Raw genomic sequence first — 71,009 nt, forward strand, 5'->3', positions numbered from 1 at the left:
AGGCAGCTTCCTCAGTGTATGGGCCTACCCCTTTAAGCGAGTGATGGACAGTTATTTCGGCCTATCAATTTCCTCGTCAACATCCAATCAGATTTAAACTTCTTTCAGCCGCCGGAGGAGTTGGAAGAAGGGGGTAGAAGGAGGGAGCCCTCTCCCTCTCTTTTTCTCTCTCTCTCTCTGTCTCTCTGTCTCTCTCGCGAGATCGCTGTGACCCGGCCTCTCAGAAAAAAAATGCTAGAACATATGGCCCGACTTCCCAAATAGTAGGCTAAAGGACGGGGTCACAAACCAATGAAAGGGATGAGGAGGTGGGATCACCGCTTTCACCGCGCAAGAAGTACCGTTACAGGGCAGACTTTTTGTCCAATCAACGCCTCCAGACTTAGGGTCAGGTGACCATAGAGTGCGGGGGGCGGAGCTACGGTCTGGCGCGAGGAACCGTTAAGATGGACAACGAATATAACCAATGAGGTACTCTGACTAGGGCGTTGGGAACCCAATAACAGTGGTCGGGCGGGCGCCTTCCCGGAGCGCGGGGAGATGTAAAGACAGACAAATAGTTTTCCCAATGAGACTGTAGAAGAGAGGAGCTAATTGACCAATGAAGACTGCGGGGCGGGACCCTCTGCCGCGGCGGAGTCCAAGATGGCGGCGTGCGGTTCCGCTGTGTGAAACGAGCGCGGGGCGGCGGGTTAATCAGTTCCGCGGAGAAGACCTCCGACGACCCGCTACAATGAAGGGAAAAGAGCGCTCCCCAGTCAAGCCGAAACGCTCCCGTGGTGGTGAGGACTCGACTTCCCGCGGGGAGCGGAGCAAGAAGTTAGGGGGCTCTGGTGGCAGCAATGGGAGCAGCAGCGGAAAGACCGACGGCGGCGGCGGGTCGCGGCGCAGCCTTCATCTGGACAAGTCTAGCAGCCGAGGTGGTAGCCGAGAGTACGACACCGGTGGGGGCAGCTCCAGTAGCCGCTTGCATAGTTACAGCTCCCCAAGCACCAAAAATTCCTCGGGCGGGGGCGAGTCGCGCAGCAGCTCCCGGGGTGGAGGCGGGGAGTCACGTTCCTCTGGGGCCGCCTCTTCAGCTCCTGGCGGCGGGGACGGCGGGGAATACAAGACATTGAAGATAAGCGAGTTGGGGTCTCAGCTGAGTGACGAAGCGGTGGAGGACGGACTGTTTCACGAGTTCAAACGCTTCGGTGATGTAAGTGTCAAAATCAGTCATCTCTCGGGTTCTGGCAGCGGGGATGAGCGAGTAGCCTTTGTGAACTTCCGGCGGCCAGAGGACGCGCGGGCGGCCAAGCATGCCAGAGGGCGTCTAGTGCTCTATGACCGGCCCCTGAAGATAGAAGCTGTGTATGTGAGCCGGCGCCGCAGCCGCTCCCCTTTAGACAAAGATTCTTATCCTCCATCAGCCAGTGTTGTCGGGTCCTCTGTAGGTGGTCACCGGCACCCCCCTGGGGGAGGTGGTGGAGGCCAGAGATCACTTTCCCCTGGTGGCGCAGCCTTGGGATACAGAGACTACCGGTTGCAGCAGTTGGCTCTTGGCCGCCTGCCCCCTCCACCTCCGCCACCATTGCCCCGAGACCTGGAGAGAGAGCGAGACTACTCGTTCTATGAGAGAGTACGCCCAGCCTACAGTCTTGAGCCAAGGGTGGGAGCTGGAGCAGGTGCTGCTCCTTTCAGAGAAGTGGATGAGATCTCACCCGAGGATGATCAGCGCGCTAACCGGACGCTTTTCTTGGGCAACCTAGACATCACTGTGACAGAGAGTGATCTAAGAAGGGCTTTTGACCGTTTCGGAGTCATCACAGAAGTAGATATCAAGAGGCCTTCTCGGGGCCAGACCAGTACCTATGGCTTTCTCAAATTTGAGAACCTAGACATGTCTCACCGGGCCAAACTAGCAATGTCTGGCAAAATTATAATTCGGAATCCTATCAAAATTGGTTATGGCAAAGCTACACCCACCACCCGCCTCTGGGTAGGTGGCCTGGGTCCTTGGGTGCCTCTTGCTGCCCTGGCACGGGAGTTTGACCGATTTGGCACCATACGCACCATTGACTACCGCAAAGGGGATAGTTGGGCGTATATCCAGTACGAAAGCCTGGATGCGGCTCATGCTGCCTGGACCCATATGCGGGGCTTCCCCCTTGGTGGCCCAGATCGTCGCCTTAGAGTAGACTTTGCAGACACAGAACATCGTTACCAGCAGCAATATCTGCAGCCTCTGCCCTTAACTCATTATGAACTGGTGACAGATGCTTTTGGACACCGGGCACCTGACCCTTTGAGGGGTGCTCGGGACAGGACACCACCGTTACTATACAGAGATCGTGATAGGGACCTTTATCCTGACTCCGATTGGGTGCCACCCCCGCCCCCAGTTCGTGAACGCAGCACTCGGACTGCAGCTACTGCTGTGCCTGCTTATGAGCCACTGGATAGCCTGGATCGCAGGCGGGATGGCTGGTCCTTGGACCGGGACAGAGGTGATCGAGATCTGCCCAGCAGCAGAGACCAACCTAGGAAGCGAAGGCTGCCTGAGGAGAGCGGGGGACGGCATCTGGATAGGTCCCCGGAGAGTGACCGACCACGAAAACGTCATTGCGCACCTTCTCCTGACCGCAGTCCAGAATTGAGCAGTAGCCGGGATCGCTACAACAGTGACAATGATCGATCTTCCCGTCTTCTCTTGGAAAGGCCGTCTCCAATCAGAGACCGACGAGGTAGTTTGGAGAAGAGCCAGGGTGACAAGCGAGACCGTAAAAACTCTGCATCAGCTGAACGGGATAGGAAGCACCGGACAGCTGCTTCCACTGAGGGAAAAAGCCCTCTGAAAAAAGAAGACCGGTCTGATGGGAGTGCACCCAGCACCAGCACTGCTTCATCGAAGCTGAAGTCCCCTTCCCAGAAACAGGATGGTGGGACAGCCCCTGCAGCAGCAGCCTCTCCCAAACTCTGTTTGGCCTGGCAGGGCATGCTTCTGTTGAAGAACAGCAACTTTCCTTCCAACATGCATCTGTTGCAGGGCGACCTCCAGGTGGCTAGTAGTCTTCTTGTGGAGGGCTCAACTGGAGGCAAAGTGGCCCAGCTCAAGATCACTCAGCGTCTTCGTTTGGACCAGCCCAAGTTGGATGAAGTAACTCGACGCATCAAAGTGGCAGGGCCCAATGGTTATGCTATTCTTCTGGCTGTGCCTGGAAGTTCTGATAGCAGGTCCTCCTCTTCCTCGGCCACCTCAGACACTGCCACCTCTACTCAGAGGCCACTTAGGAACCTCGTGTCCTATTTAAAGCAAAAGCAGGCCGCTGGGGTGATCAGCCTCCCTGTGGGGGGCAACAAAGACAAGGAAAACACCGGAGTCCTTCATGCCTTCCCACCCTGTGAGTTCTCCCAGCAGTTCCTGGATTCCCCTGCCAAGGCACTGGCCAAATCTGAAGAAGATTACCTGGTCATGATCATTGTCCGTGGTGCGTCTTAAAGTCCATATGTAACTTGTATTTAGTACTTTGACATGGTTCCTGTTTTGTGATGTGTGATGGGATACAGCATCGGATGCAATTTTCTTTTTAATTAGTTGTTTAGTTGTAGCTTTTTTCTTTTTTATATTTTTATAAACCTCTTTAAAATAGAAGTCAGGAGAGTTTAGCTATTACTTTAAGTGAAAGGGATGCCCTAAAGGTAGCAGGCAAATGAATTTACTTTAATTAGGAGTTCCCACTCTTATGAGTAACTTTTTTCCTCTTTTTCTGCAGTTTTTTTCTTTTTTAACCTTAAGCTTAAAAAAATCCTCCAAGTTACAAAACCAGAAATTTGAAAAGTCAGAATTTGGAAAACAAAGAGCCCACTGACTATATAAAGATGATAATATACACCTAAAAATGGCTTGATTGGTATGTAGGTAAATAATTCCTGTACCAGAAATGTTGTTTTTGTGGCTGAAATTTGATCAGGGATCTCATTAGTATAAGCTGGTAAATCATATAACATTGTGATTATTTTATTCAGGTATTTGAGTATTTCTCTTAAAATACATGGTTTATTCCCAGAGAGTTTGCTTTAACATACACATTTTCATCATTAGCTCTTGAGTTCTGTATCCTGTATATGCACTTTTGGTTTGTAGCAGTGACTGTTCAGTAAACATTGAGGAATATGTTACAGACCACATATGTCTTACGCTTACACTAGTATGCAGGAAGTGAGTAGGTGCTTTTAAAATCAGAATTCTTTGGTCAGTTGTTGGTGTGTGGTGGTGTTTTCACTGACTTTTTCAGAGAGATGTAGCAGGTACAGTTCTAATTTAATTGTGCATATTTCAAAACTTGTGTTTTTCATCAGAGATGAGTTTTTATTTTTGTATCCATTCAAATTTCTGATTTCAGTAATAGAAAGAAGAGTTGTCTGCAGGCTCATAAGTCATCTTTTGTTTCAGTGGGCATTAATCAGCCATAGCTGGATTGCAGATTTTTTTATGTCATCATGAAATGCCTTTGACATACTCTCCAAATTTTGCTTGTATTTTTATTTTCATATTTAAACAGTAGCGATGACATTACATTATTGAAAATATTTTGAATATCTTTGAAATTTTGTGTTTATATTTTCACTGGTGTCCAACCACAGAGAATTGAAATGTCAGTTTAGGAAAACCCTTTTTTAGTGGTTTATTTTCTCAGACAGCTGGAATTAATACAAAATAATTTAGTCCATCCTGACAGTTTTTTTCCAAAACTGAAGATTATATCAACTTCTGGTTTTTAACAAGGGTTTTTGCTGCTTAACAGTAATGGGTGTTTTCCTTGTTTGTCTTTTTTTTTTCATCTACCCCCACCACCTCCACCCCTAGTTTCTCAGGTCATTTGTAGGTATATTTCCCCCGTGATTTAAATGTTGAGGACTTTAGCTAAGGCCTTTTATGTTTAATTATGATTAGAAACTTGAGGACCTTTGGATCATGGTCATGTTTCTAGTCTGTGTGAGTGACTTCTTGAAAGCCTGGCAGAACCCAACTGTTTTCTTTCTGTTATCAAAGCTGATAGTTTTGAAATAGCACCAATAATAACCCAGGGAAATGTCATGTAATTTTTAATTGTCCGTTATGACAGGTGTCTAATGCATGTCAGCATGAAAGCCTCATCACTCTGTGTCATCCTTTTTGGTTTTCACTATGCATTTGTAAATTTTCTTTTTAAGTTTGGAAGTTTTTGTATTTTTTGTTTTTAAACTGGAAAAACTAGCCATTTTGAGAGAAGGAAGATACTAGGCCATGAGCACAAAGGTCCTTGGTGTGCCTGTAGGGAAAATACCTGAAATCCTACAATTAAGACTTTTGGTCCTTTTTGCTTTTAAAAAGCTTTGCTTGACATGCTAATGTGGAGTAGACACCTGTTCAGAAATTTATGCAAGTGTGCAGTCTGTGCATAAGTGGGGTCAAAGTACAATTTGTGGCTAGATACATTTTTTCCAGTTTAAATAATCTCACTAACCATTAACTTTTGAATATCTTTTGATAAGATGGCTGGACAAATGATTTTACTCTTTTAGGGGGTGACGTCCATGACATCTAATTTTACTCTAATCCAAAGTGTGTGTGGTTTTCTTTTTTTTTTTTTTTTAAGTTGATGTGACAGCTTACCGAAGAGCAGAGTACTGTGGGTTTTGCTCCATGTTTGTTTGAATCTTTATCTGACATTGTGGCTTTTGTTAGATCTGGGCAGTTTGTGCTTCAATGTTTTTGAAACAATGGCTTGATACCATTTCTAAATGTATGTATTATAACTAATTATGTTTAGTTTGGTGTGTACCTGCAGAGTGCCATCATTCAGATGAATCTCTTAATTTGTGTTGCTCGTTCTGTTGTGCAGGTTCATAATATTGGTAAACTACTTAAAACTTCAGAGTGTAATGAAAACAAATGTCTAAAACTATCTGGTTCTAATTCTCATTAGCCAGAATTTCATAATCTCAACATTGGATGTTCTTTGTAACAACCAATTGTTTCTTTTACTTTAAAAAAATGTATTTGTTTAATTGATTTTTTTGGAACTCAGTTCAAATGGATGGAAAGAATTTCTTCAGTATATCATTAAACAACTTATTAAGTATTACTGGTAAAAAAAAAAAAGCCAAGCTAATTTAGATTTTTAATCACAACTTCAAAGTTTATGAAAAATTAATCATTCAGCTCCTAGCCAATTTTTTAATATTATTTTGTTGGTTATAACTGGGATTCCTATAAAGAGTTTTCCATGCAAAAAATTTAAATTCCTGGTTTAAGATGTATATTTTGACTCTCACCTGAGAGTAGATAGTTTTCCCTTTAAGGATTATATCTTAAAATGTCCATCCTCTGGCTGGTATAAGCTCTTGTCACATTTTGAAGGTAATATATATACTCTGGACCTTCTTAACTCAGATCATTTGAGATACAATAGTAAAAGTAAGGTGTGTGTTGCTTTCTGAGTCAAACACTTGTTTAGGTTTATTTAAAAACTATTTTATGAGCAGGTTTTCACTGACAATTTTTTTGTTGTTTTTCGTCTTTTTGATTTTAAATCCACTTTCTTCAGACAGTGAAATTGCTCATTTGCAGGTACAGCTTGAACTGCAGTTTGGCTCCCTATAGGAACCACTCACCAAAAACTGTGGTAACAGAACTAGGAAATCCTGTTGAGAAGAGGGCCTTAATGACCTTTTTTGTGAAAAAATTTTTGGAGAGAATTTCTGGACATTTTTTTTTCTGTCTGCCACAGTGTTTGGTTTGGAGATAGGAGTTAGGTATGAGAACAAGAAGAGAAATGGAGCTGACCCTGTTAACATTCTGGTTATAGTGATGTGCCTAAAGGGAGAAAACGATTTCAGGTAACTACGGTGAACTGTCTAGCTTAATGAAGACTTTTATATGTATGATGTAAACAGAGTTGGAAAGTAAAAGTCCTACAGTGTTCTTTGGCTGTTTAGCGATTGTTTGTATGAGGGTTTTCTTAAAAGAAAATAACAGCTGCTGTCTTTGGTAACACAGATGAAGGTGGATTTTTAAAAGGCTTTGTATCTTGACCCCTTTCTACAGTAATGGAGTAGGTCTGTATTGCTCCATATAAATTACAGAATGAAAATAGAGGGGGTAAAATTTTGACTAAACTCCTTTTTATAGTTTCATTTTTTAAGTTATATTTAGAATATGTTGATTATAAATTGATTGTAAACTTACTTTTTTCTGAGTTTTTTTGATATGTTTTACTCAGTTACATGAGTACCAAGGATATTTTCAGTCCTATAATCCTCACTTAATTGCAGTCTTTAAAAAAAAATCCACCCTTATTGTTCTACTTGTTGTCTATTCATACAGTAAATTCATTTCAAGGTTTGTGCCAGTGGGTATTATTGGTGCTTTTTGAAGTCAAGGTGGACTATCCAGGAAGGTCTTGTTAATGTTATGTTCAGCTATAATGGCATAGGGGAAATATATATATTTTTAATATTGTAAACATTTGTATTGAATAACCTTTTTCCCCTCCCCCCCCCCCGCAAGCAAAACTGGTGAACAACGGATGAAGATACAGAATTCAGAGCTCTCATGGACCTTTTTGAAGAGAAGTTGTGGCTTATGTGGAGTTTACATGGGCCTCTTGATGGAAGAAAGCTAATCTGTTTAGTATTTGTGCATTTTACTAAAATGGCAGCTTAAAGTTGTGTATCTGCTATTGTGATGCCAATGCCGGTGTTTTAAGTGGAAAAAAAATGACCTTGCTTTGTGCTGTGTACACAAGATTTCTGGAAAAGAAAAACCCTTTTTATGGCTCACACAGCTTAAAAGTAGCTGTCACTCAAACGTGCGCTCACAGTTGAGCTGCTTTTGTTTTATTCTAAATAAATTGTTTCTTTTGAGGAAAATGTTTTTCTGCCTGGAAGTGAATTGACGGCAAACCTTTGACCCCTTTGTTTGCAGCTGAGGGGGTACTTGCTGCTGCTCAGATCTTGTATGTCTTGAGCAAGAAGCAGGGAGACCATCATTTTGACTATCACAGTGTGTCAATTCTGAAGGATCACTAGTGTTACTGTGACCCCCTTTGTTTGCAGTGAAGGGGATCATTTGCTTCTCAGTCCTCAACTTGATGAGGAAATGGTGCTGTTTGCTGGCACGCAAGAAGCCGGGGCAAGCACCGTAAGCCTCACCACAGTGCACGAGTCGGGGGCTTTGCTGGTTTGAAGAGCCGGAGTTGCTGAAATTTAAGTTTTGATTTATTTTGTTCACCCATCACGTTTGGCCTTAGTTTCATTTTTAATTTGAAGAAAAGTTTGAAATTGCTTTATCTTGCTCTTAACATTTGCACCAAATTGCCAAAAGAAGGAGAAATGCTCCGCTTGCTTTTTAAATGTTAATGATGATGTTAATAAAGCCTTTCCTGACACATTTGAGGAGCTCCTCCATCTTCAGGGGCTTCTTGCCAGAGTTATGCAGTGATGGGTTTAGTTCTGAATGGATGAAGAGTTCCTGAGAGCTAGCGTTTGTAATTAGAACCGTTACTTGGTATCTGTGCCTTATTTGACCTGTGGTTCCACATGCCTTGGATGTGCATGCACCGTGACGGTTTCATAGGTACGAACGCACACTCAGGCCCAGTCACTTCGGTTGGTAGTACAGATTGTGAGGAAAAAATGGAGGCATCCTTAAGGAGGAAAAAGTGTTTGCCTTTAGTTCCTGCATTATCCTGTACAGGGGCTCCTGAGCTTTGGAAGCTGTTTCCAGTACAGGAGAACAACTCCCCTGTTTGCAGCAGGAGACTTCGGTGCACAGTGACAACGCTGGAGTTCAAGAGGAAGCCAGCAGTGCTGCACCATTGGCTTCAGACACCATTGTTGTTTGCCAGTTTTAAACTTAACTAGTTGCAGACGAAGACCACCTTGAAATGCAGGCTTGTTGGGCTTGTTTTGAATTTTAACCTCGGATGGAAGAGCCCTAGTGCTGTCTGTCTCCATGCGGGATGATGATTACTTAGGCAACAGGTGATTATCAACAAAGGATGCCACGCTTATACTCTGCAAGGTGGTGTTCCAGTGGCAAACAGCTGTATAAACTCTTGTAAACAGGTAAGAGGGTTTTTAGAGGTCAAAATGCATTATAATTAATAGGGTGAGGGCTTTTAATGTTTTGGGGTATGTTTTCTCTGACTGGAAGTCTTTAGGCACTCTGCTGCTGTTACTAGCTTCCTTCCCTCACCAAAGTGTTGTATTAACAAAGTTGCAGGCCAGAACTTTTGTCCTACTTGGTATTTTGATTTTTCTAAGTTTCAAAATTTGTTTTAACGTTTGAAAAAATTATTTTAATGTGAGAGCCAACGTATTAAAATCCTGGTTATGGATTTGGACCTACAAAAATTTGACGTTTTCTCTTAGCCATAGCCTTCACCCTTAGTGGTGATTTAATGGTGCTGGAAGAACTCAACTGGTATAAAAATGTTGCTTATTACAAACACTGGTTTCTAAACCTCCAAGTTAAGAATATTTTAGTATGTATAGCAAAAAAGTGTATTATCAGACTGGGAATGACAGATAATATAGCCAAAAGAGTTAATTTTTTTCTTTTTCCACAGGGAGATTTATTTAATTATAAAATTAGGTAGCTACAATGAACTTTAGGAGGTGAATGGGCAGTGTTGAGGAAGATCTAGCTCTTAACCATTTTCATTGTCCATTTAGCCCTGCCAGCCTTCTGAGCCCTTCCAGCCCCTCCCTCCAACATTAATCAGGTGTGAGGCTTTGGCCGCTTAATACACGCACAACTTCTTAAATGTATAATACAACTTAGGTTTCCTTGCTTTATTTTAAATGGGATCAAATATTTTGAAGAGAATTTTTCTTTTTCATGAGATTTTTGTTTTTCATCTCTTTCCAAAGGGGAAAAATGAAGTACGATGGTTTTTAGGTTCTCAGTATGTAATTTTCAACAGTTTTTAAAACATGTGCTTATGAGTTGGCTGCCATTTAAAGCTTTGCTAAATGATCTCTCATGTACATTTCTTTAAACAGTTTATTTCTGTTGGAAATGTTAATTTCCAGTGTGTTTTCTTTCTCTGACTACTGAAAGCCCATTAAGTAGTTTTTACAGTTAGTAAAAAAATATTTAAAATCACTGTGGCAATTTGAGGAAGATTTTGTTACGCTCTACATATTTCTCCATGTTTGGTATCTTTCTTCATCTCTCAAGAAGAAGAAATAATGTTGCAGACAGGGCATTTGTTTATTTGTGTATGGAACCATGTCATGCAAAATGGAAAGATACACAGTTTTTTGAAACTACTCATGAAATCATTTTATTTCCAGCTACACCATGAAGAAAAAATATTAATTGGGTTGAGTATTAGATCTAGAGTTCTGGTTTTATAAATTGGAAACTGCCCTTTGGAATTATATGTGTGGTTTTCCAGTGTCTTTTGTATGATCTAAATTTAGGGTTCTACTATAAAGGAAATAGTTCCAAGAACACCCCTGAGTTGACTTGTGCTCATTTTGAAAAGTCTGGTTGTATTAAAATTGAAAATGGGGATTACCCTGACTTTAGTAAAACAACCTAGATTTTATAAATTGCCACTTTGGTAGCTTAAGGCACATTATTATTTACAAGCTGTTTATCTGAGGCAATAAATTTAGTGCTTATGGCTTGTACAGCATCTATTTTTCTTCTTTGCAATAAGATATATGGTTATGGCTTATCTGACCATCACCACCATTTCCCATTCCAGTTTGCTCTTTTTAAGCTTTCCTGGTTAAAATAGGCTTTTTACTTAAAAACTTGAATTATAACCTAGTTATAAGTTCTAAGCAGAGGAGTTTATTGAGTAACAAAATTCCTTTAAACCTCAGACAAGATTGCTGCTAAGAAGCAACCAAAAAGAGATTTTGATTTTGAGGTAAAATTACTTAACATGCTTCTGTACCCAAATGCTGTGATATTAAGCATTCAGGTAGAGTTCCTGTATAAATTAAATGCTGGCTGTATGTTAAGAACTAAGATGCTGAGTATATAGGACAAAGTATCAAATAGTCTCTACCCCTGTCAGCAACTTGTACTCTAATTGGAGACACTAGATATAAACAGGTAAATAGTTAAATATCAGGGGAAAAAGTTCATAGTTTAAGACAACTATGGGAGAGATGTCACAGGTCAAATTTGATTAATTGAATTTTTACTGGCCATATGGGTATATGATTGAGCATATGAACTTTAAGCTGGGGTGGTCAGGAAAGGCTTTACAAAATAGTTTGTTAGTTAGAGAAGGATATAGAATGGTGGCGGGAGGTTGGGATTGAGATGTCAGGCCAAGAAGCATGAATAATAATAGAAGTTGATACATGGAAAAGATGCAGGCTGAGTCTAGAAAACTAGTAATGTAGTTGGGTCAACAAAATAGGGGGTCCGGAAAGGCAAGCCAGTTTTAGGCAGGTGGGGACTGAGGATGGATAATCAGTTGAGGGATGCTGATGTAAAGCAACAATACTGATAGCAGTCATTTATTCAATAGCATTCTGCCAAGTCCTCAGCAAACATTCTCTCATCCACTTTTCACCACAGACCATAATCTGACAGCTAGTAAGTGATAGAGCCAGGGTTCTAACCAGGCTTTTGTTCTAGCTAGGGCTCTTGGTCACTGTACTGTCATACCTCACTTTTTTCCAGAGGCTGGGATGGGATTAAAGCTGCAAACTTGAGAAAATGTCTGGATAGTGTATTTCAAACTATAGTGTATCGGCATTTGAGGTTCTTGGGAAACATACAGGCCCTTGGCTCCAACCCCAGAAATTCTGGGCTTTGTTAGGGCCAACATGGCCCAGGAGTCTTTGTTCTTTTACAAGCCCTCCGGGTAATTCTGATGTAGTCTGTGGTCAGTGGCCATGGGTTGAGCAGCACTAAGCCACAGAGAGTAGAGTGTTGAAGTATAAACTTGGGGTAATGTCATATTTAAGGCATGGGAAGGGAAGATGGTGCTAGAAAAGAGGCTCAGGTAGGAGAGCCAGAATAGTGTTCAGATTCTGAAGCTGAGAGGAGCTTCCAGAAGATAAATTCAGAGCTATTGAAGAGACAAGCAGAATGAAACTGCAAATGCCGTGGAATTTATTACTTAAAATTGTCACTTAAGTAATAGTTTTATAGTCATGTAATTATATCTCCCAGGAATTCAATCTAGCTTAGTATTTAATTTTACCATATAACTGTCTGTGAAGAAGCGTTGCTGTTTAGTTTATGAAATGCTAAAGGGGTACCAGAAAAGTTTTATGACTTGGCTAAGGGGTACATAGCCAGAAACTGATGATTGAGGTATCCTTGAGTTTTCAGTTAATCTAAAAAATAATGTGATTGTAGTCTATTTTGAAATTGAAAGCGATTGTAGGATTGAGTGAGTATATGTGTATGTACACAACGTAAGTTGTTTTCCATGAATGAACCATCACTTTTCTCTCATACCTCCTAACTAGGTTACTAATAGGATTGAGATACAATGGAATTATAGGTAAAGTTGAGTGTATCTTTGACTTGTAAATGGTTGAAAGATTTCCCATTTTGAATTATCAATACTTGGTTTGTCTTTGATTGGTATAGCTAATTATTTAATTCTTCAAATATTTAGGTACCTGTTATGTATCAAGTAGTATTCTAGGTCTTGGGAGTATATTGGTGAGGAAAACAGCTCCTTATGTCTCATGGAGCTCATAATCTGATGAAAGAAGGGAGGTAGTAAACTAAGTTAGGGCCTTGTTGCCAAGGACTAAGGGTTTAGATTGTATTCTAAAGCTGAATGCAGTGGAAAGCCATTGGAGGTTTTAAGCAGGGGGATGAAGTGATTTGATCAAGATTTGACTATGTGTCTCAGGAAAGTAACAAATAAATGTCTTTCAGATTTCTTTCAATTATTCCCAAGATCTAGAATAGTGCCTCGTATATAATAGGTACCCAAATATTTGAAGAATTAATTAATTAGCTACAGAAATTGAAGACACAGTATGAGTAATTCAAAACAGGAAATCTTTCAGCCATTTACACATCAAAGATAAAATTTCCTTCAAAGATAAATGAACATTTCAAATTCTCTGCAAAACTGTGAATATGTTCTTGCTCAGAGATAAGCAGTGTTCTTTTATTTAAATACTGTAATAGAGATTTTATTTCTTCTTCAGGCTCATAATTGTTGACTACCCTGAGGTCTTCCTCCTTGTACATCTTCATTTTCTCAACATGTCATTTTTTATTCTTTCTGCTTTCAGCAAACTGTCATGACAGTTTACACTATAGTCACATATAGTTTCTGCTATAACACACTGACCGTGTTTTCTCTATTTCATAACTTGTAATTTTTCTAGTGGTATCAAACCAAACTTCCATACTAAAGATCAATTTAGAGGGTTTTTGTGGAATGGCTGTCATCCTATGCAAGCCAGCTACATGTGTGTATACAGTTTTAAAGTACTGAATTAGTATCTGACCTTTCTCATGTAACCAGCAGATTTTCCTTTTACCCAAGAAAGGGGCTTAATGAAAAGCTGTCATGCATAAGCTTGTTACTGCATCTGTGTTCAGGGTAGAAATATTATTACAGGTAAAATTAACACTTTGAGGTACCATATACCTATATATTTTTATTACATATTTTTAAGACATATCGAGAAAAGTATTGTTTGATAAAATTGTATTTTAGCATATAGAAATTGACTGTCAGTAGTTTTACCTTGCTCCCAAGATAAGCATATCATTTGTGTATATTCTTTTATAGAGAAACACTTCAATAAATACACTCTTTAGAATTTTCCTGCATTTTGTAGCAGAGGTCTCAAACCTGGCTGTGCATTAAAATCACCCGAGGAACTTTTCAATACCAATAGCTGGGAGTCTCTTGTAGATGATTTAAATTGATCTAGGTACAGTGGGGCTCTGCCAAGGCCCCACTGTTGTTTTAAGTGCCCACGTGATTCTAGTATGTAGCCAGGGTTGAGAACCACTGCCCTAGAGACAAATCTTAAACATACGGACCAACACACGCACAGTCAGCCTCTTAAAAACTGTTTGAACATCAAAGCCAAAAACTTTCAGAGTATAATTTGGGTTCAGTAGAGTATGTATATTGTTTAGTCTTCTAGAATTTCTGCTGTTGAAAGTGTGGCCCTCAGACCAGCAGTAATAGCATCACCTAGAAGCTTGTTAAGAAATGAAGAATTGCAAGGCCTCACACAGACCCACTGAATGGACTCAGATCCCTAGGTGATTCCTCTGTACTGGAAGGTTTGAGAAGTACTTATTAAGATGCAGATACATAAATGTCCTTTGTAGTAAAAATGGGTGATTAGAATCTTATCCCTCATGCATAAGATTCTCAGATTTGTGCATTAGTCAATGACATTTACTTTAAAGATTTAAAAAAAATATTTCAATAAGAAAAGTAAGAACAAGAGTTCATAGGTAGTGAGCTTCTGGTGACCAGAGAATTACCAGAGGGTCTCTACCACCAAGATAGGGGAGGGGTTATTGTTGTCTATCCTAGTTGGTTGGTTCTTGCTTATTTTGTTATACTTACATTTTTTTCTCTCCCTCCTATTCTGTTATAGCCCACTCTTTTCATTGTGAGAAAGAACATGTTATTTTTTTATAGATACAGGTGAGGATATTTGAGACACTGTACTGATAGGTACCCCATAATTTAGAAAATTTGGTAGAGGTAGGTTCAGAGCTTTCTATGGAGGGGACGGATATGGACGGGATTGAGGAGTGGTTCCTAATTGCTTTTGTTTTTAAATTATTGTATGATAATAACTTCATTAATAAACTGCTTTTCCTCACATAGCAACAAGATTTGTATATATTGAAGGGAATGGACCAATGTGAATGTTCAGAAAATACTGTAAATTACATGATATCAATTTAGATACAGAAATGCTATTTTTAATGTATAAGTTTTTATGATAAAAGATTCTAAAGTACATTAACCAAGCAACCATGTTGATATCAAATGAAAAATTGCAGCCAGATTATTCTCATCCCACAATTTTTTAACTTTTAAATTGGCATATGTGTTTTAGAGGGATTTTTCATTAAGCACAGCAATGTCAGCGTCTCTAGAAAACTTTTCTAGGGTTCATTTATGATTTATAGATTTCTCCTGAGACATGAGAGGTGTTTTTTTATTTTTTAGTGGAGACTTACCTGTATCATTTATTTCTCCTGACAAATTTCATTTATGAAGTTTACCCTCTGCAGTGTTATTAATCTTACTGGCAATTCATTCCACGAAAAGGATGAATTCATCCGAACTTTAAGGTTTGGTGGTTGAAAATACTTTATTTCTGTGATGCATGAGTGTTTTTTTCTTTAATATTACTGGTTTAAAGGTATTTTGAACCTTCAGAGACGCCTTTTCTTCTATTTGCTGCTCCTTAAGTTTAGAGATGTCTGAAGCCCTAATTTAAAAAAAAAAATTTTAACACATCGTATTGGATCTACCTCCTCTATTTTTTTTTAATAGCCAAGTTTAAAGGAGGGAACATTTCTAAGTAGAGTAATTGGTTAAATGTCTTTTTTTCCTCCTGGGTTTCTTTTTAGGAACTACTGACAATCAAAAACCTATAGCCGACTTTGGGATATGGCTTTATTATTCAGCAACTAAAAGATGAGTTCTAATTGGCAGACTTCTGGCATTGGCACTTGTCCTTCTGTTTCTGTAGAAACTGGGTTGGAAGTCAGAGCTGCACAAAGGGAAAGGGTAAGTTTCTTTTAAACTCCATATTTATAAACCCGTATTAACTGTGGCATGGTATCAGTTTTCACATAAGGATATATATACATCAGTGTACTAGAAGGCAAATATGAACTACTGATTTTTACTTGAGTGGAAACTGACATCAAGTCATTAAATGTAATAGGAGGGTTTGAATATGGATTTATTTTTCTCGTGACTCTGACTTCACATTTCTTGAAGCAGTGAACTCAGTATGATGATTCTCACTTTCACTTATATCTCATTTCGGGGTGATAAAATTGGTTTTTATCCTCTTAGATCTTTATTGTCATTTTCTGGTAAGTGAAAATTGGGGTATAAAATATGTACAGAGGACATTTAAAAAGTCTGCATGAATTGTAAGTCTCTTCTCTGGGGCAAAGTCTGATTCTTTCCATTATAAAACAAGTACTGTACAACTGACTAGTTTTTTAGCTTCTCTCCTCTCTTAACCAAGCAGGACGAGGTCGTCTGTTGGGCACATACATGTGTTCTCATCCAGGCAGACACCCATTAATCGTAGAACCTAAGACACCTGCCAGTTGGTGAGTTATCTTATTACTATGGCTTCAGAGGACTATGCTGCACAGCTGGGGCATTTAGGCTTGAAATGGTTTAATCAAGTGTGATAAACTCCTCTGATCTACAGGTGGGTGTTTGTAAATAATTTATACTCAACTTTGACTAGTTGGGATATTGAAGGAAGGTAATATTAGCTCTTGTTCTTTAAAACTTATCTATCATTTCCTTGGTCCTGAAATACTGCTCTTAAGGGATAGATTTCTCTTTTCCTTGCTAAAAGAATGCTGATGTTGGTTGACACCAACCAAAGAGTGGGACATCTTGGCTTTATTTTGGCACAAATTGTTAGTTTTGTAAAAATAGTGTAAAAGTGAAAGTTGGAAATTTTTCAATAGGGAAAGTTAATTCAGTTTTGAAAATTTCACTTCACAAGTCCTCGGTCAGTTAATGCCTGAAAGTGGATTTTCATTAAAACTGTAATGCCTCCCTTCTTAAGTACTACTGTGTATCCTATTTGTTTCTATTTGCTCACTGGAGCTTGAATGATGTAAAAATAAATTGAATTTGTGACTGTTGGTAAACGTGGATAGAAAAAACTTTAGTCTCTAGCTGCCTGCTGTCAAGTATCCAGACATGCAGATGTGTCTTTACTCCTTAGTAAGGGTGGCCAGCTTGTCCTGGTTTTAAAACGGAGAGTCATAGATCCCAGGAACTCACTGATTTCCAGGCAAGCCAGACAGTTGGTCACCCTGTCTTATTCTCTGCATGCCTGAAACAATGTCACTGGGTTGTTATTGATCATCGTTTTGGATAGAAGTAGATTTTTACGATATGTTAGCTTCTGTTGGAATGTACCAGAGAGTAAGTTCTTCTTTTTAAAGAAATGATAGTCTTATTTGTCTCAGTGATCCTAGGTAATGCCAGCTTCCCTCTCATAGAAATAAAACATGAATTTTAAACTGATTGATTTAAAAGGTGATTACAAGGACTGTTGTTGTTTTTCATTTGTGTCCCCATGTTAAGACCATGGGTGATAAATGTGAGACATTTAGGTAGATATTTGTGGTGAATGAGTAGCCAAATGAGGCAAATATATATGTATATATGTCTTAAAGCCTTATACAAGTAGATTCTGTTTTAAGAGAAACACTCAAGGCTTTTAAGAAGTATTGGGCTTTGGTTTTATAATGAGGTCCTCAGAGAAACTAGGTTTGGATTTTTAAAAATTACATCTAAAATCAAATATTAATACACGGTGTGCTTTTTTTTTCTCATGGAAAAAGCCAGTTTTACAATTAGGCAAGTTTATGTGCTAAGGAGCTAATTTTTTGCAAACAAACATAGCATCACATATGTTAATATGTCTAGATTATTTGAAAAATATCACAAATTATTTCAGTCCATTTAAGTATAATTGTTGCTTCTTTAAATTTTAAACTTTTAGAAAATCATTAAAGAAGAAAAGCCAGGGGCTGTGATCTAATCAGCGTTGTTAATTAGTTTTCAGAATTGGCTCCATTAGGACTAGCTTTGTAACTTTAGGCAAATAACTTGGTCTTAATTTGCTTTTGTCCGTAGGTGTAAGACAGGAATATTAATACCAATCCATCTTCCTCACAGGATTGACATGATGCTGATGAGGTAATAGGTGGGAAAGAACTTTAAAAACGTAAAAGTATTATAAGGTGGAGTTTTATTTATTTATTTATTTATTTATAAATTTATTTATTTTTGGCTGCATTGGGTCTTCATTGCTGCACGCAGGCTTTCTCTAGTTGCCGCGAGCCGGGGCTACTCTTCATTGTGCGTGGGCTTCTCATTGCGGTGGCTTCTATTGTTGCGGAGCACTGGCTCTAGGCGTGCAGGCTTCAGTAATTGTGGTGCGCGGGCTCAGTAGTTGTGGCACACGGGCTTAGTTGCTCCGTGTGGGTAGAGTTTTAGTATCAGAAATAGTATTTCATGAACAACGTATATAGAAAATTCCTTTTCCAGTGGTGGTATGACATTTTCTTAGAGTTAGAGCAGCAAGAAATGGTCTCTTAATAGTTTTAAATATCTCAGCGAGTAACTGTGAAGAAAGTATTACTGAACTTTTATGTTCAAATTATCATGGCTCTACTAAATATGTGTATTTATAGATAATACTTTATAAACATTTCAGCTAATATTTTAGTATTGAGGAATTATAAGTGGCACATACTTAGGCATTACCTTCTTTGGTCAGGGTTGGTGAATATTGGAAGACCTAAAAAAGTTCATTATCTTTAACAACTACATTCTTATTGCATTGTAGCAGATGTGTTTTGTGGCTTTAATTTGTTTGTTTGTTTTGGTTCTTAGGTATTTTGCATCCTCTTTTTCATTTCAATCTAGATATTAAAAGTTTTTGCCAATTTGAGTTAGAACGAATTTATTATAAGATAACTGCTTACAATTAAATTAGCTTCGTAATCTTGTGACACTGCCAAGAAGCCAGGGTTGTCTGAAGGGGAAAGTGTAGGGTTTTCTGTCAGTTTGTGTTTGAGTTATGACTCCTCTACTTACTGGGTGTTTAATTACTTTGACCTTAAGTTTATTCATGTGTAAAATAGTCATCATAGTATTTTCTTCTAAAGTTTGTGAATATTAAATTAAGATTAAATATAAAATGTGTCTGCCTCAGTGACTAGTATGTATTAGATGTTGAAATAAAGTTCTTCACCAGCCTACTTCTCCAAACACATGCTAAGCCTGTTTGTTTCCTCTTTGTCCCATGGGATATCTTGAGGGGGAAGGAGATAGAAAATCAGTGTACTCTTGCTTTTCTTGAAACCCTGTATCTGTCCGAGATAGTATTTCTAGATTATGGTTACTTAGAAATGTGTTAACATCTTATACTATTGTTCAAGGGCAGGAGTAAATGAATAGGAACATTTAAAGTTAATTGTTAATATAGTGAATACATTAGTTATGAAGTCTTTAGCTTCCTGTAGTCTAGGGAGTCAGTCTTTCTTGATTCACACCGCCCAAGTTTAGAGGGGCTATTAGCATGGAGTAGGATGAAGAACTGCTCTGTTGTGTAAGAGTCATAATGCCTATGTAAATCAGAATTCAACTTGGAGTTCTTTAGTTGGTTCTACTTTTACTGTTTTGTGGGTTATTTTTTTTTTTTTTTTTTTGGCCGCGCAGCTTGCGGGATCTCAGTTCCCCAACCAAGGATTGAACCCAGGCCATGGCAGTGAAAGCCCTCAATGCTAAGCACTAGGCCACCAGGGAACTCCCTGTAGTTGGTTCTGCTTAAAATGTATAGTTTGCTTTCATAGGAGGAAAGAATCTAGTTGCCCTAGGTAGTTAAAGTCTTTTGAGAACAGTTATTGCTCAAGAGGGAAGGGGGGACGGATGAGAGTGGTTCCTAGTAAATCATTGATTTTCTTAATCTTGTGCTTTGATGTAGAAAGAAGAAGAAAGGAAATTATCAGCTACTGTGTATGAAGGGTATTTTGCTTGGTACAAGTATGTTTTCATTTAATACTCATAGTACAGCTGTGAGGTAGCTTGGTGGTATCCTCATTTTACAGAGGAGGAAATTGGGACTCAGAGAGGCTAACTTTCACGAGGTTACATAGTAACAAGTAGCAGAGCTTGAATTTATTATTATTTTTGCTGTTTGTGTGAGGGGGTACTGTTTCTCCTCTATTCATATTGTCTTACATCTGAAATGTAAAAAGAATGTTAGACATTTACATTTAAGTGTAAAACCTATACATTTTAAATGGGACCAACTACAGTTTTTAAGATAACCCAGATTTGAACCCAGATTAATTTGGTTCCAGAATTGGTGCTGGCCCTTGGGAAATACATCCATCTTGTTGATCTTGCAGACTGATGGAAAAGATTGACATGTCAGCTCATATAGTGCTCTGTTAAAAGTTAGATGAGATTACAGAGGAGAGAATGAAAACGCTGGGGGAGGTTTTCCAGAGGCTTTTGGTGCGTCAGATTGTGAAGGATAAGTGAGACCGTGCCTGGTGGAGAATGGCAAGCCATTGGGATTGTAACTGGTGGCACAGCTTGTACAAAGGCACACGTAGAGAGTGAGAGGGTGTGGCATTTTGGAGCTAAAACCAGGCTTTCAGTTAAGGATTTTTCTCTATAGGGAATTAATAGATATTTCAAAGCAGAGAGGAATGGAAAGATGGAATAATAATAGTAATAATAGTCTTGAGGACCATTCTGAAGGAGATTCTAGAGGAGGTTGGTATTGCAGAGAACTCTAGGGTGGTCTTTTTTTCCTTTTAAAATCACCCAGATAATGAAGAGCTCTCTATCCCCATGTAGTTGCTTAGTCTAAGTGACATTAATTAGTTAACATAATTATTCCATATTTAAGAAACATCTTTTGGTTTATCTCCTGTTAAGAGCCACCTATTCAACTTTCATATAAAACTTGTTCTAAAGATATGTCTAGATATTTAGCTTGAACCTTTCAGATAATTAGATATAGTGAAAAAGTAACATTGTTTGGATGAGCTTTGTGCTTTGATGTAGCACGTTGTTTGGATGATCATACTATTCAAATGATCTTGCAATAAAGGTTTGTTGTTTGTGGGGTTTTTTCTTTTTTTAGCAGTTCTTATTTATTTTTTATTACATAGCAATACATGTTTATTATAGAAAATTTAAGAAACAAAATAATGAAAAGAAAACAAAGATTATCTCTAGTTAAGAAGCAAAGATAAACTATTTGGGGGTTGTATACTCTTCCAGTCACTAAACAATGTTTCAATGTTCATTCAGATTTCAGAGTTCAATGGCTCTGTTTAATACTGCTTTATATGAAGGAAAATGGTTTTCTGTCTTTACATATTTTTGCAACTGAATTACCATGGCACAACTGAGAGTTTGGTTAATTTATTATTACAGTACATTCTGATTTTCATTTAATATCTAAAGTAACTGCTTCAACTGATTAAAATTTTAGCCTATTTGATTAAATACTAACAAAGAGTTTAATTTAAGTTGCTATTACTCTTTTCTTCCCACCAGTTAGACATTCTTCAGAGTGCTAAAGCAAAAAGGAACCTTAAAAAATTATGTGGTTCACCTTCTTAGTTTACAAATGCGGGTACTTTTCTTCCATGCTTTTGTTTCCAGTGACTTTTAGTTTAGACTTTGTTTTGTTAAGCTCTCACTTGATTGCAGTCCTCTCTCTTTCTGGTCAGACTGTTTTTCCATCTCTCAGCCAATGGTACAAAGAAAAGGGAAACTGAAGAGAGGAGATAGCATATGCCGGAGAAGTAGAAGGAGCCGGTGTATGTCTGGGTATAATCATATAACCAGCCTATAAGGAAGGAAGGATTTCTGTTAGTGATGCAAACCTTTCCATTAGTAGTTCTCAGCCATGAACCGTTCCTTGAAGGAAGGAGCCTCCTGTACTTACTAGTTTGTATTGTGACCCATTAGAAAGTTAGTTAAGCTGCTTACCTGTCTTATTTTCTATTGATGAAGTTAAATCAATTCCATCTGAGTTAGGGGTTTAAACCTTGGGTTAAAAGTAATTGTGAACCCAGAGCCCATCTCCAGTCTTGTAATGGAAGTTGGAGAAAATTAGGAACACGTACCATTTCATTTTAACAATGAATTTTATTAGAAGACCACTATTCTTACGAAGAAAAATATTGTGAATTACTATTTTCCAAAGAAAAAAGTGAGAACTGATTATTATCTTTTTTCCTTCACTGAACAGACATTTGAATTCTTACTATGTTCCCAGCAATGTGCTAGGTGTTGAGGATATGATAATGAGCCAAAACAGACATGGTCCCTGCCCTCATAGACCATATAGTTTACTGGGGATTTGGTATTAACCACATAAATTACAGCTGCGATAAAGGCTGTGAGGGGATGGATGGTTCAGGAGGTTATGAGAACAAATGAAAAGGAACTGACTTACTTGGCCAAGTGGGTTAAACAATGACGATAATTCCCCCTGAAATCAAAGTGCTCTTTTAAAGCAAGAATTGTGAGGGTCCTCAAATCATTGGGCTAATGGCACATACTAGAACTTCTTAAGTGAAACGCTTTTTAAAAAAAAAAATGTGAGTTTGTGGTGGCAAAGAATATTTGTGCAAGGCACCAACGTTTATACATTATTGCAAAAGTCAACCCTGTGGAAAAGGCAAATAATGTCTCAATATTATTATGAAAATAGTTTTGACCTCAGGCTCCCTAAAAAGGGCTCAGGACCTCTGGGGGGGGTCACAGTCTTTTCTAGATTATTGTATGCATATTGTGTTTGTAGATGCAAACTTACAATATGCCTTTTATAAGTTTTTATATTTAAAATCTTGAAAAACCTTAAGTCAAGGATGTTATTCTGATCATTTATTCAAAAAATTTTGGTACTCTATGCCAGCACAGTTCTGGTTACTAGGGATAAACCCATGGACAAAAATGGATGAAAATATCTGTCTCCATGGAGCTTACATTGTATCTTTTGATTTTCACTTATATCTTGGAACATGATTTCTCACTGGATGTGTAGAGTATACCCTTTTTTTTTGTCTGATTGTGTATGTCTTTATCTCCTCTCCTTTTTATTCTCTTACTTGGCTCTGATAGAGACTTTCAGTTTTTGTTTGTTTGCTTCATTAGCTTTTTGTTTCCTTTTCTTAATGTAATGGATGAATGGAATGTTTTATTTAAATTCAGCTAACTTTAAGTTGCTTTTACTTGTTTTATCAGTGAACTCAATTAAATGTTTCTTGGAGTTAAGCAAAATAGTGAAACCGACTGGGACAAGTCTTTGTATTATGTTGATTGACCTTTAGATATCTAAGAAACGGTTGACCAATCTGTCAATTTTTCTAGAAATTTCTGTGAAGGAGGAACTGTGGAAAGCAGCAGCACCCCCTCTTATCCTTTGTCATTCTTGCCTTCGTCCCTTAGTATAGCAATTTACCAGTTTATATATAACCTGTGAATTGTAAGACACGGGTATTTGAAGCAACACTCTAGGAAAAGACTACAAATTCTTGGACAGGGAGGTAGATAGTGCTGCTAAAAGGTCAGGAGGGTAAAGCTAAAAATAGTGAAACTGAGTTGTTTTGTAAATCCTGGAGGGACTAAAACAGTTTAAGAGAAAACTGTTTATAAGCCTTTCATTTCACACACATTTAAAGTCAGAATGTTGTTTCTGAAACATGAAAGATTAAGATATATTTAGTGTATTTTCTTACCAGGGCAGGGAGTTACTTAGCATGCTTTAGAACAGCTTCCATGTATTTCCATGCAAAGTTTTATTTATTTATTTATTTATTTATTTATTTATTTATTTATTTATTTATTTATTTATTTATTTATTTTTGTCGTGTCGCACAGCTTGCAGAATCTTAGCTCCCCAACCAGGGATTGTACCTGGGCCCCTGGCAGTGAGAGCGCCGAGTCCTAACCACTGGACTGCCAGGGAATAACCAATGCAAAGTTTAATGAAATAATTTGTTTTAAATCTGTTTCTCCCATTCATGCTTGATTATTGAGAGATTAGTATATTTTAAAATTCTGTCTCTAAGATCTAATTGCCATTCCGTACGATAATAATGTGAAGTTGAGTATTTAGTTTTAAGATGTTATTTATAATAGCAAATATGAGGTGAAATGTAAGATGCAGGACTATACTGTACTATTATTAATTAATTGTCCTATGAAATATTAGCTTCATAATCAAGCTTAAATTTAAGTGGCTACTAGGTAAGTTAAATTCATAGCTTTGCTGCTCTAACCAAACATCTCTATTTGGTTGGAATAATTAGCCTTTCCCCACCATTGAAAGTAAAAGAAGACTGTATAGGGAATTCGCTGGCAGTCCCGTGGTTAGGACTCCTCGCTTCCACTGCAGGGAACACGGGTTCGATCCCTGGTCAGGGAGCTAAGATCCCACACGCCACACGGTGCGGCCAAAAAAAAAAAAAGACTGTATATTTGATCTGATTTTATTAGGTCTTTGTACTTTTTTTATAATAGCATGAAATAGATGTATACAAATGCACTTTCAGCCCTGAACAGTTTCAGGGTTATTGTTGGTAGTTCAGAAACCACTGCATTCTAATCATTTTCAAATGGAAATACACGCATAAGTTGACATTCAAAAGACTAGGTTTCTTTGTGGTCATAGCAAAAGCATTGTGAGTGGCAGAGAATACCAGCCACAGTCCAGGAAAGCGTGCAATGGATCTGAGCCTCCACTCCATGCTAAGGAATACTGTATGTAGCCAGCATTCTGAGGAGTACACTGCCTACTGGTGCAGACTTCCTAAGCTTAAGTCCCCTCTAAGCATTTCCTCGGTGTCTCCAGACTACCTGCATCAGATTCACTTAAGATGCATGTTAATTGTGCAAAGTCATTGGCTTCCTAAGCATACTTCTTCCTAGGTGGCACCCAGTTGATTCTTACGTACAATAAAGTTGTTGTCCAAATTACTTCTTTATAGCTGTAAACCTTGTTCTGGGTAGGAATATCTAATAATGTTTCCTGTGATAATTTAAAACAACTAAGAAGATAGGCCTCAGCCTATCTTAAACAGCTTTGCAAACCAGTTTTCTTACAGTCAACAAAAAAGGGATTGGAATAATCTTTTAAGTTTGATGTTTAATATAGAATCTAAATTCATTTTTCTAAATGTCAACATTTTAAAAATGATACTCTATATCATTTTATGGGTTAAGCCATACACGTTTAAAAATGAGATTAACATCTTGTCTAAAAAGTATTCATATCTGATATCTCAGAAGTTGATTTTTAGCTGAGTTATGAATCCTTTTCAATAGGATTACTACTGTAAGTTTATTATTGGTCATCATGTTAAGATTTGAAATACCCCTAGAAGGCCCTTAATTCCAAAGTTCCTTGATGGTAGTTCAAATTAGTTTTTGAGGACTCTGTAAGTGGCTAGCCAGTGTTGAACCAGAGCTTCTAGCTGTTAGGCTGTAGAATAGTGGCAGACTTCCAAGGTGTGCAGAGACAATGATCTTCTCACATTCTTGGGGTCACTGGAGCTGCCGCCTGGCTGTTAGCAGCTTGTCATTTTACTTTGGGTGTGCTGTATGTGCCATGAAGGGAAAAATCTTGGGAAACATGGTTTAGCAAATATAAACCTCAGTGCCTTTTAAGACAGGAACTCTCTAAAGGCCTCATGATAGAAATTTGCCGTAAGATTTACTGGTAGTGCTATAAGTATTGGCTCTGTGTTGTAAGTTTTATTAAGAGGATTGTGGTCTGTGTTAGGATTTTGAAACTTGATTCCTTGGCCTTGCAAGGAAAGGACTACCTCCCCTCTCTCCTTTTTAAACCACAATAGAGAGCTATTTGGAATTTATTTTTGATGCTTTTGTAGGGATTCATTAATCCTAGGAATGCTGTATCAAAGTAAAATTCTGTGGGGTTTGTTGCTTATGGGGAAAATAACCTCTGGATAAAGAAATGATTTACATTGTTTCCTTTTGCCTCTTCAGGGTATATAATATATTCCTCAGGATTTAAAGGACAGAGAACTTTGTTCTGCCTTCTCACTTGTCCCCCATACCCCCAATCTCCAAAATGGATTTATAGCAGACCAAAAGGTTGAGTTGCTTGTGTGTTTGTTTTCCAAATAAAATTTCAGGCCGTAGAGGAATCTCAACTGATAGGCCAAGATGACTGATAAAACTGTAGCGGGCATGGTTGATAAAAGGTGGAGTGAGGACTGGGTGGAATATTTGTTTAACATTGTATCTGAAATGAGGATGGAAATGACCTGTCATTTCATGAGGAGATGAACTTGTCTGTGTTAATCGGACAGAGACAAGCTTAGATGGATGAATTTCCATTTTAGCCATTGTCTTTTCTTGTAAAATGCAGATAAAGAGTTAATGCAGGACTTCCCTGGTGGCGCAGTGGTTAAGAATCCGCCTGCCAATGCAGGGGACACGGGTTCGAGCCCTGGTCCGGGAAGATCCCACATGCCGCAGAGCAACTAAGCCCATGTGCCACAACTACTGAGCCTGCGCTCTAGAGCCCGCAAGCCACAACTACTGTGTCCGCGTGCCACAACTACTGAAGCCCGCGTGCCCAGAGCCCATGCTCCGCAACAAGAGAATGAGAAGCCCACGCACCGCAACTAAGGGTAGCCCCTGCTTACTGCAACTAGAGAAAGCCCGTGCACAGCAATGAAGACCCCACTCAGTCAAAAATAAATAAAACTAAATAAATAAATTTATAAAAAAGAAAAAAACTTGGAAAAAGAGTTACTGCAAAATTACCAGTTTTGCTCCTTGGTGTTTCTGATGAATTGTGAGGTTGAATAATAATAGCAAGAGAGAGATGTACTTCTTCTTTAGGAACTAGTTACCTTTAGCTTATTCTGGAGTACAATCAACTTAGTTATTTGGCATTGGAAATAACTTTCCTTGAATTTATTGAAAAAAATTATTTTTGTGAAATATCTGCTTGATTGAGTGAAGCTTTACTGTATTTTAAGGTCGTTTTTATTATACGAAAGCTTAGGGTGCCTTCATTTAAAGGTAAGAAAATGGAGACATGGGTTACAGTGGCTCAACCAAATTTTTAATTAATGAAGTGGAAGAAGAATGCAAATTCTAACAATTCTCAGTTTTAGACATTTTAGACTAAGTCCTAATGTTAAGCAATGTATGTGGCTGACAGAGTGAATGCTATACCATGATCCAATAAGGTATGAAAGAACATTGAACAAATAATTTTGTCTTCTCTGTGTCCATGTGGCAGCTAGTAGAGTTCTCTGCTAATAAGTTGCTTAATAATTATTGAATGAATACTGAGTTATCATCAAATAATTATTTGTGAACCAAACAAAAACCAAATAAATGAACAAACCAAACCAAACAAACATGTAGATACAGAGAATAGAGTAGTTGTTATCAGAGGGGAAGGGGCAGGAGGGAGGGCTAAATGGATAAGGGAAATCACCTGTATGGATGGAAAATAAATTTTTGGTGGTGAAAACAAAAACAAAATTATTTATGGCATTTTAAGGGAGTTTTCAGAGATTTGTGATTTAAATTTTTTATATTAAAATAAATATTAGCATAATATATGCACTCATCAGTTGGGAAAGGGAGTTGTATGTGGAAGAGAGGGGAACTACATTTGGTGGTTTTGTTTTATAGGCAACTGATATGGGCTGTTGGTGGTTTTATTTTTAAATGAAACTGAACAGCCCTTAGCATTTTGAGCTCATACGTCAAATACCTCGGGTATAAGACTAGGAATTTCACATAAGTAACTTATATCTGTCTTGTACATTGGAGAATATGATGATATACTTGGCTTTTTTTGCCCAAGGCACTATTTTTTTATTTAGATTGCTTTCTGCAGGTGTACTTTTGTTAACAGGGGTCTATTAGAAATGTATATTAAGTTTTAAAAATATTAATACTTTTTATTTTTCCACAACCTTCCAAGGCTTCCGTCTTGGTGTCAGTGTATAGTTCTGGATGCCATCTACCAGCAAAAAACAGCATTTGGGTTTGGATGAACAGTGACATTTGGCCTACCCTTGGGTCTACTGACCACCTACGTCAGGAAACCTAGAACAACCCCGAAACTGATGCAGTCTGAAGCAGGCCATGTTATTAACTAAAATTGAATTTGTTGCTGAGTATTGGCAAGAATAGGGAGGGCTGTGGGGTGGAGCGGGCAGGGTGGTCGCTTGTGGGGAGTCGGGGGGGATAATTTTTAAACTATTATTTATTTCAATACCTGTCAGTTTTAACCAAGATCTGATGAAGAATTTTGTTGCCACTATATTTCTTATCATAATCACCATTACAAAAGATGTATAAATAATTTTCTTGCCCATATGCTCTATTTACGTTTTTTTAAAGAAAAAAGTAACTTTAAAAAATCTCGGTTATATGATTCCTTGGGTTTCCAATGCTTTATTTTTCCCTTTCCTTGAATTTTTAAAATATGCTGTATAGAACTAACTTGTTTTTCTTTTTCATTTCCATACAGGAAGGAGAAAATTATTATTCATATACCATTTTTAACTAGTCTTTTGACTGAGGATTATTGTGAAACATTTTACTGTTTGCTAGATTCCTCATTTTAAATGCCTGTAATCTTTTATAGGAATTTCAACTTTTGTAATTTGGTAATAACAAGTCTAGGTAAGTAAAATATGAGGATCTCATACAGTTCGGAAGATCTAAGTTTGGTTTAGAATTTAATATTTTATAACTAGTAAGCGTTTCGATTTAGTTAAAGCTAAAGACAGTGACATAACTTGCTTGTACCGGTTGAGGGATGAGTGGATCTGTAACTCAGTATTTCTGATGTTCTTTAGTAGTTGCTGCTGGAGTCAGAAGTTAGGAACAAATCTAATGGCCTTTGTAAAACCCTCTTGTCACTTCACAGAGCAAGGACCTACAGGAGCAAGGGCTCTCCCGAAGTCTCCCTTCAGCAAGAAGCCTAGCACTACATTGTAGTCAATGAGAGACCATGGTACAGAGCAGGAAACTTAACTGAATTATATATTATTATCATAATCTTGTTTAAGATACTCTGAGCAACTCCCAGACTAAAAACCTGTGCTTAAGCTTTCAGCAATAGCCTTATCACTTCCTTTGACTTTTGTAGAACTTAAAAAATTTATGATTGCCTAAATAATATTTTCAGAGTTAGCAGGTAAAAATTCTACCATGAGCTCTGTCTTTATCCTCACATACAGTGCTAGGGTATCATGGACATTGGGTAATAAAAGGCTTGTAACTTTTTTTTTTGACTCACTAATAGTAAGAAATGTGTTTTACATCACATATGTTTTCTGTTACATAGGTGTGTGTGCGTGTGAAATAAGTTTCACAATAAAGTGATGCACTCTGATTTCTAATCTGCTCGTGGTCCTTTTTTATTAAAAAAAATTTTTTAAAGATCATGACCAACAAATTGGTTTCAAGACCCACACATACATCTATAGCTTTTTCCTTTTAAGTAATACTCCTCACAAAACTTGCTTTGTCTTCTCATACATTGAACTCTCTAAACATTTTTAAATGTATACAAAAACATTTATCTCTAAACATGTTGTAGTTTTGTTATTTGCCTTCATCATTTGAATAAGATATTCTGTGCCCTGGTATTTGTTACTTCCCTACACTTTTGGCCTAATAGGCTTGAAAAGTTCCAAGGCGTCGTTAGGACAGCCAGTGAAGAAGGGTCAAAATTGAAAAAATTCATCAGCAAACTGTATTTGAACTCTGTTTCCTGTATTTCACTGACCTGGATACTAGCCATAGAGTAGCTCTGCTAGCCGCCTCTGGTGCTTGGTCTTTTACCACTCCTTGTATAACAATTCTGGGCTATAAAATTCTAGCCTGTTTTCCAGTTATGAAGTATTGGCTGAGTTAGACCTCATGGGAAGAGGTGTGTTCATAAATGCAAATAAGGACTTAGTTGTGTATTTGTATAATTTTTTTCCTTTAGATAGGTATACCTAAATTGAAACTCAGATAGTGGTACATTATTTTACCTTCAGTAATAATTTCTTTTATTAAGTTCTTATACTTTTGATATTTGCCTTTGTAAGTCTTAAGTTTATAGAGGTGCAAATCTAACGTCATTATAAAACTTAGTTAAAAAAAAATGATAGTGGGACAAGATCAGACCCTTTTTCTGTCTTACTTCAGGACTGAGGGAAGCAGAAGTAAGTTTTAGGCTGAATTCCTTTTTGTGGATGATTGGAAATGCTGTAGTAATTTGTAATTCAACTATATTGAGAACCTATAGTGTAAGATACTAAAGCTTTAAGTCTGTTTACTAAGGAAATTTGTATGAGTAGGCAGTCTTTTAATAGTCTTAGATTAAATGTTCAGCAAGCACAAAATGTCCCAATAGGTAAAAAGTGAATGTAAAACAATGCTTCAGTCTTAAAGTTGACTTAAAAACAGAACTCCCCCAAGTTTTACTCTACTTTTATTTAATGTTCACCAGTGGCCCCACATATCCTCTCCAGATTCTGGCCTTTAGTCCAAGACAGCTTTTGTTTGTTTTTGTTTTTAATCATCATAGGTCTTTGGGCATCTGATAAAACTCTGGATTGTCTCCCCAGAGAAGTAGATACACACACAATCCCTGCTCTAAGACTCCCAAGAGAATGTAAGAATCTGCCTAGTGCACATCTGTTGAATTAACCCTCAGATTCTCCTAGATTAGTGATGGAGCTGTGAGAGTTGTTATAGGAACAGCAGAGATAATCATCAGTTTCTTTTAACCTGATAATGTTGTTACATGTTACCATTAATCATGGATCAGCATTTTGTTTCATTGCTGTTGAAGTTTACTCAGAATGTGGGTAAGCTGTTACCTGCTAAAGGTGGTCCAGAAAGGACAGCCGTCCCAGCAAAGAAACTGGCAAGCCCCAAGAACCTGTGTACCATAGAATTCCCAGACAGATCAACCTGCAGGGATTAGAATCCAATGTTAGCCATACTGAGGGTGAAATTCTGTGGAGACCTTTGCCTACAGAGGGGCAAATACTGTGTATGTCATCTGAAACTGTGAACAGTTGACTTCTGAGGTGATTTGGATGGCATTTTACCCTGATACTATGAAAGAGCTGAGGCAGATAGGGAATAGTAATTTCAGTAGGCAGACAGTGTTTTCATTTTATTAGTAAGGAACGTTGGTTTTTGTTTCTTTTTTAAAATCTTTTAATTGGTTCAGGGATTCTTTTTTCCCCTGAACCTCACTGCTCTTCTCTGTTAGGAAATAGTATTTACAGTTGGAGCTGACAGTGGTATTATTGAATCCACCTATGGCTGAATACCAACCATCAGTTTATAAGAAATCAGATATCACAGGAGTTGATTTCAGCTTTAGAAAGTTTGATTTTTGCTTAAGCCTCATATAAGATCCTGCAGCACTTATGCTAATATTGATATTAGGCCAGAAGATTCCGGGGGATTCTGTTGCAGCACACTGGGGGCCTAGTTCTAAGAACCCATGGGGTTCCAAGAAAAACCCAGAAGTATTTGTATAACTCAGTTCCATTCAGGTCTAGGACTTTATGTCAATTTGGGGTAAAGATGGACAGGAGTTAAAAACACAATGTCCTTATTAAAGTATACAGAACTTCTCTCAACAAGAGAGAAGCCAGTGCTGGTCAGGAAGCCCTTTTTTCTTTTAAGGAACTCTTCCAAGATGTGTCTTAGAACCAAAGAAATTTCTGGAGCTGAAGGAAAGAAGTGAACAGAAGTCTAACCTGGGAGACTGATAAGCAAAATGGATTCCTTCTGACCCCTATTTTGCTCTTCTTTCCTGTCCCACGTGGATAGTCCTCTCGCCCCCCGCCCCCCGCCCCCCGCCCCCCGCCCCCCCCCACAAGGTAAGATGAATAGCTGGTTAAGATATAGCTACAAGGTTTCTGAGTATGTTTGTTTTTAATTATAAAATTAATACAAAATATGTTTTCTCTTTTGGGGAGGTGATTGTTAACACTTTTACTAAATGATGTAAGAACATTAATGAGTGCGTCTACTCACCAGTACAGGAAGTATCAATGCCAGGTAACCACCGGAGAAAATGGCAAAGAAGATGGTATAGGTCATAAGTAGTGGAAATGTGGTGGCAAAAGGAGCAAGCAGGTTAGTGATGCCGCAGAGGATGAGGTAAGACTTGTGGTAATGATACTTCTTGATCCAGTTTTGATCAGCAACCCATCCGGAGATAATCTGACTGACTGTCTCAATGATACCTGGAACAATATTGAAAAAGGTCTTATGAAATCCTAATTCCATTTTCCTAGCCCCTTTGAAAACTGTAAATGCATAAGGCATCTTTTCCTAAGTAATATGACTTCATCCTGAGGCTGGGACATAAGAGAAAAAAAATGGTTCCATTTGTCTATCAATAGATTCTATCATTTACTTACCTATTCCAGACACATCAATAAAATACCAAAAAGGCTCCTTCATAGTTGGGTAGAGTACTCACCAGGTGTTTTTTCTGATTGTGTTTGGGAAACTCATACCACCAAACTGGGAATACCAGGTTATAGAGAACACTGGGCTCAGTAGGCCTCCCTTGAAGAGGTGAGGAAGTGAGATTTCTTGAAGATTAGGAAACCCACAGGTTAGTATCCTGGGGAAGTCATATGGTGGACGACTGGAGTATAAAAAAGTCTTACGGTGAAGAAAAAAAACATGTTGAGACTCATAATTGCATATGAGGTTTTGGTAATTAAGTCCTCCTCCAAAGGCTATTATGCTTAACTTGAAAATATGTAGAAAGTCTGGAAATGGGAGATCATCTCTTGAACACTGGAACTATGGTGTAACTTGAATAAAATTTAAGAATAACATTTTTCACTTAGTTTTATGATAACAGAACATTCTTATCCTTTATCCTAGTATATGTTAATGTAGCAGTTAAATACTGAAAGAGATTTTCACCAAGAGGAGCATGAGCTGCAGTTGTTTTATACTTAAAATTCTTCCTATGGTTCAAACATAAATTGCTCCACAAAAAGGAATTAAAAATTCATACTACCATCTCTATATCTATTTTTACAGTTATTTCCTAGGATACGTATTGAAACTTTATTATGTTCTTTGGTCCTGCTGTAAAGCCCTAATCTGATCTAAATTGATACTACCAGCCACTTCAGTGGAAAAAAAATCAGTTTAGCTATGTATCTTTTTCTTGTGTACGCAAGTTTTATTTGACCGAAGCAGTTGGAAATGGGGTGCAATCAGTTTTGCAAGGGCTTGGTAAATAGTCTTTTCCAGAAATTAGCAAGAGAAAAGTTAATGTTGAGCTACTGAGAATTTCCAGATAGAGCAAACCAGTTCCATTTCATTCATTTTCATTTTTTTAGACTCCCTATTTTGTCAGTTGAAAGAATCCATATCTTCTAGATCAAGCATTCTGTTTCCATACATTTTTATAAGTACTCAACTAAAATGATTGTTCTTTTCATTCTAGTTCATTTTAAATGTCAGCCTACCCATTAATGACTAGCCTTAGTATGCTTATTTATCTTATCCTCTTACTTTGAGTTAAAGGGGGAAAAATTCTTAGCTACAAATACTACTAGAACATTATTGAATGCTTACAGTAGTTCAGATACTATTCTGAACTCTACATGCATTACTTGCTTAATCCTAATAACCTTCTGAGAGTAGATATATATTACAGACAAGGAAATTGAGACACAGAGAAGGCAAGTAACTTGCCCAAGGTCACACTGTCATACACTGCAAAAACTTGAACCTGGAAAGTCTAGCTCCAGAACCAATCCTTTCAACCACTGCACCGTGCAGCCTACCTAGGATTGTTTTTGCTTGCTAAAATGGCTGTTGTCACTGAGCACCAGCTTTCTAAAGTTCGGTACCCAACAAATACTTAGATACTGACATAGGAAAATAAGACTTGCTTTGGGGTCCGCTGTCTGGTAGGGAAGAGCCTGTGTGCAAGATGCAGTGACAGGTTGGAGGGAAAGTCCTGCTGCTCCCACCAGCCTCAAAAAACTTGCTTTTCTGGCCTTCCTACAACTCCTTTTTTAAAAAAATTATTCTTCTTAAGCTTTTTAAAAATAAAATTTAATAAATTTTTGTAAAATTAAGTTCATTTCTCCTTTTGAGGGTGAAGTTGAAGTAGACTTTCTTACCAGCTACGGAAACGAGGTAGGAGGCATCCATGATATTAATCCCCAGTGTTTTGGCTCTGGCTACCAGGTGAAAGGTAGGGATGAAATATGCCAACTGACTGAGGAGAAAAGACCACGTAAATATGTAGAAAAAAGGATTCTTAAGAAGAGAAAAATCAAAGAGTTTTTGTTTGCAGCTCCACAAAATAGCCTTTTCCCCATAACTTTCTTCATGAGTTTTTCGGAAGAGTCTGTTCCTGTTGGGTTCATTGTTGAACTCTTCATTTTGATTTTGTGAGACTGTTAAACTTATACCAGGTTGTCCATCCTGCATAGTATTGTCCCTGATGGCAGACTCTTGTATCTCATTGCAGCATGATGTTTCTGTCCCACACGCTGCCTCTGGACCACTTGCAGACAAACTGCTACTTTTATCTTTAATATCGGAATTGCTCTCGCTTTTGATATGGATGGGTCTCAAGAGCATACTAGAAGGCACCAAATGCAATGTGATTGCTCCAAATAATATAAGGGCACCTGAACAGGAGAGAGAGAAATTGAGAAGTTAAGCTAAAAATTACCTCTCTCATTTAACAATACTCTGTATGCTTAGGCTCAGAAGAGGCCCCACCACTAAATATTCAATCATAGTGCAATAATTCCTGAAAACAATGCTTTGTCCTTGTATTTAGCTGAAAGTATCTAAATCCATTGACTTAACTGTTAGCCATACACACTGATGTATCCTTTGAAAACAGGGAGTCCTTGGAGATAGAAAAGGGGAAAGCTGTGCCACTAGGGGGCATGGAAGGAGAGTTATTTGTGCTAAAGGAAAAAAATGGTTTGGGGTGGGGGGAAGTCATTTCAAATGTTAGAAAATTACAATGTGTTTTAAATATCCTGAAGTGAGGGTGTAGATTTAGGTACAGAAAATACAGAATTAGGTAACGGGAATCATTTGGAAACTGCCTTAGAAGAGGAGATAGCCTTTCATCCCATGATGTTTTAAATTTCCTCGAAAGAAGACATGCCAGTGTTGCCTTTGAAGCTGAGTAGTTGCTTGACTTCAGCATGTCCTGACCAAAGCTGTGACTTGGGTGTGTTGCTTCTAGAGATAGAATTAGCTGTAGGTTCTGCTATCCTGTCTTATGGATTTGTCAGCTGGTCTTGTTCCCCATGAGACTACTGGTGGTTTTTTTTAATCAGGAAAGGAAAAGTTCAACAAGACTGCTCTGTAGATAGAAATAGGCTTATATATTCATGTATATGTACATATACATAGATTTTTTTCCCCAATACTTTGAGGTGATTTTAATCCAAATGTTTTATCTCAGGTATGAAGAAAATTGTGGAGTGAATGGTTTTTATTCATTTGTGAAAATTTATAGTTGACAGTATATAAAAGATTAAGTATTAAGGAACATAATCCTCTTTTCACTCAATTTTTTTCCATCTATTTTAGTGAATCTGATGGAGGAGACTTTTATTTAAATGCAGATTTTTTTCTTAAAGAGAAAATTTGAAGAGAATGCTTTGAGTAGAGGATCCTTGTTTCCCCAGGAGTACCGCTTTCCCTGCAAAGGTGTGTTTCCCCAGCCACATAGATTGCCCTCCATCCCCTCAGACTTGAACTCTATGGTGAACTCTGAGTTGCCTGCGTGGCGGGCAAAGCCTGCAAGTAGTTCAGGGTCTCTTTTGCCATATATTCTCCAAGGAAGAATACTTTACTTTAGAATCATGCTCACTTCCTCTCTAGTCATCAGAGAGAGGGCTCAACATTAAATCTTACAGAGTTGATGGTTCAGAAACTTAGAATGACTCACCTGTCCAGTCATATAGATCTATCAGGACTTTTGTAAAAGGCGCTAACAGAAATGTCAGTCCCATCCCTGAACGGGCAATAGCTGTAGAAAGAGCTAATCGTTTTTTGAAGTATTTGGTAGTGACCACAGCAGCGACTTGGTACAAGAAAGCAGAACCCAAACCTAAAAGAAAAACATAATAGCTTGGGATCACTTTCACATTAAGTGGCTTGGTACTGGACAAGATATTCTCCTGGACCTGAGATAATATAAGTAGGCCTTTTGAACTCATGGAGAGTAAAAGGGAAGGTTCCTGGTTCCATTTTTTTTTTTAAGTCTTAACTTTTACAATGGACTCACCAGGTAAAAATCCCATAGTCACACAAAGAAAGGGAATGCTTGTAGCCCAGCTGCTGATCAGATATCCACCAGTAACAAGGAAAGCCCCAAGAATGGAGGCAGTTTTCTCTCCAATTATGTCACAAATAACAGCAACTAGGGGACCTTGGGAAAAGAAACAAATGCTAGTTAAATGTGCTCTGGCATCCCTTATCTTCTGTTGTGCAATTTAAATGGGCAACTGAAGGGAAATAAGAGGACTCTACATTTGTGTATCCTTCAAAAAGTTGTCTGTATTGAGTTTCTTAATATTCCCAGCCCCACACTATTTTGCTTTTAGGAAGAAGTTTTGTTGTTTTTTGTTTGTTTTAAAGAAAAGATTGTAAATAAGCAGGTTTGGAAAGGAAGCTTGCTGAAAATGCATTATGAAACCTCTGCAAAAAAAGGTTGCCTCTGGTGACCTATGACTAGAACAAAGTTCAGTTATTTATCTACACCATGTTCTAGCTCCAACTAGAACTAAAGGAAGAGGAATTGGTTCTGTCTTTTAGAGCTTTATGGTCAGAGCTTTATGGTCGACATTCCAGTTGAGAGACTGGCTCACTGAACCTATATTAAGACACTGTTGAAAGAAACAAGGCATGAAAATTGAATCATGGAATTAAATAGTTGGATTCTTCACCTTTCTTCGTTTAAGCACTAATTTTTCTAGTTTTTCCAAGTCAAGCGGAGGCTAAACACTGCAAGTCCTTTTCTCAGCTTTACATATTGATAAATGAACCTGAGTTTTAGCAAAGCTTCAGTCTTGAATGACTGACAGATGAGTCTTCTTGGAATTGCCCTTTGGTGGTCCTTTTCCTTGGACAGCAAGCTTATTGATGGCTTTATACCTGCAGAAAAACGAAGTGATGACATGATGGATCCAATCCAACCAGTTTGCTCTGAGGTGCCTTCAAACTCTTCTTGAAAAACCACAAAGAAAATTGCAAAAGTCTTGGTCATCCCCATCACGAATACATTTACCTAAATCAAAGCAGACCAAAGAGTCCAAGTCAGGTGGTGAGTAAGCCATTACAGGGGAGGTTGGAACTGCTGGAGGCTATGATTCTCTGTGTCACCTGTATTTTACCCATTTGTTTGCCAGTTCCTCTTTGTAACATTTTATATTTTGGGGGGGGGGCTGTCCACTTAGAGTGTCTAATCACTTTACATGAAAGCATCTCATTTAATTCTCATTACAAAGGCATGGAATAGGTGTGTCAATATTGTATTAGAAATTCAGGAAATTGAGATTTAGCTTAAAAGTTGCTCAAGATGGGGATGCTGGAGCTAAGACTTGAACCCAGATAGACTGACTCCAGACCAACCACTATACCATCCTGTTACAGTAGCATCTGTTAAAAACAGCTAATTCCAGTTACCTTTGTGAGAGATGTGTGTTGGTCCAAAAGAATTGTTCTGTCAGTCCTTAGGTTAGCTTTGCTTTAACTCTGCTTTTGAGCTGAGTACCCTCCCTCACCTGGTATATAAATACGGCAACCATAATAATTTATCACCCAGTTGAAGCTCTTTGAGAGTGAAAAGTAGCGCTGTTAATTAATGCCTGGACAGCAAGGGTAATGAGGATGTATGGTCACCTTACGGTTGGGTCATGTGCCCCACCCTTTTTTTCTGTCCCATCTAACCCTTTTGCCCGCACCACCCTCCTTCCTTCCACTAGGGGGAGCTCCTCCTTTGAGGTCAGGTTTTCTTTCAGTGGAGTACCAGCATTTGTTTCTTGGAATTCTGATTAGAAGGGGGGCAAGTGAGGAGCAAGGTTCTGAGGGGAACTAGAAGGGAGGCCTAGCCAGGCTCTGCAGTCAGTCAAAGCCCAGGAGCCACATGTACTCACTCTTGTCTCTAGGGGCTTCCTAGTGGCCCCTTTCCTTTTTTTCAGTGGCCTTGGTGTTTCAAGGCCACTTTCTCTGCTTTCAAGCTGGCTATGCATTGTGGAAGAACCACAGATCCTGGGTTCCTTTTCACTGATTCTTTCTCTGTTCACCTGGTAAATATTTCCCCCTGTGGTTCTGCACTCATCTCACTTTATACCTGCCCCATAGACAACCATTCAATCTCATGGTTTTAATTACCACCCTTGAACTCATGGTGTAGTTGTGAATACTGTGTTCCATCTGCAATGAGCCTGCCTCGGCCAGAATCCTGGCTCTGCTTCCTATTAGGGGTGTGACCTTGGGCAAACTACGGAAGTTAAGCTTCCTCTTTTATAAAGTAGAGATAAAGTAAATGTCACCTAGCTCATAGGACTGTGAAGACTGAGAAAATTCTGGTAAAGTAATACTTAGCACTTAATACTCAAACTATTAACTATGTTTTTGTTATCTTGTGTAACCATTCTGCTTTCCCAAGAGCTGGAGACTCATATTACTGTCTACCATATCTTTCTAACTCAGGTTAACTTATCCAAAACTAAACTCATCTTTCTCTTATCCCATGCCTACTCTTCCTTTTCATTTCTCTTGATTGGTACCATCCACCCACTCACCCAAATCAGCGATCTGCCTCCACTTAGGAACCTTCTTCCCTCAGCCTCTACCTACTGAATAAAATAACCAAGGCCTTCCCTTCCATCTTCACTGCTAGACCCTTACTTCAGACTAGTGTTATTTCTTGTCTGGAGTAAGGGACTAGGAATCAGTGGTGGTGCTCCAAGGTTGCAAAAGATGGGGTGGTGGGGAGGAAGTCCCTTAATGTATTTTTTCCCATTCTGATTTGATAGAAGCTACAAGACTTTCCTTATTTGGAGTGAACAATGCTATGGACACCAGGGCTATATATTCAAAAATGAAAAAAGCATTTTATCAAGCACTTTGTAATCATAACGTGCCTCAAAGGCACCTCTATCAGGAAGCGAGGCTAGAGAATATACATGAACCTTAAATGACCCAGACTTGTTTCTTTTAGTTTAAAATACAGGGCGGTGATTGCCTCCTCTCATGAGCAGGGAATGTGACAGTGAGGCGTCGTTCTGTAAAATTACCCTTCCTCTTTTTCTGTGGACATGGGTTCTGTGCTGGCATCTACAGGATGCTGGCCTCTACGTTCTTAGCCATCTGAGTTTGGCTAGCTACTGGTCCCCCCAGTTTAGCACCTTTCCTCCCTGGTCTTTCCTTGGTGTCTGGGCATAGCAGCTGTAAGTGGATATGACTTGTCTCTAATAACTGGGTCTGTGCCTTCCACTGTGTATATCAAGAAGGCCAAGGACATAGCCTTTGTAGCCACCCTGCCTCCCTCCCTTAACTTGTAACCTTCCAACTTTGTTTCTGTTTTGACTCAGAGCTATTAAAAATCTTTTCCCCAAGGTCCAGATATTCCCTTAGTTAACTAAGCAGACTAGATAAATCTTTATTATACTGTTTCATCTCATGTTTTGGACCAACGTTGATGGGTTTCAGTCCTGTTCCAGAGTCCACATCAGACACTGTACATGGGCTTGCCCCATCATCCATCCTCCCATCTGTCAACAGGTATTTATTGAGTGCCTACTGTGTTCCAGGCTGTTTACTAGGGCTTACAGTGGTGAGCAAACAGACATGGCCCCTGTGCTCATGGAACATTCAGTCCTGGGACACAGGCTGAATACAGAAAACAATCATGCAAATACGTAGTTATAAAGTATGGTAAGTTAGAATGAGTCATTTTTTTAAAAAAGTAGGCAGCTCCTGAAGAACATGTTGTAATTGGGTTTTTCACTCACCTTTTCAGGAGCTCATCTATTATAGAAAAGTAGACTTTTAACTTATGCAGACACAAAAGCATCGTCATCTTAAGTACCCACATTACCACTGTGGGTGATTGGCCTGAGTTAACTGTTAACATTTTGAGGACCCAAAATGTTTTTTTTGTGTGTGTGCTTTTATAAGTAGCATCACACCCAAAAAAGTGGGACATTGTTTATTAATCTGGTTGTTAGACAACTTTTCTTACCAGCAACTAAATTGGTCAAATAACTTCCTGTCCTCAGAGGATAATACAGGAAAAGGAAGGGTGGTTATTGGGGAGAAAGGTGGGAGAATTAGAGATCCTCACCAACAATGCCAGTTCTGCAAAGCCTGTGATGTGGGGAGGTGGCCCAGCCACAGGAAGGCTCTCAGACTTAGGGTGTCCTTAGTTTCCTTTTTAGTAACACTTCTGGGAGGAAAAAAAAGAGATTCCACATTCTTTGGTAATGAAGCTAATGTTTAACAAATAGTCCTGTGGTTAGGAGTTTTGTATTATGTATATCCTGGCTGAGGACTTCTTCCCCTCCTTTCCCCTTCTCTGTCATAAGGGAGGAGGTGTGGTATTTCTACACTGTGGGCCTCAGGGTAGTTAGTAGTCACCAGGACCTGCACTCCCTTCCCTGGGAGCTTCTTACTGTAGGGCTGGGCTGGGGAGGAGGATCAGGAGGGAAGGGTATCTTTGTGAATACATCTCAAAGTTAACTTACTTGGGAACACTTAAGAGGAATTGGGGAGCTGGTGCCATTCTCAGGGTTGTTTGGGATATGGCTGTGATGGGATTCACCAATCCCATCAGAATGACCATGCTGATTCACATCACCACTGTCTCACATAACGACCCCAAGAGCTTCTGGGAGGATGAAGGAAAGAAGTTAATTAAAAAACAGAGTGCAGAGTCCAGCTGCTTATGGATGAAGGAGAAAAATCAGGCTCCAGTTTCAGAATCCACATCATTCTCTCCCTTTCCAGACATGTCAGAAATATACATTGGGCCTAACTCTAGCATAAGTTATGGTTGGCGGGGATGAGTTGGGAAGTGGACAGCAGGCAGAACAGAATAAAAGTCCCTGCCCCCTAGGAGAGAAGGAAGTTGCTTCCAGCAGGGTTACATCTATGCTGGGCTGAGCTGGGGAACCCCCTCCCCACCCACCCCTGCAAAAGCACTTTTTAGCAGTTTCCAGTGCTACTTCTGGGATGGTTAAATGTACGATTGTCCCCAAATCCTAATTGCCATGCAGCCAGGGCAGAGCTGCTGATGGTAGCTGGAGCACTCTGTAGGTTTAAGGAGGGGTAGGAGACAGGATGGAATGCTTCTGCTTTCACTCAAGGAGGACATTTTCAACTTTCTCTTGGGTTCATTGGCAGTTCCTGGCCTTGCTCTAACCCCCTTTCCATTCAAATGTCAAGGATTTCATAAGTGATCTTAGTCTGCTCTGAGCCTTTCTCAGGGAGCCTTCTTTCAGGCAGTAGCAAAGGGGAAAGTAAATTCTTACCAGGAAGAAATGAAACACAACCATCCATCCCCAACCTCCATCCAGGGTTTTCATGTAGGGTCGGACCTTCCCCTCCCTCTTCAGCATGATGCTTCGTTTGTTTTAAATGCGGAAGATCCCTGTGACGAATCCAAGACAGAGTTGACTCAGTTGACAAACTGATCTGAACTTTTATTTCCTCTCAGTATAAAACCACTTGTACTGTAATTTTTTTTCAGCCCACCTCTAAAAATAGATGATCTCTTCTCATTTCTAAAGTTTACAGACTCTCTGGAGTTTATAGACTCTCTGATCTCAACCTCAAAAATACAAGCAGGGCTTTGTACCGTTTGGGGGATTTTTGTGGAGGTCTGCTGCCTGGCTTCCCCTGGAAGTCCACAGGGAGCTGACAGTTCTCTTGGAGTATGTCCTTAGTTACATATAAAGTCTGCCCGACTAGACTGTCCCCTTATCCTCATTTATTCCATAATCATGATCCAGGCAGAACCATGGGAGAAATGAGAAAAAGATAACAAAAGGCTGTGATGTGAGGGACATCAAAGCCACCACAGAAATCTCTCTTCCACCAGTTTGAATGGCCTCTGAAAGATGACCACTCAGTTCACTTCAGGCAGAAATAGCAAAGGAGTTGATCGCAAAGCCTGACCTCACTGATTGTGGAGTGGCCATTCCTCGCACTGTTCTCCCCCCAGGTCTGCAAGCCAAATCCTAGGGCAAGCTGTGCACCACCCTCTGGTCCTCTGGGTAAGCTCTTGACTTTAGAGAAATAAAAAAGGGATGGGGAACTTCAGGTTTGGAAATTCCCTTTCACAGCACTTGCTAAAATGAAAATATTCTAAGGGGCTAAATAGACATGACAACAACATGCAATGACTGTTCCTCGAATGGATCGCAGGCCAGAAAAAAGTTGGAAAGGACTTTAGGAGCTGCGTTGGGGAAATTGGAATGAGGACTGTATAGCAGACCAGGTTAGATCTCTTGGGGGTGATGGTGGTCTCGTGGTTCCGCCGAAGAATGTGCTTGTTCTTAGGAGGCGTGTGCTAAGAAGCTCAGGAGTGAAGTGTCATTGAGTCTGCTACCTTCTCACAAGTGGTTCAGTAAAATAAATATATATAGAGAGAAAAAGCAAAGAGAAAATGTAGATATTCTGAGGGAGAGGGCGGCATTCTTTATTTGCCACCGGCAGGTAGGCAGGCAGGCTGTTTCTTCCTGGGAAGGAGAATCTGCCGGCACGGCGTGTGGTATGGCCGTCTGTCTGGTGAGCAGGCCGCGCAGGGAGAGATGCTGGTTGTTCAAAACATTATAGAGGACCAACCCCAACACACAGTCCCATTTTCATCCTACCTTTGATGTGGTGTGTAGCAAGGGAATCCTCCACAGACTTGAGGCAATCTGGGAAGAAAAAGAAACTATACAATTTTCCAGAATGTTGCTCTTTTTCTAAGGCGTTTCATTCTTCTGCCCTGTGAAAACAAGCAAGCATTGTGAGAGCCCAGGGTTAGAGCCAATTTAGGCACTCCTGCCAGTGGACTTTACTTCCTGAGGGGAGGAGGAAAGACTGTAATTTGACATCATCCTGGGCCCTCCCTCCACCCAAAAGCAAGCATCGGAGTAAACCAAGTAGAAAATCCTTTGGGTAACTGTTGTTGATTAAACCTGGAGGCCGTCACACTAAGGTGGCTCTAATGCCAAGTTGGCCTATGTCAGCAAACCAAAATCGAAACAGGGTTATGAAATGGAAACCAAAGGGTGACCAATCACAAACAGCCAGTCAGGAATTAAGCTGTGGCCCATTAATGACTTCCTTGCTTCGCTTCTGCCTTCTCTCTATAAAAGCCTCTCCCTGAGCTCCCGTTGGTGGAGCGCTCCTAACACCTTCCAGTTTGACACTGCCCGGTTTGAATCCATTTTTGTTCAAATAAACTCTTAAAATTTTTAATATGCCTCAGTTTGTCTTTTAACAGTTCTGGTGTCAGAAGAGGGAACAAAGGAAGGAGACCCCGAGCAGCCAGAGGTAGGTATCTGCTGAGCCCATTGGCTCGCTGGTTTCTAGCTGCCTCTGGAGGTGTAGGTAAGTCTCTCTCCCACCCTAGCTCCACAGCTTTTGCAGTATGAACTGTCAGACTTCAGTTGAGCATTTCTTTTTCCAGACTGGGTCCAGAAACTGGTTGGAGTCAGCCTGGGTCCGGGGTCAGACTGGGTTGGACTTAAACTGGGCTGGTCCTGTGTGAGGTCTCAGGTGAATGAAATTTTGTTTTAAGGGTGAACAAGTAGGCTAACCTTACCAAAGATAATCTTGTACTACAGTAGCCACAGTTTATCCACTTATGAGGTGCCCTAGAGAAAAAGGGATCCCAGCCAACACTTACAATAAGAGTAGAGGGAAAATTTTTCTTCCTCCTCTACAGTTTCTGGTGACCAGGATGACACCTGCTGGGACACCCCACTTGCTTTAGAGCCTGCTGATGGGATCCCGGGAAAGCTGGCAGAAGCCCATAAAGGGTGAGAATTCTTACCAAAGTCAGTTCTCCTGGACCTCCACCTGTGGTGCCTGGTTCAGAAAGGAAGGTACAATTTCACACTGTTCCTTCCATTCTAGATTCAGATTGGTAGGAGAAAAATGTTCATAAGAATTAGATCTTTGGGGGCTTTCCTGGTGGTGTAGTGGTTAAGAATCCACCTGCCAATGCAGGGGACATGGGTTCGATCCCTGGTCCGGGAAGATCCCACATGCCGCGGAGCAACTAAGCCCGTGTGCCACAACTACTGAGCCTGCGCTCTAGAGCCCTCGAGCCACAACTACTGAGCCCATGTGCCTAGAGCCCCGTGCTCCGCAACAAGAGAAGCCACCACAACGAGAAGCCTGCGCACCGCAATGAAGAGTAGTCCCCGCTCGCCGCAACTAGAGAAAGCCCGCATGTAGCAACGAAGACCCAATGCAGCCAAAAATAAATAAATAAAATTTATTTTAAAAAAAAAAGAATTAGATCTTTGAATGGTGGCTTGTGAACTTTCATTTAAGTCCCCACTGGTTCTTGGTCTTTTTCCTCCCAGGGACAGCTATAACTTTCTCATTTATCTTGTTTTATGTCCTGAGAACTTGGCTTGGCTTTCTGCCCATCAGGGCACACAGGTTGGCAGTTCTTATGTGTGCAGGCAGCTCAGCTGTCACATTGGGGACCCCCAAAATATGGCTGGACAGAAATGTGGGTCACCAGCTACCAGGGGAATTGTCTAAGTCTTTCTTTCTTTGATTATCTTTGGGAGTGGCTCTGGATCTTGGGGCTGGGGGAGTAATACCTTTTGCACTTTCTTTGGGGATGTCTCTTGCATCCATGGTTAAACCACAGTTTTGTTTTTGAGTCATTTGATAGGGATACCTTTGGTTTAAAAGTAAAAGAAAAGTTTGTTCAGTATTGCCAGGAATAGTTACTGTTTGTCCCACCTAAAACGTGTTAATAAAATATTTAAAAGGATTTTTTTAGTGAACTTTGTGGTTAGAAGTTGGCCACTCTGCGGAGTTCCTTGATGGCCTAGTGGTTAGCATTTGGTGCTTTCACTGCGGAGGCCGGGGCTCGATCCCTGGTCGGGGAACCATCCCACATGCCATCCTGCTTGCTGCGTAGCGCGGCCAAAATGCAAAAAAAAAAAAAAAAAAAAGAGTTGGTTACTTTGGAAGCTGATATTCAGAGCCTGATAGGAACTGTTTTTAAGGGCTTCTCCACCAAGCTGAAATGAAATTATGTACCCAGAGGGAAAGAAAAACATTCTGAAGCCACTGTGGAAGAATTCACTAAAACATTCAAAAAATGCACAGCTCCAAATCTGGAACATAGGAATCTTTTAATTTTCTTCTTAGTTGGAAATCTCCCTGACATAAAGAAGCAAATTGAAGATAATATAGTTGGATGGGTGGGTTCACTGGGCCTCTTGATATCATTCAGCTGGCAACCCAGTTCTTTGAGGAATAAAGAACAACTACTTGTCTTACAAATCGAGTTTTGACAAGAACAGAAATGCAGCTCTAGAAACAATGAAAAGTCTGTCCTTTTTACCAATCTCAAAACCTTCCCTATTCAGCTCAAAAGGCTTGCAGATATTATAAAACATCTGGATTTAGGGAATAAGAGTCCTTCTTGGTGGAACTTGCATCCTTTTTCTGTGCCTTTGAGCTTTGAGATGTAAGCGTTCTGCATCTCAAGTGTTTAGAGCCATTTCTTTGAAATGTGGACTTCAGGGAGGTGATTCTTATTAGAAGGACAAAAGCAAAAGTATGTGGGGGGCGATTTGGAAACTAGGTGAAAGTTCTACTAAGTTAAATTATGGATATTCATTGACTAGATCATTTCCAAGTAAGATAAAATACTGAAACATTAATTACTGAACACAAGTTTATCTACTTTTGGTATTTTGTCTACTTTGGCTTCTTAAATTTCTCTCCATCAACAACCTCAAGAGAGTCTTTTTTTTTTTTTTTTAACTTTTGGGTTTATTTATTTATTTATTTATTTTTGGCTGTGTTGGGTCTTCGTTTCTGTGCGAGGGCTTTCTCTAGTTGTGGCAAGTGGGGGCCACTCTTCATCGCGGTGCGCAGGCCTCTCATCATCGCGGCGTCTCTCGTTGCGGAGCACAGGCTCCAGACGCGCAGGCTCAGTAATTGTGGCTCACAGGCCTAGTTGCTCCGCGGCATGTGGGATCTTCCCAGACCAGGGCTCGAACCCGTGTCCCCTGCATTGGCAGGCAGACTCTCAACCACTGCGCCACCAGAGAAGCCCCTACTTTGGCTTCTTATTACAGAGGAACTAAAGATATTTGGGTTTATTGGTAAAGGTGTTTTATGCCACATTGAAAAATTTACTGTGAGGAAGAATATACTTCTGGAAATTATGAAATATATTTATAAATGTACCAATCCACAGAATGCTAGTGTAACAGTCCACAATTGCTTACTTCTTAGTTTTCACTAGAAAGTAAGGATTCTAAGGGTTACGAATTCTAATTGTTATATGTAATTTTTTTTTTTTTTTTTTAAACAATTCATTGTTTATTTTTTTATGATTGATTTTGTTCACAGCATTTTTATTTATTTATTTTTTTTGGCTGTGTTGGGTCTTCGCTTCTGTGCGAGGGCTTTCTCTAGTTGCGGCAAGCGGGGGCCACTCTTCATCGCGGTGCGCGGGCCTCTCACTATCGTGGCCTCTCTTGTTGCGGAGCACAGGCTCCAGACGCGCAGGCTCAGTAATTGTGGCTCACGGGCCTAGTTGCTCCGCGGCATGTGGGATCTTCCCAGACCAGGGCTCGAACCCGTGTCCCCTGCATTGGCAGGCAGACTCTCAACCACTGCACCACCAGGGAAGCCCCTGTAATTTTAAACTACTAAAATATAGGGGTGAAAGGAAACAACAGTGTGTGAAAAGTAGGAAGGAAAGTAGAATGTGTCTAGGGGGTAAGGAAAGGTATGGAAGGACTTTATTAAAAGTCTTTTTGTCATTTGCAGAGAGTTATTGTTTTACTCTGATGCTTTCACAGAAGTGCTTCTTTGTCTTTAGAGATTCATGGAAAGATCTAGAATACAGGTTTCTGATAAGTTTAAGAACATAAAAGTGAACTGGGTAATAATTTTCAGAGCTAATGAAAAAACTGGATTCAACCTGAACAAGAATTAATAACGTATGATTAAATGAACTGATGAGGATGATTATAATGTTTTTTACAACTTTTTCTTTGAAGCACTGCTGATTCCTTAATGTTTTGTTTTCCAAATTTAAGGAAACCTTTCTCTCTTAAGCTATTTATGACTTAAGGCAATTTGGTAAATTATACCTTTGTAAACAAAAGTGAAACATTTTTTTCCCTACCTGATCCCTCCAGAATTTGGAAATTTGTTGTGTAGTCTTATTTTCATGGCAATATAGTGATTTACATAAGCCCAATAAGAATATGTTCTTATAACAGGACACAATTGGAAGCCTCGGTTATATTACCAAGGCTTTGACTGGAATATCATATTTGAGAATATGCATAAAATCAGATATGACCAGACAGTTTTAAGGAACTAAGGTTGACTTTATGGAGGCAATAAAGCTCCTAAGAAAAACTGGCCTGGCATCTTGTTTATAGGGTTCCTAGAAACCTTACCAGGTGAGTAAGGAAGGTCACTTCCTGGCAGGCCCGAGAACCTCAGGATATCTTGGGGACCTTGAGAAGAGAGGAATTCACCCAAATCTATAGGTATTCCAGATGAAGTCTGAAATGACAAATCCTTGGCTTGACTTCTTAATCTGGAGATTAATTAAGATTAATCTGGAGAGGCTTTAAAAGTTCAATCTAAGATTCCTTATGAAAAGTCCTAGCAAAACAGATTTAAAAAGAGCCTATATGGTCAATTACTCTTCCTACTGCACCTCTGTAAATAATCAGCCCAAGTTTTATTAGACTAGACTTATTTTGCAAACAAATTAGTCTTACTATGATTATCTTTGATAGAAATGGGGGTGATTATAAAAAAAATTATGTTGCAGTAGAAAATTATAATATGATCTTGTGGATATCAGATTCTAGTCCTATTCACTGTCTTTGAGCTTTTGTTATATACCTGTAAACCGGACTGGATCCTGAATTGTTCTAGTTTTCTCAAGTATCTGGCTACTCTCCAAACTAGGATTTCCAGTTTTCTCCTGCCCTTCTGATTTGAAATCACTAAGAACAAAGACTACCCTTAGAAGGGTAGACTACCCTCCTTAGAAGGGACCATACCAAGTCAGCAGTCAAACTTCAGGGCCTTAAACCTTGGGTCCATATCTCCCAGTTAAAAAGGGCTCCTCCAGACTCTTGGAACTGTACAACTGGAGACCTAAAATTAAAATTGGCTTATGGAGGTTCCTCCCCAGAAGCAGATAGCATCTTGAGATGGACAGCTCTCCCTAGATCACGGATCAAGATCTTTATTTCCTATTTGAAACCTTTATTCCTATTGCCATTTCACTACTTGCTTTTTACTCTCTGTTAATGCACGGCAAGACAATGCTTCTCTGGCAACTATCGCTGAATCTTGCCAAGGCCATACCTACAGAACAGAAGTCCCTAGGTTTTCTTGGTAAGATGATTTGAGATAGTAGAATTGCTTTAGATTACTTGCTGGCTAAACAAGGAAGAGTCTGTGCCATAGCAAATACCTCTTGCTGTAGCTGGATCAACACCTCTGGTAGTGTAGCAAATGCAAGAAATTAACAAGCCACTTGGCTAAGGCAACAGGAGGCCATTAGACTAAGGTGGCTCTAGTGCTGTGTGGCCTACATAAGCAAACCAAAACCTAAGCCTGTAAATGCCTCAAGGTTATGAAATTAAAACCTAAGGACAACCAATCACATACAGCCAACTAGGCTTTAAGCTGTAGCCAATCAATAATTTCCTTGCTTTGCTTCTGCATTTTCTCTATAAAAGCCTCTCCCTGAACTCCTGAATGGTAGAGTGCTCCTAACCTCTTCTGGTTTGTCAGTGCCAGCTTCAGATAGATTTTTGCTCAGATAAGCTCTTATCATTTTTAATATGCCTCAGTTTATCTTTTAACATTATGCTCAAGGCAGGGAGTGGGGCCCCAGAGTTGGGCAATACATTTCCTGGGCTATAAATGGCAATCTGCAGCATATTTGTGTGACCTTCTGTGTAATGACTGAAGATTCTGGTTAGTACTTTGGAGTTCCAAGCCCTCTTATAATTACTTTTCTATACATGTTACCTTAACTCCAAACACCTCCCATGAAAGGTGTATACTTATATTTAATTTTAATGAAACTTTTTTTTCTATTGCATTTTGGAAATGGTTAAGGCTGAGTCTCCTAGAACATTACTGGGACAATTCAGTTTTCTTATCCCATTTCCTTCCTCTGCTCCACCCTCCACATCAAAAAAAAAAAAAAAAAAAGTCAACAGGAAATTGCCTTTCATCTCCCCAGCACCAACGTTCCAGGTTTTAAACCAGAGTGTATTTTAGGCTAATGTGTGTTTTTCTGGTTTTATCTGGAAAATCTGCACATATTTATGCATGTTCCTTTTTAAAAAGGGGCTTCTCAGGCTCCTAAAACCAACTCTATAGTATTTTTGATTCAAGCGCTAGCAGAAGCACAGCTTAGTGGTTTGGGAAGATGGCCTCTAAGTTAACAATGGAAAAGATTATGCAATTATGTGGGTCTGGTGGTAAGGATCAAAGAAACCTTCAGCAGAAGACAAAATCCAAAAGAGGGAAGGGGAGTGTTTTTCAGAGAGTTGTATGTAGTTACTAACATAATCTAGAAAGCATTTTTTAGTAAACATCTGCAAGACTTTGTTTTGTTTTTGGTAGGTACTTGTTGCTCTTTTAAAGCAGGGCTATCTATGATTCTGATCACAGGATGACATGAGGCTAGCTTTGTATTGCTAGAGAGCTCTGATGCTGAGGGCTGGGTCAGATTTGAAATGTGGCAGAACAGTGAGTCATTCCCAGAGGCTAGGAAAGCTGCAAAGATGCTGTCAGAGGTGAACCCCTTGAAACATGTCTTTCATACAGAAAGCTTTGAGGTATAGTGGGAAATGCAGACTTGGTTAGAATCTCAGCTTTGCCATTATTTAAGCCTGCACACTCTGGGCAAGTTACCCTCTCTGAATCTGTTTCCAAACCTGTAAAATGTGGCTAATAGTATTTACAAGTTTGTTGTGAGGACTACGTATATACAGTAACTGTGCATTAACAGACCTGCTATTGGTACTTAGTTCATTAAAAATGGTTCTTATTAATCATGTGGGGCTTTATATCAAGAGCAAAGAGTTCTTAAGCCACCATTGGGATATTAGTTAAATTTTCACATCTGTACCCAATCGACTTAATAAAGCTTATACGATTTTTAACTAAAATAATTCCCTCAACCTCCGACTTTCTAACTCTTGGCCCTAAAGTTATTCAGCAAGGATGCAGCATGATTTTCCTGTCACCACTATTACCCTCACCCCACTGATAAATACAGTCCATGAAACTTTTTGGCACTTAGGGACTTAGAGTATAATACAAGCACTACCAAGATTTTATTTTCCCTGTCCTCACTCTTCGTGAAGAAACGAGTTAAGATTTGGGGAGGGTTCCCACCATTCCTTAAATTATAAGAGATCACTGTGCTTAAACTAGCACTTTATATTTGTAGGTGCTTGATATTTTTGAATAAATGATATTATTCTGGAGATTTCTTTGTATACTGTCAAATATTAAATTGATAGAGAGCGATATAAGCTGCATTCAAATTCAACAAAATGAAGTCTTTTGTATCTTATGCACCATTCTGTTGAGAATGATAAAGGCTGAAGAGAAGATAATGTCCTATACTTTGAAACTGGTAGATTTTCTGGCCAAACATACCTACTTCTGTAGTAGTCTGGCTGTTAAAAGTAAGGCTCTGACTTGGAGGCTTGGGTCCAAATGGTGACTCTGCTAATTCCTTAGCCTTAGTTACACAAATGCAGAATGGGACAAATTAGAGTACCTACCACACAGGGTTTTTTTTGACAACTATTTACGAAACTTTTATGCTTCCCTGTAATATTAGAAAAGTTTGTCAAGTTTACAAAAAAAAAATTCCTACCGCCATCTTTATTACAACACATTGAATTCAGGAAAAATTCTTTGCAGATTTGATATCCTTTTGTTACATTGTATTCAATATTTTGTATTTATTTAGTTCTCATTTTTTAATCCTTAAGAGTTTAAACTTTTTCTCCATACAGTTTTTTCATCCTTTATTAATTCCTAAATGCATTATTGTTTTTGTTGCTATTGCAAATGTTTTCTTATTTTCTATTTTATTTTGAGGTATAGAAGAATCTTTTTTCACTTTTGTAAGTTGATCTTCATCTTGTAATTCTGCTGAATTTTTTATTAGTTCAGGTGGTGTTTTTAGTAGTTCATGTTTTTTAATTAAAACTGTTTTATTGTGGTAAAATACAACATAAAATTTACTATCTTAACCATTTTTTTATCTTAACCGTTTTTAAGTGTACAGTTTAGCAGTATTAAATACATTCATATTATTGTTGCCACCATCACCACCATCCATCTCTAGAACTCTTTTCATCTTGTAAAACTGAAACTCTGTACCCATTAAACAGTAGCTCCCCATTTTTTCCCCTCGCCCTAGCAACCACCATTCTACTATCTCTATGAATTTGACTGCTCTAGGTACCTCATATAGGTGGAATCATACAGGATTTGTCTTTATGTGACTGGCTTATTTCACTTAGCATAATGTCCTCTAGAGTCCTCCATGCTGTAGCATGTGTCAGAATTTCTTTCCTTTTTTAACACTGAATAATATTCCATGGTATGTATATACATTTTGTTTATCCATTCACCCATTGACAGATATTTGAGTTGCTTCCACCTCTTTGCTACTGAGAACCCATATAGGGTTGTTAACGAGAACTGAATGTGTTCCTGGCATATAGTAAGTACTTACGATATCTACTATTATGTTTTTATTATGGGGTAAGAGTATGCTTGACTTGTTTTGTATATCCATGGATGTTTCTGTGAGAATGTATTTCAGGAGCTTCTGAAACAGAACGGTTTGGAGCAGTTACCCTTTTAAGAAAAGTTACAATTTGATAATTGAAAAAATAAACATTTGATAAGAGTTTAAGGAATTCAGAAAAGATCCAAGCTTTCCTCCAACCAGTTTTATTAAACATAACAAAATTCTGTATACAAAGTGACCTAAACCTGTTGCTTCAAAACATACTTCCCTTAACTAGTATTTTGATAAGTCAATCCAGAGTGTCAAAAAGCAGCTTACTCTAAAATTAATAGAAAAGTGCCCAATGCACATTACATGAATGGCCTAATTACGGGAACTCTAATAGCTCTATAAGATAATTAACATAAGGTACGATTGAGTCCCCATGACAAGCTGCTGGAGAACTGATACAAGATGTCAAGAGGCCATTTTGTGCACTGCCACTGTGATGCCATCGTGTTTCTGGATCATAATGTTCCTGAAAGGCAAAGTGGAAGATATTCAGTAAAGTGTTGCAAGTGGCAGTCAATGTAAGATTAAAGATGCTGTTTGGTTTAGGACACAACTAAAAAAATAATACTTAACTTTTCTATGTATGAAAGCAATATCTAAACACAATAAAACATTTGGGAAATACAGAAAAGTATAAAATATAAAAATGAAATTAATTCTATAATCCTATCACTCAAAGACAACCACTATTAATATTTTCCTCTTTTAATCTGCACGTATAACACATATACCTTTTTTCACTTTACAGAACTGTGATCATAATGTGCATAGTTTATTTATTTAAAATATTTATTTTTGGCTCTGTTGGGTCTTAGCTGCGGCACAGTGGGATCTTTCATTGCAGCACGAAGGTTCTTCATTGTGGCACACGGGCTCTCTGGTTTGGGCACGTGGGCTCAGTAGTTGCAGCGTGCAGGCTTAGTTGCTCCGCGGCATGTGGGATCTTAGTTTCCTGACCAGAGATCGAACCCACGTCCCCTGCATTGGAAGGCAGATTCTTAACCACTGGACCACGAGGGAAGTCCCTGTGCATAGTTCTGCTTTTTTCATTTACTATTATTCGGAGGACCCTCACTTGCACTGTCTTTGGTATTTCTATTACTACAGACATTGTTCTGTTCTTTGTTTAGTCTTCCTCTGTGTTATTTATTGCTTCTTTTATTGATAGTTCATGACGACTCTTACTCTTCATTTAAATGTCTTTGTGGTCTGAACGCACATTAGCTTTAGAGATCAATCCATCTGCTCCTGGGGCCCAAAGGGTGGAACCTTCAAGTACTTTTGAGAAATCACTGATGAACACAGGGCAAGCCCCAGTCAAGCTTCCCAGGGATTGATTTTTCTGAATGAAAAGGAAAGGAAGGGATCTGCTGCCATCTACTCACCCATTATCTGATTCTAGACACACCACAGGAATATCAGTGGGGTCTGAGGTTAGCTTAGCTGCTTGCTGGGCTAAAACAGATATCACCCCAGCATGCTCATCTGACAGGGTTCCGCGGCCTGGAAGACAGAGATGATATCACACTGCCTGACTGTCCAAAAATGAGTATAGAGGTATAGTGGAACTGAATTGAATTATTCACAAAAAGAAGGTTCAGCTCATGGTCTCTTAGGTTAGGTACTGACGTAAAATGACTCTGCCCTGATACTCCGTGGTTACATCAGTGAGAAAGCCAATAACAGCTTTTAAGTCAGTAAAAGGCCATAACACTCAATTTTCCAAGTCATTCCCATCACCATCTCTAAACACCTTCTCAAGCATATAAGGAAGCTGTAATTCAAGTCAATCTGAAAGCAAACTGAAACCAAGAAGAAATTCAGAAGTGAGACTGACAAAAACCAGTAAGGGCAAGAGACTTGTTGAAGCTAATTAATTCCTCATGGAAAATCTGATTTCCTTTTACTGAGATCAACCTCAAAGGATATAAAAATCTTTACTCAGGAGTTTGTAAGATCACCTTAACAGCATGTATAAATATTCTGTGAGCAATTATTTCCACTAGAATAAACTGGTTTTCAAATAGCAACAGAATTGGCTTTTTACTAATGTTTGTTTTAGCCTGTAGATAATAACTAAATCTTGGATGTCTGGTACAAAACGGAATTACTAAGTTTACAATATCTTTCTGTATAGAAAGGCAACACAAGCCCATCTGCCTGAAACTAACTCAGGTAATAGACATGCCAATATGGCAGAGTTGATGGATTTACTGTTGTTACATAAAACATTAACTGGACACACAGTGCAGTCTTTTCGGCCTTGAAGGTTTCTTGAAGGAATACATTTAGTTATACATTTCCGCACTTGAATTTCAGCCTTGCCTTTGTGAGCCTGGCAAGTGCCTCAAAAAAAAATCTGCCTTTTTTCTTCCAACTAAACTGATTAGTGTGTAAAACCTGAGTTACAGGCTACTTCCTTCAATTAACCTCCCAGCAAAAATTCAGAGCTTTAAAAAGTCCTGCAGTACAGAGGAGTAAGGAGCAAGGTGTCCTGGGTTTACTAGTTCTGACATTAGTTAGCTGAAGGCTTCCATTGTTTACCTTTCTGGATTTATTTTCTCATCAGTAATTGTTACCATTTATTGAGCATTATGTCTGGGTTCTGTGCTGAGTATTTTACATATATAATTTTATAGTATTCTGATTAAGAGGCTTCAGAGCCAGACTCAAATCCTAGCTCAACCACTTACTAGCTGTATGACCTTAGGCAAGTTGGTCAGCCTCTATGCCTCCATTTCTTTATCTGCCTAACAGGGTTGTCATGAGAATTAAATGACTTAGTATACTCAAAGCACTTAGAACGGTGCCTGGCACATAGTAAGAGCTCAATAAATGCAATTCCATAGTAATAATTATTATTAAGCAACAACTCAGTAAAGAAACTGAGGCTCAGAAAGGTTCTTTTTGGTCCAAGTTGACACCACTAGTAAATGCAAGAGCAAGGGGTTGAAGCCAGGTGTGTCCAACCCTGCAGCCCCCATTTTTACTACCTACTCACTTAAGTGAAGTTGGACTAAAAAGTAACACCACCCATCTAGCAGGGTTATTGTGAAAATTAGAGATGATGTATACAAAGCTTCGCAGTCCCACCATATGGCATAAATTCAATAAATGGTAACTGCTGTCATTATCTGAAGTCCTTTCTAGACCCAATTTAAAATGATTCAAATACTACTGTAGTAGAAACGACTCTGTAGTGCTAGAATTGCAAGGAACATTTCTACCTTTATAAACACCAATTGAGAAGTTTCAGTTTTCTAATTTTGTTATTTGGGGCTGATCTCCACGCTTGCAAAAGTCCCCAGAAAGTGGCAGGGTAACAGGAAATAAAAACTAGAGAAGTGCACACTAGGCTCCCAGTCAACATCAAATGCTGTGCAATCCACCAAAGGGTTGATGTGAGATACTTACAGCCCAAATTGAGTCCTTGTGAATCTGTGCACAGGACTCCAACAATGGATGGATTCTTCATTCTAATTCCAGGAACGCAGGAAGAAGAAAGCAAATGATGTGGGGAAATGAATTTAAATAATTATAACACAAATATCCTTTCTCTGTACCAGGCATTGTTGTACTACTTTAAATCAGTGTTAATCTTTTTTCACTATTGCCCACCCCTGCCCCAAGAAAAATTAAATTACAATTAACTGATTTAAATTAGTTAAACCAGTTTCTCTCTCATGAGAAAAAAGACCGTGCCATGTACTGTTGAGCTCTGGAAGGCCACAAACATTGCAATAGTTGGGATTTTGTTGCCTTCGTTAAAAATGCATATTTTAACATACTAACTCACTTGAAACAACTGTTGAAAAACTCTTAAGTAACACGGGCTGCCTCTTGTAGGGGTAGTGGGAAGCTGAGGGGCACTGATGCGAGGGAGGTGTTACCCTGTACGCCTTCTTTTATTTTTCCAACTTTGGATTTTTACGTAGATATTACTCATTCGACAAATTTAACGGATGCCTTTCAGCAAGTAACTGGTTACACCCGTAAGGATATACGCGTGTGTGTTTATAAGACAGTGCTCTGCACAGGTGGTACTTCCTTCCCCCAAACGACCCCGGTTCCTAAAACTCCCGAAGAACGACCCTGTCCAGACAGACAATTTCAGCACGAGAGTCGGGTGTGGGCTCGGGCCGCGGAGACCCGCTCGGGAGGGAGTGTGCGGAACCCTGGCGAGCTTTAATTCCGGGTCATTTCGCACCCCTACCGGAGGCCCCGGGACAGGGCGTCCCCAAGACGCCCGGCCGGCGCTCGCAGCTCGCGCCCTCTGTCCCGTTCAAATCCCCCAGCCGCGACCCCAGGACGGGCCGACGAGAATACTACTCACGTGTCCTCCAAGTGCTGCTCTAAGGTTGCCTCCATCTCGCCCCGCGTCGCCTCCTTCTTCGCCGCTGGTCTCGGGTGCCCCTCGGTCGGTCACATGACGCGAGCGGGCCGTGGTCAGGAACGGTGCCTCCAAAGGGACAAACTTCGCGGCGCAGCCTTCGCGTTGTGTCCAGGATGACATCTTTACGCGCCCTCCGCCGCGAGCCGGGCGGAGGTTCTGCTGCCTGTGCGTCAGCGGGCGAGGGGATGGCGCGGAATGCCGCCGCGGGAGGGAGGTCTGCAGTCGTCCCTCGGAGCCGGCCTCCTGGCCTGTCCCTTTGTCTCCTCCATACAGACCTTTGGATTCCAATTCCACCGACTCCAAGAAGTCGGGCCAGACCCTGTTGAAGTTTTACAATAACCCGGCCGGTCCGACGGGGTCTCATCCAGGCGGTGGGGCAGAGAGAGACAAGAGAGACACAGGACCCCGGTGAAGGGTCCCCAGGCTTGTCGGGGAAAAGACTGGACACAGGGACTAGAGGACGAGATGGAACAATGCTAATAGGTATGGGGAAAGTGTCGGGATTTTAACGAAAACGTTGGTTCTTCCCCTTTGGCGAGGGCTCGGGAAAGTTTGGGAAAGAACGTGTCACTTGTGATAAAGACTAGTTAGGACTACTTAAAAATAATCTTAAAAAAAGTTAATTATAAAAGCAGTTTTAAAAATAAGGAAAGAAAGCCCACCCATAGCCTCTGTCCAGAGATGACTGTTAATCCCTTGGAGGATATTCTTTCAGCCAGTTGTCTTTGCAGATGTATGCTTTTAATGTTGTTGTTGTTGTTTCTTTTTTAAGCAAAATTGACACACATACTGGACATAAAATTCTGTAGCTGATCCTTTCACAGAATTTAACATAAATGTCTTTTCTTGTCAGTAAGTATTCATTTACGCAACCTCTGTAACACAAAATAGTCCATATTATAACTGTTACTTAATTGATTTAACCAACCCATATCAATGTGCAGTTAGGTTGCTTATAGTTTTATTGTTATTTTGGGTTCTTTGGCTATTACAAATGCTGGATGAATATCCTTATAGCCAAATATTTGTGCAGTTTAAAATTTTCCTTATAAGTTACTAGAATGGAATTATTGGGTCAAAGGATATTGACATTTTTAAGGCTTTTAAAATACACTTACAAATTGCCCCGCAGAAAGGTGGTAACAATTTAGTCTCAGATTGGTAGCATTTTGATGAAAATGGGAGTATGTCCAGAGGTCACCCATCCCCCATAAGCCAATACCCACTCCCTGTGCTTAAGTCCTCCTAACATCACTCCTGGATCTACCTTTTCTCCAACCCTCTCACTTCCAGCTTTTACTCACAGCCCACCTTCTGTTCGGGGGCCCAGCTTCAAGGCTTCTCTCGACTTGAATTCAGAGTCCCTCTTCATTCCCTAGCTGTGATGGTGAGAAACTTGCAGCTGCCTTAAAATTCCAGTCTTGAATGTTGTAATTCAGGAGTTTTCGACTCCTTCCCTAGAGAAATGATTTATATTAACCTCGGGGTCACATAATATGGGCCATTTAAATTTTAGAAAAAGGTGTTTAAAACTACCCTTAAAAGATAGCATCAGAAAATGTGAGGAGCCGGTCTGCTTGCTGCTGAAGTCCTGCCCCAGGCAGCTCGGCACCATAGTGCCGCCCCCTTGTGGTCCCAGTGTGGTGTAAGCTTTGCTGGACTGGGGCATCTCAGCTCTGGCTTTCTAACCCTCAGGGCAGCGACGTCCAATAGCAAGGGAATGTGAGCCACAGCTGTAATTTTAAATGGCCTGGTAGCCACGCTAAAAAAAGTAAAACAGGTGAAATTAATTTTAATAATATATTTTAGGGCTCCCCCGGTGGCGCAGTGGTTGAGAATCTGCCTGCCAATGCAGGGGACACGGGTTCGAGCCCTGGTCTGGGAAGATCCCACATGCCGCAGAGCAACTGGGCCCGTGAGCCACAACTACTGAGCCTGCGCGTCTGGAGCCTGTGCTCTGCAACAAGAGAGGCTGCGATAGTGAGAGGCCCGCGCACCGTGATGAAGAGTGGCCCCCGCCTGCCACAACTAGAGAAAGCCCTCACACAGAAACGAAGACCCAACACAGCCATAAATAAATAAATTAATTAAAAAAATAATAATAATATATTTTATTTGTCCAAATACTATGTCCAAAATATTATCATTTCAACATGTAATCAATTTTAAAAATACAGAGATGTTTTGCATTCCCCTGCCCCACCCGCCCCCCCGGACTAAGTCTTCAAAATCCGGTGTATATTTTACACTAACAGCGTGTTTCAATTCAGACTAGCCACATTTCAAGTGCTCAATAGCTATGTGTGTGATGGGTGGCTACCATTGGTTAATGCAGCTCTAGGATATCTCTGATTATCTCAAAGCCAGATCAGTGATTATAGGATTCCCGGAAAAGCTGGTGATCACTTTTTGCGCTGCTAAGGAAGGCCTCCGAAGGGACAATGAGCACATAGGAAGAGGATGACCGCTGGCTCAAACATCCTTGTTGCTCCGGAGGTGGGAAGGCAGGCTATTCCACACCACCCCCTCTTTCTGTGTCCTCTTGCTGTTTTGTCCCTGCAGAAGGAGCGGTGGCTTATATAAGCTGGGGAAGTGCTGCGGGCTGGAGTGATGGTTAGTTGGACAAGGTATCAGTTTTGAGTACTGATAACCATTTTGGGTGTGACAGGAGAAGTTCCAGGACACCCATATCAGAGTACTTGCCTCATTGCATTGTAATTTTTTATATGTTTACTTTTCAAGACAGAAAGGGTGTTTTCTCCATTTCTGAATCCTGAGCGCTGTGGAGCACAATAGGACTCCAGTAATATTTACTGAAGAATCTTGATGGGTTTTTTGAGAAAAAGACTCTGTGTTATGTTAAGAAGCTTTAAGTCCTCAACTTTAACCACCTTTATCCTCTTCCCCCTCCCCCCCTCCATAAACAAGCTCTTGGAAAATGGAAATCCCAGGAGGGTGCTGCAGAGAGTGCCCATGCCCACATGTCCTGACTGGGAAGGGAGAGATGAGAAGCTGGGTGGTGTGAACCAGACCTTGTAGGTCATCTCACGGCTGTTGGCCTGAGACCCTAAGCGCTCTTCTTTGACCTATCAGGAGCAGAATCCTCGGGGCGGCGGCGATCCATTTAAAAAGTGACACTCTAGTAGAGGCTCTAGCACTTCCCTGGGTGCGGAGGGCCCCGCTGCGCCAGGGCCAGCCCCCTTGGTCACTCTTTCAAGTGCTTAGGGTCGCAGGCCTGCAGTGGAATGAGCCTGAAGCTGGGCTGGGAATGAGCCCTCACATGCCACCAGGGGGCACCAAGGCCATGGAAAACTCTGCTCAGGCTGGAGGATACTAAGTGAGTTACAGGGACCCACGAGCCTCCTGAGCTGGTACAGCTTGCTGAGGACAGCACTAGGCTAGCTTGGTGGCCTCGGAGTCAGGCGATGTAGAATTGGATCCTGGCTTAGCCACTGCCTACCCCAAGCCTCAGGGGCTCATCTGTGACATGGTAACACCATTACCTGCCTCATCAGGTTGTGGGGAGGATGATATGAGATTTCTCATGTAAGAGGGCCGGTGCATTGTGGCAGTCAATCAGTAAGGTTTGCTAAATCTCAGTAAGAAGACCCATTTGTCTCCTCAAGTTGCTTACAGTCTAGGCAAGGACACACATGAGCAGATTAACTAACAGTTCAAAGAAGAGCCGAATGACCACTACAGACCTCAAGCAATCTAGTGTTCATGTGGGTGTGAGGTCGCAGGGCTGCATTTAAATGAGATGATGAAATATGTTTTATTATACTTTTCTAGGGTGTGTAAAATTAATAAAACAGTGAGAAAAAAAAATCACCTGAAATCCTAGCCCTAACCCTAATGACATGAATGTGAAAAGCTAAATGGAATGGGATGGGATTTGGAAGTGGAGATGGGGAAAGGCATGTCACAAGGTTCACAGGAGTCCTGCCAGCTAAAGCCTCTCACTCCACATCAGCTACTGGATAGGACACTGGGGTGCAGACCCCTGTCTTCCAATCGTGGACACCGCCTGAGAGCTGAGTCCTAGATCCAAAACCTAACTTCTGATAGTAATAAGAGCAGTAATGCGCTTAGCAGTTTGTACACATGGAGTGACAGCTGTGTGCCAGGCATTTCACAGGCCTTATTAGTCCTGAGAACCTTTTTGAAGTAGCTGTTGTCACTGTCCTCACTTAAGAGTTAAAGAAACTCCCTGAGGCTCAGAAGATCAGTCCTTGCTCAGGATCAGCCTGCTTGTGAGTGGTGGAGCCTCACCGTTAACCTGCCCCCTGTGCTGCCTCAACTTCTCTTACTTCATCAGCAACACAGTCCTGGCGACGTGAGAGGGTTCTGGAGGCCCAGTCCAGCTCTCTTATTCTCTAGAGAAGAAATCTGAGGCTCAGAGAGGGGAAATGGCTAATTTAGAACTTGAACATGGAATTCTTAACCCTCCATGCAGTGTTCTAACTATATTGTGTTGCTACAGGTTGTCTTAGAGCTTTAGTTAAACCAATTTTAGAGACACTCATGTTGAATTGTGTCTCCCCAAAATTCATATGTTGAAGTCCTAGCCCCCAGTACTTCAGAATGTCACCTTATTTGGAAATAGGGTCTTTACAGAGGTAATCAAGTTAAAATGAGGTCATTAGGGTGGGCCCTAATTCGATATGACTGGTGTCCTTATACAAAGAAATCTGGACACAGACATTCATAGAGGGAAGACAATGTGAAAAGACAGAGGGAAAAAACAGCCATCTCCAAGCCAAAGAGAGAGGCCTGGAGCAGATTCCTCCCTCACAGCCCTCAGAAGGACACCTTGATTTTGAACATCTAGACTCCAGAACTGTGAGGCAATAACTTTCTGTTGTTTGTGGTACTGTGTTATGACAGCCCTGGGAAACCAATATACTCATATATCCATAAAGTCTACAAGTCCATGTCTGTGATCACAGGCGTTTGGCAGCCCTTAATTATAGAGAAACTGGTTGGGAGGCTCACCCTCTCAGAGGCAAAAGGATAGAGCAGATAATCATTCCAGCTTGCTCCCAGCCTTGATACTTGGCTAACTAAGATGTTTTTCTTGCATTGGCCAACAGTGGTGGCATGACCCATGTGACTGTGGCCTTCTAGAGCCTGTTTTACATCTCCCTGAGCCTGGCCTATAAAAGGTGCTCAATAAATGTGTGCAGAGGGAATAGTGGTAAAATAGGCTTCTGGCCACTCTGGTCCAAGCCTCTGCAAGCAATGGGTTGGGCAGGGGAGTAGGGTACAGGCTATCAGTGGATGGAAGTTGAAATTGAGCACTGTCTCCTAAAGTTTATAGCTAAGCCCCAATTTTGGAAGACACAAAATATATTTTAGATGACTCAGGGTGGGCCAAGGACATTTCAGTTCAGGAAGCTATTTTCCTGCTGCTTTATTAATTTTGCTACTGAGGATAGATGAGATGCAGACTTCCCTATCCAAGTCTTCATTAGATGCCCAGTTAATGCAGCCATGACAAATGGGAATGAAACCCTTATGAATAAAAAAAAGATCAGCCCAGTGTAAAAAATTGTAGACTAGAGAAAAAGAAATTTAGAGGAGCTGATAAAATACCCTATCCTTAATTAGACTGTCTGCATCACACATCAAATCAGCCTTAATGCCAAGATTTATTGGCCTTGGGATTGCATAAATGAAATAAGTGCTTGAAAATGAATGGGAAAGAAATTACCTGTATTAAAATGTATTTGCGGTGCCGACCTGCACACTGATGCTTTTAGTTAAATGCAGGCTTTCAGCTTCTTTGGCTACCCCTCACTGTCTACCCAGCATGGACTCCCTTAGCCCTGGGGAGTTTCAGAAAACATGCTTGTGGGGTAACAATGTGTTTCCTTGTCAATCATCTCTGCCACTGTCCCGGAAAAATCCTTCTTGGGCAGTGAAATATCTTTGTGTCTTTATTTCAGCATCTACGAACTTAGTGAAGTGTTACTGGTCCTTACTTCAGAGTAGAGAATGTCGTGAAGACAAGAGGACCCACCTAGTTCTGCATGCACATCCTGCCATAAAGAGCAGAGCGAGAAGCTTTTTTGTTGGCTGCCACTGTCTCTCTTGGAATCTGAATTTAGCTTCGGGAGCTTACCTATCATTACAACACTGAATTACCCTCTTGTAAGACCTTGGACAAGTCCTCTAATGCCTTGATATCTCAGATTTTTTTCAATTCTCCCTGAAGATAAGAATAGTATCCACCTCATAGCGGTGGTGTGGGAACTCCATGAGACGACGCACGTGAAGCCCCTCACACAGTCTCTGGGGCCACCGCAGACAGCGAACAGGTGAGACCTGCTATTGTTGCCACGACCTCAAGAAATGATAGCTGAGGCAAAGCTGAACTAGACTGTCATTCAGGGCTCTTAGTTGCAAGCAACAGAAGCTGACTTTGGCTTATAGAGTAGGAAAGGAAATTTTAAAATGACACTGGGTAGCTCATGGTTACCCAGTTGTTGGGAGGGCTGGAGAGCTCAGTCTAAGCTTCCAGTGACAAAGCTCCAAGCCCACCATGGCACCACTGCCACTGGTCTTGTGGCAGCCCACAACAGCTTGCGGCACCAAGGCCATTACTGTGGCAGGAACCTAACCCTATACCTGCTACGCCCCCGAAGCCAGACCCCTCTGCTGCTGCCCTTGCCAGCAAAGTGGAATTTTCCCAGAGCCTCTGAACTGAAGTCTTGTGTGGGTAAGTTTAAGCGATGCAGCCTGGATCACGTTCCTGGCTTTAGTTGCAAAGGAGGCTGAAGAAGAAATGTCTGCTTTCTGTATCTGTTCTGCAAGTGCCTGAGCAAAGCAAAGGCATTCACCTGGGGCCGGGCAGCAAGAGAGCATTCCAAGTGTCTCCTACAGGGAGGGGGCTTCCTTCTTGGCGTGAGGGAGAGCTCTTAGGCGAGGCGCCCACAGCTCCTTCCACACCTCAGAGAGCAACTTTACCGGGCAGAGTTCCACGCCCTGGCAAGGGGAGGGGAGAGCTATCTGCCCTTTCTTCTGCTTGAGTATAAGAATATGGAATTCGAGAGGTTGGTCATTTTGCTTTGTGCTTCTAGAGATAGGGCCATAAAATGCATCTCAGAGTATGTATGTCCGCCAGCTTCGTGCTGTGTCCTCACTGTAGATCTGTAGTTTCATTTTTTAAAATCGATTTCTCACTCCTAGTTTGCCAAATTCCATGTGGGTAGTAGTAATAAATCAGGCAGAGCTTCCTCACTCAAGGAGTTTATGTTCTATACAGTAAATAAGCTAGAGATCATGGAAAAAAACCAAAACAAAACCCAAGTTTTATTTTGGGTAAGAGAAACTGTTCAAACCAATGATCATTACCAACAACAACCTGAGTGTCTGGCCCAGCCCCGAGTCTGGGGCCACATTGTAAGGAAAGGACTCAGTGGGGCAGGCAGAGCTGCTTCTGGGAGGGAGAAGACGCACAAACGAGTGAGCGAGAGAGAGAAGGATGAAAAGAGAAACACCAAACCCTCAAGGTCGAGGGCTTATCAGAACTTGAGTGTGTTGTCTTTGCCCTCCACGGTCCCTAGGAAAGCATCTAGCACACAGAAAGTGTCCAGCAAATGTTCTGTTAAGCGGGGAATCCCTTTGAAAATCTCAGGAAAGTGACCCTCTCCAACCCTTCATCTGTCCATTATTTTAGCTCCCAAGGAACCAGTAGAAAGTGTGGGGCAGGGCCGCAATCACAGTGTCAAAAGCAGTGAAGGCAGTGGACAGTCTTCCTAACTTACCTGACTGAAAATAGATTTTATCTCTCTAGGCCTCAGTTTTAATATCTGTAAACTTGGTTGGTTTCTCACTCAAGAACATTGCATTTACTCTTGTACTTAAAGATAAAAAATTAACATTTACAAAGCACATCTCTTCACACACATTATCTCTTGTTAATTCCACAGTCATCCCATCAGGGATCTCCATCCTCATTTTGTGGATGAAGTAACTGAGGTCTGGAGAGGTCTATAGCTTGTCAAGGTCGTAGAACTTGAGAGTGTCCATGGCTTTGTGACTCCAGGGCTAGGGCCGGCCAGTCTCCAGGATGTAGATCCCAGGTGAATCAGTCTCTCTGCAACTGTCTCCTCAACCAGTCTAGACAACACAGGCCTGTGAGTCAGACCCAGAAAGTGGCCAGAGGCTGCCGTCTCCCCATCTCCCTTCCCAGCAGTGGGAGGACTTGTCTTGTGCCTTTAGACACCAGGAGTAAATCAATTGCCACATTAATTCTGGGCCGTCAGCATTTCCCCCAGGAGAACGTCAGTCAGGGAGATTAATGTCTCATTGATCTTTCCAGTTGCCAAAGGGGAAGGGAGATGAATGTAATCCCATCTGTCAAGGTGGAGAAGGGCCCATCTGAAAGCAGGCTGGATTACTTTAAGGAGATAACAGTTTATCACTCTCTGGACAAGCAAATATGAAAGTAGGACAGCCTTCTCTATGAGTTGGTAGAAACATTGGTCAGCAAAGAGAAGGCCTGGAGAAACGAGTGGCACGATCTCTGGCCTTGGTTCCACTTGTCCTTCCCCTAGGACTTCGTGTTCTTTGTGTACACACAACCGCACAAGTGGCGCAAAACCCACCCCTGACCCCCAAGAAGTAGTTAACATTTGTTGAGGATTGATTATTGCCAGGTGCTGTACTAAGTGTTTTATATTTACTATCGAGCAGCTTTCTGAGGTGTTATTATGAGCACCATTTTATGGATGTGGAAACTGAGGCTCGGAGAGGTTGAGTGAGTTGCCCAAGGTTGCTGAGCTAGTGAAGGGTAAAATCAGGTGGAGGCTGGCTCACCCTGAGCCTGCCCTCAACCACCCACAGAACACACTGGTTGCCCAGCCAGGAAAGTAGCCCAGCAGCCCTGCTTCGAGATCACTGAGCCTTCACTCCACTCACTCCTTCCTTGGTCAGCCCCTTAGGGAGCCCTGCTGACCCCAGCAGAGAGGTGTCTTTACCAGTGGTAGAGGCTGAGCCAAGGCTGAGGGGCTGGGATGCCTGGAGGCCTCAGTCAGGGTGTCTGGACAGCTGAGGCTCTGGGAGGGGTAGAGGAGTGGGCAAGCCCAAGGCCATGGGTCTCAGCAGCACGCAAGGCACAGGCTCTGCTGAGGCTCCTCTGGGTTACCGCTGTGCATGGGTTCCCACGGAGGAGGGGGAGGTCAGCGACAGCCTCTCAGCAAGCCAGAAGCTGGGACATCCAGTGTCAAGCCACCGTACAGGCCGCTGTGGCCGCCAAGAGCCTGAGGAGATGCCACGGCCATGGGCTAGGAAGCTCAGGTGGGAAAGGCCTGGGGACCACGACAATGTGATCTCAAAAACCCAAGGAGGAATGTGCACACCTGAGATCCTCAGGGAACACAAGTCTCAGCGTTAATTCAAGCGGGGCAGAAGCACCCTGCAGAGTAAAGATCCCCAAAGGGAGGGGCTTTGCCGCCAGCCGTGGCTGGGGACACGCTGCCAAGGCAAAGTTCACTTGAGGGCGGCAGTTCTCATCCTCTGTGGCCAGAAGTTAAGGTTTCTAATTATTGCCACTTTGGATCCGACAGAGGTGGCTGCTCTGTCCCGGGCTTGTTTGCGGTTTATCCCCGTGATTGATGCTGGTAACATTTAGAGTCTGTCAGGGAGATATTTCATGGATGCCCCACGTGGTGGGATGGAGACAGCCAGGAGATGCACTTCCCTCGTTAGGGCAGAATCAGAGATGAACCTAAAGTATGGATGGAAAGGCCTAGGCCCTTTCTAGCCTCTTGTCAGGTAGGGGAAGGGGGTGCGGTGGAGGTGGAGGCTTGAGAGGAAGGCGCTGACCTGGAGCTGTAGCAGGGACCTGTTGTGAAGAGAAATGACATATGAAAGAGGCAGGAAGCTTTTTTTTCCCTGAGGCTTTCTCATGAAAAGTGTCACATCTGTGTTGGCCAATAAACTTTGCTGGCTAAGACACACAAGAAAGGAAGCAAACAGGAAGGAAAACACTTTTCCTGCTGTTTCCGTGGTCTTTAATGTTCCCTCCAAACCATCATGTCTATCTGCCAAAAGTCTACCCATTAATCATAAGGCTGATTTCAAAAGTGAAAAGGTGTTTGAATCCCTCGACTAGAAATGATCTTCACCCTGACACCCACAGCACTTTGTATGTTACTGTCAAAGCATAATGTTCAAACATTTAAAAACATGGCTCTCATAAAATATGGAATGGACAGGTGTCAAAGATTTAGTAGTTCATGAATGAGGGAACCAATAAGATGGCAAGGCTGTTTCAAAGAGCATTTTGAGGAACTGGGTATTTATAAGCACTTAAAAGGAAATGTTCAAGTAAAATATCTAGGTTAAGAACAAAACTGATTGCCCTCACATGTATGGTCAAATGATTTTTGACAAGCACGCCATGACCATTCAATGGGGAAAAGACGGTCTTTTTTAACAAATGGTGCTGGGAAAGCGGAACACCCATGTGTAAAAGAATGAAGTTGAATTCTTACCTTATACCATGTACTAAAGTTAACTCAAAGCAGATCAAAGACCTAAATGGAAAAGCTAAAGCTACCAAACTCAGAAGAAAACATAAGGGAAAAACCTCATGACATTGGATTTGGCAATGATTTCTTGGATATGACACTAAAAGCACAGGAAGCAAAATAAAAAAATAGATAAATTGGACTATATCAAAATTAAAAACTTTTGTGCATGGAAGCACACTATCAACAGAGTGAAAAGACAGCCCATGGAATGGGAGAAAACATTTGCAAATCATGTATCAGATAAGGGGTTACTATCCAGAATATATAAAAGAACTCCTACAACTCAACAACAAAAAACCCAAACAACCTGATTTAAAAAATGGGCATAGGACTTGAATTGACATTTCTCCAAAGAAGATATACAAATGGCCAATATGCATATGAAAAGATGCTCAACATCACTAATCACTGGGGAAGTACAAATCAAAACCATAATGAGATACCTTATACTCATTAGAATAAAAAAACCAAAAAGTAGCAAGCGTTGGGAAGGATCCGGAGAAATTGGAACCTTTGTGCACTGTTGGTGGGAATGTAAAACAGTACAGCCACTGTGGAAAACAGTATGGTAGTTCCACAAAAAATTAGACGTAGAGTTATTATATGATCCATCAATTCCACTTCTGGATATATATCCACAAGAACTGAAAGCAGAGTCTCAACAGATGTTTGAACACCCAAGTTTATAGGAGTATTATCCACAATAGCCAAAAGGTGGAAGCAGCCCAAGTGTCCATGGACAGACAAATGGTTGAGCAAAATGTGGTGTATATGTACAGTGAAATATGATTCAGCCTTAAAAAGAAAAACTCTGACACATGCTACAATATGAATGAAACTTAAGGACATTATACTAAGTGAAATAAACCAGTCTCATGGACAAGTACTGCACGATTCCACTCGTATGAGATATGTAGCATAGTCAAATTCATAGAGAAAGAAAGTAGACTTTGGTTGCCAGGTGCTGGTGGGAGGGGAGACTGGAGAGTTATTGTTTAATGGGTGTAGAGTGTCAATGTTGCAGGATGAAAAGAGTCCTGGAGATGGATGGCGGTGATGGTTGCACAATGTGAGTATAGTTAATGACACAACTGTACACTTAAAAATGGTTAAGATGGTAAAATTTTATGTTTATTTTACCTCAATTAAAAAACAAAACATAACTGGTTAATGTCTTACAAGGCAGTTAAAAAAATCAGTCTTTAATGTTATGCTTTCTGTTGAATAGACATTATTTATATCTTTACTGTACATGATCTACAAGTTAACATGTAACTTCACAGAGTCTGAGCCCTTAATGAATGGTAAATAGCCATTAAACAAAGATACCTTCCCCTGGGTGATTAAATAATCCTTGGGTGGACTTGCGAAACAATGACCAAATGACGTTGGAAGGACTTACTGTCCTCTTGTGGCCTTATTTCCAGGTTTTGAATTATTAGTATTATTTCTTAACATCACAGTCATGTATATCCTTGCTTTTCCCACCAGTCCCTCGAGGGTAGGGGCTCTGTCTTATTCAGCTTTGCCTCCTCACTGTGTGCTCTGGTTTGCTGAATGAAACTGAAGAAGGACCAATGGGATAGAGCCACTTGGGAGCAGAAGACCTGCGTTTAACTGTGTATGTGACCATGACCATAGTCTCACCCATCAAATGAGGACATTGCACCTGAGTCTTGGGTGCAATGCTGGGCACTGGGTGTGCTGTCTAATCTCAGGGTTTCCTTCCAGCTCTAAAATGCTCGGATCCTGGTTTGGTCATCATCACACAAGAAAGGATGCAAACACATAAATGAAACATATAATGAAAACACACAAGAGCCTTTTTCAGGTGCACATAATACACAGAGGCATGTTTTTTCTAGCTTTTCTTAGAAGAGCCATCCTTGATGCCACGTGATGTCTGTGGCCCTGGCTCCTGGGTTGGGAGGTGCACAAAGATGTGCTGTTTGTAGCTTTGCTAGAGAGGGAAGAGCTACAGTTTGCTGGAGGCAGGAGTACCTCCTTCCAGCAGCTGGTGGGGGGGTGCCCTGGGTCAGCAGGCCTCAGAGGGACAGTACCCGACCTCCAAGGCTGCCCTTGAGAAAGGAATTATATTGTCTTATATTGCTGTTTACGATTAATTTCTTGACAGATTCTGGCTGTTCCTCTTCTTGTTTTTCTTAGGACAGGAGGACTCCCGGTGATTTATTAAGAAGGTGAAATTATGTGTCCAGTTGGGAACTCTGGGGAGCTCTCGCTGAAATTAACTTGAGTGTTTTGGAGCCAGATTCACACGGCAGAATGGACCTGGGACTGCTCCTTTTGGCAGAATCTGCTGGGCCACTGTGGATGATCTTTCCCATGTTGCACAATGTCCCCAAAGCCCTTGGAGCCATGCTCAGCCCCATCCTGGCATCCCCTGTGTCCCTCGTGCCTCTGCCATGGAGGTCCAGCCACTTTACTTGGCTGTGGGTCTCATCAACTTGCAGGTGAATCCATCTATCCCCCCTCCCAACCTGGCTTGGCCCCCTCCTCATAAGCACCTACACAGTATTTCACAAAGAAAATGTCTGCTGGCTGTGTCCCGGACTCTTGAATGTCAGCTCACATTAGTCATGGCCACAGATGCGGCTGGAATCTTGCTGACCAGGTCCCAAAGGTCTCTGCTGGTCTGCACTCCCCATGCTTGGGTTGGAGGCACTGCGGAGGGTTTGGGTGGTGAGTGTGGGCACCTCCCAGCTGCACCATTTCCTGGCATCCACCAGGCTGCCTCACGTCCACTCTAGACCCTCGGTCTCAGCAGAGGAAACCAAAAATCTCTCCCTAGCACCACAGTCATCTTTTGCTGGCTGCTAAGCACCCTTGCTCTGAAAACAATAACCAACCACCATAAAAACAGTAGGTCTGCCTTCTCTGTCTAAGCATGTACTGTGTAGGTGCTTTAGGGAGAGCACCAGAGGCCAGGGAGGATAATTTGTCCAAGGACACCAGCTAAGATGGGACAGAATGAGGATTATTATTAGTTCTAAATAATTCCAATACTCATGTTCTTTTTTTTTTTTTTTTTTTTTTTATAAATTTATTTATTTATTTATTTATTTTTGGCTGTGTTGGGTCTTCGTTTCTGTGCGAGGGCTTTCTCCAGTTGCGGCGAGCGGGAGCCACTCTTCATCGCGGTGCGCAGGCCTCTCACTGTCGCGGCCTCTCCCGTTGCGGAGCACAGGCTCCAGACACGCAGGCTCAGTAGTTGTGGCTCACGGGCTTAGTTGCTCCGTGGCATGTGGGGTCTTCCCAGAGCAGGGCTTGAACCCGTGTCCCCTGCATTGGCAGGCAGATTCTCAACCACTGCGCCACCAGGGAAGCCCCCTCATGTTCTTTTTTATTTTTCCCTTTCCCACCCTTTTGTAATTATTCTAAAGTAACATTTACTTCATTTTCTATTACAGAAAGAATGTGTGCACAAATAGAAAACAGAAAATGTAGAAACGTATGAAGACAAAAGAACCACCAAGACAAATAAACCAAACCCATGGTGATTAGCAATTCCTCCTTGCCAAGATAAAATGTGAACATTTTAGTTCCTTTCTTTTCCATCTTGTTCTTTGTGTGTGTCCATGCATTCACACACACACACACACACACACACACGTAAAATGGGGATTACATTGTATATTCTTTTTTGTTTCCAGCTTTTTCCACTTAGCCATATAGTGTTAACATTTCACCACATCAATAAACGATCTTCAGTCCTGGGCTCATTAACTCTTCCAAGGCATGTGCTGCCCAACTTTGTTTTCTTCTGTGTCCAGTCACATGCCTCCTCTCTGGGCTGCACCCCAGGGGGACACTGAGCCTTTTCCAGCAGATTGAGCTTGTTGGTACTGAGGGGCTTGCTTTGCAAGTGACACATGCTCCTTTTGTCTGTAAATCTATCGAACTGCATTCAGGATGGGCCTGTTATCTTGTTCAAATTCTATGAGAGAGAGAAAGAGAGAGAGCACCTTTCCCACAAGGATGCTCCAAGGTTGTGTGCACTCGCCTCTGTCCACACTGGATTTGGAACCAGAACAGCAAGAGCAGAGAATGGGGCACAGCCCCGTTAGGATGACTGACCCCTTCCAGCCACTCCAGTCCTGTTTCCTAAAGGGAATTAGTTGTTGGCCTTGGGGAAAGAATTCTCAAAGGACTGTTGCATGGACATGGTAGGAACT

General features: G+C 40.7%; 3 protein-coding genes and 1 long non-coding RNA gene across 10 annotated transcripts; 2 read left to right on the plus strand and 2 right to left on the minus strand.

The window, feature by feature from the left end:
* The first annotated feature begins 403 nt into the window (after positions 1-403).
* On the plus strand, positions 404-7,786 carry RBM15 (RNA binding motif protein 15). The gene is made up of 2 exons (XM_036868189.1): positions 404-3,467; positions 7,532-7,786. Exons 1-2 carry the CDS (start codon positions 602-604, stop codon positions 7,552-7,554), a joined length of 2,889 nt encoding a protein of 962 aa, XP_036724084.1. The 5' UTR covers positions 404-601; the 3' UTR covers positions 7,555-7,786.
* A 10,359-nt stretch (positions 7,787-18,145) lies between these two features.
* On the minus strand, positions 18,146-43,932 carry SLC16A4 (solute carrier family 16 member 4). 6 transcript variants are annotated; one of them, XM_036853100.1, is made up of 9 exons: positions 42,680-43,930; positions 41,336-41,454; positions 36,954-37,086; positions 36,085-36,228; positions 35,746-35,907; positions 33,944-34,459; positions 31,818-32,029; positions 30,641-30,734; positions 18,146-21,603 (listed from the first exon to the last, which is right to left on the minus strand). In XM_036853100.1, exons 2-9 carry the CDS (start codon positions 41,420-41,422, stop codon positions 21,443-21,445), a joined length of 1,509 nt encoding a protein of 502 aa, XP_036708995.1. In that variant the 5' UTR covers positions 41,423-41,454; positions 42,680-43,930; the 3' UTR covers positions 18,146-21,442. The 6 variants fall into 6 exon arrangements, with proteins under 6 accessions (XP_036708995.1, XP_036709005.1, XP_036709013.1 ...); XM_036853110.1 differs by lacking the exon at positions 42,680-43,930 and adding an exon at positions 40,150-40,251 and having other exon boundaries at positions 41,336-41,412; XM_036853118.1 differs by lacking the exons at positions 41,336-41,454; positions 42,680-43,930 and adding exons at positions 40,150-40,251; positions 40,550-41,313.
* Positions 43,933-52,013: 8,081 nt separating this feature from the next.
* On the minus strand, positions 52,014-56,402 carry LAMTOR5 (late endosomal/lysosomal adaptor, MAPK and MTOR activator 5). The gene is given in 5 exon segments (XM_036853154.1): positions 52,014-52,348; positions 53,268-53,385; positions 55,297-55,358; positions 56,216-56,299; positions 56,301-56,402. Coding segments are annotated over 5 exon segments (420 nt in total). The 5' UTR covers positions 56,396-56,402; the 3' UTR covers positions 52,014-52,287.
* Positions 56,403-56,602: 200 nt separating this feature from the next.
* On the plus strand, positions 56,603-70,378 carry LOC118895706. Of its 2 annotated transcripts, none has more exons than XR_005020008.1 (4): positions 56,603-56,758; positions 62,224-62,595; positions 68,983-69,287; positions 70,245-70,378. It is a non-coding gene; the product is annotated as an uncharacterized LOC118895706 (long non-coding RNA). The 2 variants fall into 2 exon arrangements; XR_005020009.1 differs by having other exon boundaries at positions 68,988-69,287.
* Positions 70,379-71,009: the final 631 nt, after the last annotated feature.

The sequence above is a fragment of the Balaenoptera musculus genome, chromosome 1, assembly GCF_009873245.2.
Source record: "Balaenoptera musculus isolate JJ_BM4_2016_0621 chromosome 1, mBalMus1.pri.v3, whole genome shotgun sequence".
Taxonomy (NCBI): domain Eukaryota; kingdom Metazoa; phylum Chordata; class Mammalia; order Artiodactyla; family Balaenopteridae; genus Balaenoptera; species Balaenoptera musculus.

Bases quoted from the DNA above. Each gene is read 5' to 3' on its own strand.
- RBM15 (XM_036868189.1), top strand. From the start codon at position 602: ATGAAGACTGCGGGGCGGGACCCTCTGCCGCGGCGGAGTCCAAGATGG. The intron at 3,468-7,531 runs GTGCGTCTTAAA...CCCCCCCGCAAG, and splicing joins GGTCATGATCATTGTCCGTG to CAAAACTGGTGAACAACGGA.
- SLC16A4 (XM_036853100.1), bottom strand. From the start codon at position 41,422: ATGCTGAAGAGGGAGGGGAAGGTCCGACCCTACATGAAAACCCTGGAT. The intron at 36,229-36,953 runs GTATAAAGCCAT...TCTTTTCCCAAG, and splicing joins ATCACTTCGTTTTTCTGCAG to GTCCCCTAGTTGCTGTTATT. The intron at 35,908-36,084 runs GTGAGTCCATTG...TTTTTCTTTTAG, and splicing joins GACTATGGGATTTTTACCTG to GTTTGGGTTCTGCTTTCTTG.